At 40.9% G+C, this 64,339-nt stretch overlaps 1 long non-coding RNA gene across 8 annotated transcripts; it reads left to right on the forward strand.

Annotated features, from left to right (window-relative positions):
• The first annotated feature begins 25,630 nt into the window (after positions 1-25,630).
• LOC128091380 (uncharacterized) lies at positions 25,631-57,523 on the forward strand. Of its 8 annotated transcripts, none has more exons than XR_008211370.1 (7): positions 25,645-25,706; positions 28,838-29,512; positions 33,454-33,556; positions 36,147-36,221; positions 37,660-37,863; positions 38,733-38,776; positions 45,038-45,239. It is a non-coding gene; the product is annotated as an uncharacterized LOC128091380 (long non-coding RNA). The 8 variants fall into 8 exon arrangements; XR_008211371.1 differs by having other exon boundaries at positions 33,457-33,556; XR_008211373.1 differs by lacking the exons at positions 25,645-25,706; positions 28,838-29,512 and adding exons at positions 52,000-54,227; positions 54,325-57,523 and having other exon boundaries at positions 29,519-33,556; positions 45,038-45,213.
• Positions 57,524-64,339: the final 6,816 nt, after the last annotated feature.

Below are 64,339 nucleotides of genomic sequence, written 5' to 3' on the forward strand. Positions count from 1 at the left end.
AGATAGCAGGAAGAGATTGAAAGAGATTGGTCTTGCAGCTCTGTAGTCCAAAAAGAGAGCTTTGCCCTCTCAGATATAGCCAGAGAGGTTATTACTGAAGCTTCTACATTTACACTATATGCACTTGCAGGATTTTATTTCAAGCGAGATTCAACGTGATCCTCTGGGTTAAACATCATTACTATGCGTATGTTTCAAAGTTATTCAAAACACTGGTCAGTTATTCGTATCTTTAAGGCTTCATCTGAATTTCGAGCACATCTAGCACAAAACAAGTGGAGACTTCCTTATTTAGTATCATCCCAAAGAAATCTTACTCACATGAACCAAAGGCACCCACCGAACCACATCAAAACAGAATAAAAGAGGATAGTTGCAAATTCTTGTAACAATTTACATACTATTTTGAACCAGAACACGAGGGTAGATTCGACTTCATATCTTTCTTTCTTTGGATTTTGTAAGAAGCAATCTGAACCATAAGCAAAGAAGTAACTGGACTTTGGAGTTTAAAAGTGTATCCCAGTGCAAAAGGTGCTGGATTCTTTCTAAGTTTCAAATACTGTTTCCCCAAGCATCCCCTATTTAATTTTGTCAGCCATCAGTTTCCAGACATTCAATCTGAGCCAGTCATTATGGTATTCTGATACCTGCAGCAGCATGAAAACTGTTCAAATATTAACACATATTTACACACTGAAGACAATTCCAGCAATCCAGTACTTTATTATGGGATATTGTACACCATGTTATTTAATTAGTAGTATCCATGGGAACTGCATGTTAATTTAATTAGTGAACAGGATCAAATTGTCTGGTTTTCTCATCAGACTGATGGAAGTAACTTACTATGGAAGTAAGCAAGAGTACTTTGTGTAAGGCTTAGCTGGTTATCATAAGCACTGTATCAGTCTCATTTGAAATTACTGAGAGTGAATGACTTAATATATCTTTTTCCATTTACCATTCCAGCATCTAGGGCAATGCAAAACAAAAATATAAAATGTTTGTATGCCAGGGTAAAAATCAATTACAGTGATTTTTTGCTTTATTTCAGATGAGAAGATACATGAATCCACCCTTTCAAAAACTTGCTGAGCTTTAAGGCATGTTGCAAGCAATTTCTGTTTTTGATTTGCCCCTGCCCATGGAGAGAACGTTTATAAGCCAATACAATCTCTTTAGAAAACACTTCTTCTCATCAAAATCCATGATACCGATCTTTGCAAGTTTCTCTCAGAAACGTCAGCACTGTCAGTACGTCTCTATTGCAGTGTTCTTGAACTCTGGGACTAATATTCGTTTATGAATCATCAAGGTCAAGCAAAGTCAGACAAAAAACATATGGTTTTGTTTGTTTGTTTGTTTGCTTGCTTACTTTATTCTTCAGTGAATGAATACTTGAGATATTTCTTGACTGGTAAACAAGCTAACTTGTCACCCAGTCCAGGACATTTTAAAACAAGCCTAGCTCTTGTTTCCTTCCTTTTCAGCAAAAACTTTTGTTTTCCCATTTTGGCAAGCAAGTAAGTCTGCTGAGGAAGAAACTGAGTTTGTCTTTTTAGACAATATTGTACAAGTTCTAAATGTTGTGGTTTTGTACCTGGGGGATGCAGACTTTCTTCTCCGAAGATAATAACTCAGTAATGTCACGTCTGCAAAAACTTTAACAGGGAAGTAACAGATGCCAGAAAATCGCATAAGAAGATGCTGTTGCTGGAGGATAATATTAGAAAAACAGCAACCTAGAAATGAGAAATACTTTTTAATTAGGTGTTATTACATAACAATAACGACTGTCATGAAGTAAGGAAACTTGCATTACAGGAACCGGCTATGTCCAGTAATAGCTGAAATTTTACTTCAACACTCCTCATCTCAATTATTGGTATCTGCTTTTCCTACTGAATCTTACAGTATGTGATAATTTCTGAAAACCAACTATACCAGGGCCAAGTGATAACAGTAAGGTCTCAGTTCTAATTTAAAAAGAAAGATTTTAACTTACAGCTACAGAGGAAGACTTCATGTACACACCATGTATTTTTTAAGTTTCATATTAAATACATACAAGGATCGGACATTTATTGTTATTATTATTGTATTATTTACATATTTCAGGATTCTAAGATTAACTGCATCTCTTGAGAGAGCACTGCTTGACGGTTTCTGGACACTCATGTAGGCAATTGCCATTTTACAGTGAAAGTAAAAGTGAAGTTACAAAATCCTCTTAGAAGATCCTGACTTTGTCAATCTTCTTTGCTCTTTTCTGGAACACAAAGCATTGGCTAGCAGGACCAATATACCTCTCATCTATTACTGAGGTGGTTGTAAAGGAAAAAACACTCTTTTTATTTTATAATATCATGAGAACTTGACTTCTTGTAATTCCAGTCCTTTGTGACCTGTGCAGCGACTGCTGTGCAATGTGCAGGGTCAAGGACCTGGAAGCAGGATACTTGGTAAGTACTGATGGAGCAATCTTGGGTAAAGACTTTATCTCTTGACATGCTTTGCTCATCTCTCAGAATGGCAGGCTCTTCAGGGCAGGGCGTGTTGCTCACTGTGGCATTGTTCCTTGCCTCCTGCAAAAGATCCTCCATCTTCAAAGTTTTAAGGCAAGTCGGTAATGTGTATAATAAATATTAACAGGAACATATTCTCTTCTTCCTATCCGTTTATGGCCCCCTTTACAATTTAATTATCAACGCCAAATGTTTAAAGTCATTAGAGACTTTTATTACGAATTTATGTCTGTAAATCAAAACTGGGCAATTTTAGAGTCTATTATCTCTAAATGAAAGTAAGTACTCGGTATAGCCCACCTTAAAAAGAACAGCATCCCAGTGACTTCTTGCAGTGCAGTGCTGCCCTACTCTTACTGCAAATACTAAAAACACACACATACAAAAGTTAAGCAATGGTTGTATCATTTATTTCCACTTATCCATATCAAGAAGCTGTCTGATTGCACAGCCAGGGAGGAAACAGAGCTCCATGAACGTGACTTTGACTTTGTCTCAGAGAGTGCCTGGTACGATGCAGGGGCTGTGTGCTCCTCCCCAGCCCCACATGTCCTTGCAGTGTGGGCTTGTGTCCACACGGCACCTGCTTCTCACACTCCTGGCATCATAATAGCAGCACTTACTGACATCAAGGGAAAGACATGAGAGATGACAACAATTCAGCCTTCCTGTCACTAGATCAAGGCAAAGGTCTTCTGACCCGCTACAAGAGGCAGATTGCTTACTGAAACATCACCTCAAACAAGCATTTCCAGCTCAAAGAGCTCAGCACATTACGTGCTTGAGCAGATCCCAGAACAGCAAAATGTTCTGTGAGGTCTTGAAGACCTTTGTCTCCAAAAAGGAGATGTTCTCCTGCTTTCTGAACAGTGGCGTTTTGGCAGCTGCTCTGGCAACTGTCCTTGAGAAGCCAATGCCAGAAAGCCATGACAGCCATATGGGCCAAACACTGAAATCCTGACTGATCTGCACACGCTCTTAATACAGACGAGGCCTCCATGAATTAGATGGAAGTTTTGTTTGGAGAAGGACAGGGGAAGGGATTGTTTGCTCTCCAAGTCAAACACTGAAAACAAATTTGCAGAGAAGGAGATTGGATTACTCTAATATCACTTAATAAGATGTAGACTAGTTCAGAATCATATAAAGGCTTCCCCAAAACAGTTGTTTTGTATTTATAGCATGCTTCTCATTCTAGAGATTGAAAGTACAATGACCCAATAAAGAAGCCCTGCAAACAATAACCTGTTTTTCCCCAAACAAAAGGAAGCCATCAGATGTATCAGATTAATAATTATAACAACAGAGAATGGTTTAGGGTGGAGGGTTTTTTGTTTGTTTGTTTCTTTCTTTCTAATTATTATTATTGGTTTGGTTTTTGTTTTTTGTTTTTTGTTTTTTTTTGGCACTGTAGGGTGAATTCAGGGTCAGGGAAAATGCAATTTCCCCAACTGGAGGTTGGCCAGGACACATCTTTTACCCTTTGCTTGTGCTGCACCAAGTAACTATTAAGAACAAAATAGAAACTGTTTCAATTCTTTGCAATAAATTGTATTCTAATGCTTACAATAAATCACTTCATAACAGATAGAACTGCAGTTTCATTTGCACCACATCGCTTCCTATTTTCCACCTACAGTCTGAATACCTAAGCATGTCTCCTTTGTCTTATGCAGAGTTTGGACATGATTAAAATCTAGTGAAATCCAGAAAAAAATCTCAGTGACCTAGTGGGCTTTGGATAGCAGAGTAATACCATCTGATATCAATATTTCATGGATACTGAAAACACAGATCATTTATTTTGGTGATTTTTGCAAAGATTTCATCAAAAGGACCTAGCATGCAATAAAAATAATTCCTTTATGTTACTTACAAAAGATGTTTCACAGTTGAACATGCATCAAAGTCAGTTGCTGAGGGCATTATATATAATATGCTAAATCTTCAACAGATGGGCTATAGAAGAGGCTGAATAAGTCCTTGATTAGTGTTGTGCCTCTATTCCTCTTCAAAACTTCCAGATGCCGTCATGTTGTTAATAATCTAGGGATCTCTCTACACCATATTGGACCTGCTTGTCAGCTCTGCCCAATTAGCAAAGATAGCTCCAAGGTAGGAGCACAATTCCTAGGGCAGTGGTTTTCAACATTTTTCAATTTGTGGACCCTTAAGGATTTATCACTGGAGACATGGATCTTTGCACAGCAAATGAGAATCTACTGGCAGTGGACATGCAGTTTTTGCTTACCTTCTGTACTCCCCATAGTAGTAGTGTTGGGACCCTCAGGAGTCTGCAAATACACCAGACTGGAAAAGACTGTCTTAGGATAACGGGCTTCTCATAAAGAGATTTATGTTTTTCTTGGGTCTTGGTAGTGGAGACTTGCAGTTTTCTGCCATGTATGAGCAGTAACCCGTCCTAGAAAATCAAACCCTGTGAATAAAGCAAAGCAAGCACTCTCAAAATATTTGGGAATGATATGTTCAAATAACAATTAGTGCTTTTTTTTTTTCTTTTTTCTTTTTTCTTTTTTACATTTTTGGCTTTGCCACAGGAAACATATAGCTTCATTTAATGTTTTGAAAATATTTTCAGAATGTTCATGAATTCAAAGTGAAATAAATACAAGTACCTCAGCAGAACTGCCATTTAAATCACATTAACTTTACTAATTAGGGGAAAAAAAGAAGGCGTCTCAGTATCAAGCATAATTTGTGCTTATAGAACTTCACACTTCAGGTGATATACTCCGCCTGAGAGATAGCTAAGAGAGCAATGTACCCATCAAAATGGGAAATCAACCATGGCCACTAAATTTTTCAGTTCTCAAAGATTAAAGCAAAATAAAAATCCAATTTGCCCAGAGGAATTTTAAGTCTTCAGAAGAAACCAAAGTCATTATATTCAAATGAGTGAGTATATAGAATTAGCCACTGATATCAAAATGATTTCTTGTTGGATAGCTGGAAATAATAGATGGAAATGTGCTTGTCATAACACAGTACTTGAGCATGCACATTTAATTCACATTTGCCTACACTTTCAAGTTTCTTCCTTTTTGACAGCTGAAACCGTTCAGTGGCTTACCTGATGCCAGGAGCAAACTTTCAGACATCAAATCACGGGGGAAGAGCTATGCAGCTTGGACACAACCAGAGGCCCCTGCCACCCATCCTCATCACAGGCATGTCTGCATCTGTGAGGTTTTCCAGCCCCCCTCTCACTTGGGGCTGTGCTGTGTAAAGCACAACCAGTTGGCACCTCACGGCAACATGCCAAGGCATTGCACTGGGTGGTGGAGGTGGGGAGAGGTTGTGGGTTTGAGAGGTACAGGAGTAGTTAGTGAGAAGCACAAGCATGTGTGAGTCTTGCTTTCAGTGCTTGGGACTTTATGGCTTTTATGGCTGTGTGATAGCATAATGATGCTGTAAATCATGCATAAAGGGCCTCTCGGGAATTTACCTTATGTAAGAAATTTCTCAGGCAGTGCAAAGACATTTCCACCAGGCTTTGGCATATGCAACAGGAGAAAACAGAAGGAGCAGTATAGCTGGTAAGCCATGGCCTATGGCTGTCATTGTTCGAGAGAATCCTCAAGATGCAGATTTGCCAGAGAACTCCAGTAGCCTGAGAATATGGTGCAAAGGCAGCTTAAAGCCATTATTAACTTCCCTTCTTATTCTGCTCTTGGTCGGTATACTAAGTCCAGGAAAGGGGAAAAGGAGAATTAGGGAATCTCTGCCTCCATAAGCGTGAGCTGATAATGATTTATCCACAAGGTTAAATAGCACAGAAAATAGCAATCAATATTGGAGGGTTGTACCTTAAAAGTGCAAAGGCCATTCATGCTTTCTGGCCTGCCATGGAGAGGGTTAAGGCACCATCAATAATTGATGCATAAACTGTGCCTACTTATTCCCAAATGCTGCAGTAAGTACATACACGCTGAGGCTCAACTCCGCACAGCCAAAATCCTTTCTTTAGCTTGCAGCTGTTTCATTTTGAAATTGAGCTGATTTTTATTTTTAATTCTGATGGTCTGCCCCTGTATCCCTCAAATGTATTAGCCTTTCTTAAGAAATGCATATCTGCAGTAAGGAAAATTACTTGATTTCAGGATGCAAAGTCACTGCAGGTTACCTGTGCCACCCAACTGTGGAAGGCAGAAAAGACCGGAGCATCTCAAAGCAGTACTTCCAGCCAAAGCAATCCTTCTAACAACACACCATTAGAGACTAGATTTCTACTTCTTGTGCCAGTTACCAAGCATTTCATCATCACATATCTGGTAAGTGAGTTTCCCATTTTGACTTTTGATATTAATACATCATGGTAACAAAATTCAACTTTTTTTTTTTTTTTTTTAACAGAAGTGACACTTGAGCTTGGCAGAGAATTTCAGTTAACAGTGTGTTTTTGGAGGAAAGCAAAAGAGCCAAGAGTCAGTTACTTATTGAGCTATCCATCACTTTGATAGCGAGACCTGGCCTAAGTCTTTCTTCTTCAAGACATTAATTTTCTACCTCCCCTTCCTTGATATGAGCAGAACTGATCCTACTCTTGTGGAAATCAATGGCAGAAATCCCACTAATTTCAGTGGATTAGTTCCAGTATCTCAATTTACATGTGATTAACAGTAATTTTGTCTACTCAGTGCCTAAAAAATTCATAATCAAATTTACAATAAGCTGTGCACTGATTTTCTAGGGATCCCAGCTTATTTTATTGGCTTCTAATTTCAACATTTAATCACTTTTGGTTCTAGCCCAATATGCAATCATCTGACCACAGAATGTGTTCTTAAAAGCTTCCCACAAAGTTGCCGGATTTGTAGCTGATGGAATGTTAATTTGTAGGATTTCTTTAATATCGAAGTGCGAGCAGAATTGCTCTGCTCAACAGACAGATATTCATCCTCTGAACATTCATCATACTGAAAGCATTTTTGTACTTTATCTTTATTAGTTGAGGTGAATGTAGAGCGATTCCCAGCTATGGGATGAGTCCTAGGAATGTGGAGCAAGTGTGGAGCCTGTGTTTTAAGGGTATGGAGATTCTTTGCAAATAACACACATGCTTAAAATGAGATATTTGTGTATGTTAATCTAAAATCATCCACTAGCCATCTGTCTGGGATGACCATTTTGAACCATGGCAGTCCAGTAAGTCTGTTGGCCATGTCACAGGATTCCCAGTCATGGATGCAGAATGCTCTCTTTAGGAAGGTCCTGCCAGCAGCCCAAGTAGACCCTGAAAACTACCAGCAGGAATCCATTTAGACCATTTGGGAGGATCTATAGGATATATAGATCCTGTGAGGTGCTTAGGACACGTGGGTACTGCTGTGAGCCGATTCCTCACTGATCCTGCTGTTAGTGGAGAATTAGCAGCACTTCAAAGGATAAAATCACAAGGATAAAATCACAAGATTTAAAAAAAAAGATGTGACTGACTCTGTTACTCATTCAAACGAGGGACTAATTGCTGTAGTTCAACTCCAGTCAGGTTGTTTCTAAGCAGGTGTTGTGCATGCCTCCCCTGATATCTCAGGCAGGGCACCTGCAAAAGGACTGCTACTCCTGTCTTGTGTCCCTCAGGATTTACTCTGTGGAAAAGATCACTAACAAGCATTTAGCCTCCTTTAGGGTAGGCTCTTCAGAGAGGTCTGTCTTTTCAGAAACAGCTACCTTCCATCATTGTGTAAAAGACTGCTTTCTTTTATTACTCCAGACATGATATGGACACAAGTTTCCATCAGTGAAAGGCTATTGAGCAAGGATCGGCAGTGAGCTATTTCATTAAAGGCTGTCATGTTAACACACCAAAGATTCATTTGTTATGAGAACTTCCACCTCAAGTTAGGAATTTTGGCCTTTCCAAGCCTCTCCTTTTCCTCCATGCTGAGCACTACTCTGCTGGCAGCCTTCCAAGCTACTGTTCCCAAGATGCACCATGGAAACAGCGAGAAACTTTCCAAATCTCTTTTTTTTTTTTTTTTTTTTTTGCATATGCTTGCCTGGCTAAATACATTATTTGATACTTATTCTTTAATTTATGTCTGTGAAAAAATATACCAAGCCCTGCACAGCCGAGCTCATTGCTGTGACTCTTTCTGATCGCTTTATCAAATCGAACCCTTTCTTTAAGCTGTTAGCTAAATGTCGCGTGAAGTTCTGAGAACAAATTGTGCTGCTTTGGGACATTAACTTCACATTAATTTGGCTAATCACTTCTACTTGATAGAAGTTTGTTTGAAAAAACAGGATACTTGGGCTGCAGTGAAACCTGTGCAGAGTCACATAATAAGAGCCATCATCCTTGGTAGCGGGCAGTGAAATCTCATGATGGGCAAATGTGGAGTTAAGTATGAAAACATCCAGGGAGCGTGTTTCACTGGGTGCTTGTGTGTAACAAAATGGAGGTAGGGATCAGCAGGAATTAGAAAAAACAGACTCAACAGAAAGAAATGAATGCTTCAATGAGGCTTAACCCTCACTTTCCTGTCTTATTCTTCCTATGGACAAATACATGCAATGATGCCCTGTTTTACAATTAACTCCACAACACTTGATGTCTTTTTTTTCTTGCAGCCTAGACCCTTGAAGTCAGAAGACTCATGTGAGATTGTACCCTTTTCTCTCTGCCTTCTTCTCCAATAAAGTCTAGCACTTGCAGGAGACACCCCAGGATACTCTTACTCCTGGTGGCTCCAGAGCCAGAAGGCACAAAGGATGTGCTATTTTTCATACCCTGTGATTTTACTGCCAATGTCATGATTAATAAGTTCCTGACACACTCATTTCTGAGCAGCAAGGACTGTCAGTGCTTTCCTGTCAGGGCTTTCCTCTTTGTCCAAGAGGGAGGTTAAGCAGGGGTGCAAGCTGCTGGGAAGGTGATATCCTGCAGCTGCAGCAGTGGACAAACAAGAAGCACCACTTGCAGTCAGCTCCTCATTGCCCACATACTACACAGGAGAGGAAAGTGTGGATAAAAGGACAAGGTGGATGTTTCAGAGGTTATTTCAGATCTGTATACGCAGCCAGGCACCCTCCACAGTTAACCCTCCACACTTCTTACCTAGAGGAGTATAACAATTGGAAAGATTGTCAGTGCAAGAGAACTATAAGCATGAGGCAGAAGAAAAATCTGTTACCATGCCCAATGTCTTCAGCATGCAGAAGAAAGGAACAGTTCTCCAAAGCATGAGAATGGCAGGTGACTGCCTGACTCCGATCCCCTGGCAAATCACTGTCAGCATGTAAGGGAAGGAAACAACAACATTTCTGTTGAGGTGAAGGCATCTGCCCTGAAGTGCTCACTTGCTGAACTCTATTTCCTAATAGCAACAACACTATGTGATATGATGGATGAAATCCAATAGGTAAATGACTTCCTCAGGAACACCACCAACTGGGACAGTCTGAAAAAGAAAAGAGGCAGCCATAAAGAAATAGAATATCAAGTGACTGAATGCAACACCTTCATCCTGGGAGAAGGCAGCCAACGTGCTCCAGAATGCTGGAGGCAAGAGGATCCCTTCCCTTGCCCTCCTTCATGACATGGGGAGCAGGCAGAGCCCCAGCTCTCTTCTTTGTGGTGGAAGGCATGGAGGAGCTGTGTCCCTTCTGCAGCAAATGTAAATGAAGCTGAACTCCAAGGCACATCAAGCACAAAATATTTTTGGAAATGTAGGGTGAGAGAGAAATTCAATTTGTTTAGTTCTTATTGATGTCACTTTCAAAGTCTTTAATCAACTTGCCAAGGTTTTGGCACTTTGCCTTTTTTTTCTTATTGCTTATCTTGTTGTTGAATGTTCTAGATGTTGCTGTTATGTTTAGGAAAGTTTTGCTAATCTCCAGCCATTTTTAGTGGCATCTTCTGCACAACACACAGGGTTGCTTTTAATGATTCATCTGTAGAAATTTCCTTTGCCCACTCACATACTTTGCCCCAAAAGGCCTTTACTTGCAGTTGCTTTAGGTTGCTCCTGACTCAGCAGCTGTCCCACAGAGAAAAATGTAGACTTCTGCTACCACATTCAGATCCAGTTAGGCCAATCCACTGCTCGAAGCAGAAGCCAGCATCCAGAGCACAGCCAAGGCTAGGCAGCATCTACAGAGTGTCATCCAGCTTCTTTTAGAAGTGCCAAGGCTAGGCTCAGGCACATAATTAGTATATGTGAATGGCTCATTATAATATGTAAATGACACGCTAGGTCAGAACTGCACGCCCATTCAAACTAATGAACTGTGCACTTTTTTTCAGTGGCACTAGTAATTGGGTGCATCATTTTTCTATTGCTGCTAGGCAGAGAATGAGGAAGCCATCTGTAACGACAAGCCGATGTTTGTGGCAATCCCGTTGAGAAGTAAAGGAAAGGACTGCTAATTTCCAAGTGTCCAGCAGGGAACCAGTATTCATGCCTCCAGTCACCATTGCCACAATTCTTAGTATCTGAGCATGTAATTATATGGTCATATTTTTAGAAGGGATCAGCATTTAAGATAACTGTTGAAAACTCCTAGCCGGAGCAGCATGCAGAGATCTGCCTGAGCACCCACTGTCTGAAGTGCACAACACCTGCGTTTTGAAAATGCAGCTGCATGTGGCCTTGCTGCAATGAAGAAAATATTAATACCTCATTTGTGAGGTCTGTTCATCCCTTCTAAAGATAAATTCTACTGTAGAGTTAAGCACTCCCTCTGAAAAAGACTAGCACCCAGTTTAGTATCTCCTCCTAAAAATGGATAGACTATGAAGTCTTGGTAAAATTGATTTATTTCTACCCTCACAATTAGATTATTTATTTATTCTATTAATTAAAATCCTTGATTGGAATCTATATCAAGAATTAATTAATAATCAAAGAATGATTCAAATACCAGCTCACACAGGTTGTTTTTTTTCAAACTTCAGATACATTTTACAGAGGGATATGATTGTTCTTTTATCCCAATTTTAGATATGAAAACAAAGAACTGAAAAAAAATGTGTTAAATGTCACATTGTAGACAGTCACCAGAGCTTGGAACAGAATTGAAATCGCCTGGCTCTCACTCTCCAGCAGATATTGCCCACAATAGCACTAGAAGTACATTGGAGCAACGTGCTTGGACTCCTAAGCTGACTCTGTACAAGACAGATCTTTATATGACTCAGATTCAGTGCAGTGTCAATGCAAGATATCCCAGACTCAGTCAGAGCAGGTAGCTCCCCACAACACTGCACTGTGTCACATGGAGTTGCTTATGCAGGTTTTTGATAGCTCACAGATCTCTGCAGCAGGCTCTGTTTTTTTGTGCAGAGGTAACTTCATGTTTATTAAAGCATCCCATCCCATAGAGTCATTGCTTTTGGGATTAGCTCTTTAACGCAGTGATTTTCAGATTCTTCTTGTTTGTTATCTCTCTTCTACCAATCACCTATTTACATGAAATCATCTGTGTCCCATTGTTACTCTTTTCCATCTTTCCTATGCTAGGGTGGCATTGTGGGGATACAGCCATGTTATAATGCCATCTCTATTACAACCGATTCAGAAAAATCATTTAAAATGTCAATTAATCCTAATTCACCCACTCACATAGCCATTCTGACAGTGAAGGTATTTCCCTTCTGGCAATTTTATGAAGTAAGAGTAAGACAGCAGCTCTGAGCTTCAGAGTAGCTCTAGAACTGAGGAAGTGCACACCATCTTCACTAGCCTCAATAGCTTGGTTGCTTAGAGTACCCTCATGGGTGAATAGGTCAATAATGAGTCATGATGACAAAAAAGAGAAAAGGCTATTTTGAAAAAAACTGGCTGTGTTAAAAGCCAGGATTAGCATTCCCAAATTCCTTCTGAGGATGTCCAACAGACAGTAGTGAATGGAAAGGGCAACAACTTAACTGCAGTGATTTACTGAGTGAAAACACAGCAAATTTGACAGGAATCTGCAGATGGAAGTGCTAAACTCTTTGCATATAGTTCTTGCTTTTGATGTCAACAGGAATATCAAAGAGATTAGGATAAGGCCAAACTTTCTATATAATATTTCTGGACGCAGAGTTTCACTATTAGCATTATAAAAAATGTCTCATGTTCCCAAAACTTAAATACATAATTTGTGAATGGCATTATGTGTTTTCAGCTGGCAGTGAAGTGTGATATACTCTTAATGTCTTTCTGAAAATGTTAGATGAAAAGCTATCAAAACGATTGTCTTCTATTGGCATTCATATAGTACAGTCTAAAAACACTTCAATCTCTCTCTTTAAACTAGAGGTTTTACTATTTTTCACATCATTTGAATTTTTATTACATCTAAATAATAAAATCCATTATTAGGATCAATCTAAATCCACAGTATTTGCAATTTTAGGATTTTCTCCACAGATTTGGCTCTACTCTCCAGAATTTAAGCCTTCACTTTACAGAAGTGAACTTTCTCTTGCCCTTCTGGTTCCAAAGGTATCTTGGCAACATTTAAATGCTTCACCTCTCCAATATATGGCTTAGTGCTGAGTGCAGAAAGATTGAATTCAAACTCGCAAGCCACATTCCATTTATAAAATGAGGTCTAATAAAAACTGCTTGTTTGGCTGCAGATAAGGTAGTCATGCTAGCAATTATGTTTCATACTCTTTAGAACATTAGTAGGGCGTACTTGAAGGAAAATTAATAGAAAATGAATGCAATAGATGCGTTATTTTCCAGATTCAATGAATTTGAAAAATATGTAACAATGTATATGAAAATAATTGCTGCTCTTAATCACGGGTTTTGCTTCAGCACTATCTGCTTAAATGACCCTAAGTCATAGAGTGCTTTTTAGCGTTTCTTACCATTTCTTAAAAATTGAATTGCTCTTGCTAAATGACTGGTGGCTGTCTCTATTCCCTCCCCACAGACCACAGAGAATGAGAAAGGAAATATTATCTTGTTTCTATTTCAGAGCCATCAGCCAGCTTTAGAAATCTTTTTGACTATTTACCTATGAGACGCCCTTTACAGAGAGGCTGTGCTGCACCTGTTGGGGTGTAGGAGCCAGGTGGATGAATGATAAACTTTTAAGTTCTCTCTCTCTCACACAGTTCATTTGGAATTATTTGGGAGATGTGAGAGAACATTCTCCCCTTGGGAGCAAATTGCCCAACACCTCACCAGAAGGGACCAGAAGAGCAATGTCAAATATCCAGAGTGTTGTTGAATAGAAACTCTTCATGGCCATCAAACCTTTGGTATCCAGACCTAAATCTTGACCGACCTCAGCAGCAGCCAGTGCAAGCAGAAACAGATGAAGAAAAGAATTAAGACATAGAGATTTCTCAGGGACTTTTGAGGAGTGAAGGGGGCTACAGGGCAGACAAGATTTCCTCTCACTGCAGATGCTGCATGGATAGAGCCATTCTCATCTCCACATGGATGAATCTCAGTCAGGTTATCTGGGGCAGGATACTGCCCTGCAGGGCTCACGAAGCAGGAGAGAGCACTAAAACACCCCCAGACCTCCTGAAAACCCATACCTGAGCCAATATTCTGAGCCAAAAGTGGTATTTTCCCTAAAGATAATATAGTCCTAAGTCACAGAGAGGATAGTAGAAAGATACTACAAGGCTAGATAGATAGTAGCAGTTCAGCAACAGCAACTGAAAGCCTTCAGCGGACAAATTTAGCTTACTTGAGTTAAGTTTTGCTTTGCTGCGTGAGTATAAGCACATAAAGCATTTTAGTCCAGGGTCTTTCTGTACTCACCACGGTTTTGAGTGGGAAAAGACCCCTTCCCAAACACCCACTAGTGCTCATACATCCTTCAAGATCTCAAGTCCAACGACTCTTAAGAGGATTTCAAGTTGCCTTACTCTCTTTAGAAAAGCTTTGTCTTGTGCTGTCACAAAAGCTTACAGCTTGCACTAAGGAAAGGATAAAGTGTAAACCAGAATTTGGATCTCCCATTTGGGAAAGTCTTCATGTGCCAGAGCTGCAGGGCTTGACTTGCAGAGAGCTACACTTGGGGCCCTCGCAAAGGCAATCCCAGTAGGGCTACAGAAAGCCTGGAGGCCTGGCAGACCCTGTTCATCCACAGCGTTGGCTTTGTCCCAGACTATTACTCTTGGCAGTAAAGTGTGCTGTGTATTTTAATGGGGAGTTTTATTTGATGAAAGGATTAAACATTTGCAAAATATTTGAAAAAATCAAACCTTAATATAAATAATCAGGATACAATGGCAAGTGTACTTCATATATTCAGTAGTGTGAACTTCAAAAGGCATTTTAGGTCCACAAAGACTGCAAGCTGACACTTTACTATTTCTATTAGCAGAGCTTTCTGAGGACTCTTGAGTGCATACAAGATGCCACAACAAAATAATACGAAGAGAACTGTAACCCACAGAACTTGCACATTAGAACATTGGCAATATTTAATAACCTAGTAAACATGCAAATGGGTAGAAAGATAATTGATCGAAGACAGAAGAGTCCCATAAATCAATAATTACAGAGGTATCAAAGTTTGCAGAAGACTGCCATTCCACCAATCCTGGCCTGTCATGATTGCTTCCAAAGAAGCAGGGACAATTTTTCTGTGCTGTGTTTATCTATTATTATTTAGCATGACTTACATATTAAAGGGTTTGTATCATCTGCTGTGGCTTCTGTTAACAGACAGACGGCCTGCAACCCTCAGGCCAAAGAAGTACAAAAAGTTCTAGATATGTCACTGGATATAAAGTACAAATTATTTTTTCTTTGTCTTGAGGAAAGCTGAACTGCACTTAGATGCATTTTTTTTTTCAGTTACATTGCATGGAACAAAATCAGAAAATAAGGTAGAATACTGATATGTCAAATTACCTCAATGGCCAGATAAACGTCATTTACATTTTTCATATTTATGGCACATGCTAAAATTGGGAAATTATACAGATCATTTGTTTTCTGGGAAAAGCTGTTGAGAGTATCCATTTGCCTGTTCCTGAGCTGGGGTGTGCAGTGTGTGCTAATTTTGAGCAAGTATGGTTGGGACAGGTTAGATGCTGTTCATTTCTTCTTTGTTTTACTGTATAATTCTGGGGAAAAGTCAGGTAATAAATACATTGTCTAGTCATGCTTCTTACCATCTGTACAAAGTTTATTTCATTTTTCCCTCTTTATTGATTAAAACCCATCAGCTTATCCCCATCAGTCAAGGCTTATGTGAACTAGTGATCTAGTCAGCCTAAGGCTAAGAAAAGTAGCCTTTTGGCCCAGCCTGACTTTGGTTGTATTGTGTTACCTCGGATATTCTCCAACCAGGAGAGAATTGCAGAGCTTTTGAGAAGTGGCACATTGGCTCATCCCATCACAGCAGGCTGCTTCCTGAGAAGCTCGCAGTTCTAGCCACACTGAAAGTGAAATTTTAATATGGCCTTGGCAGCACTCCATTGGCATGTCCCCAAATTTACACTAGCATAACCCAGATTAGCGTCTGTGCCAGTGTCTGTATTGTATAAAAGATAAATTGGACAAGATGTGTTCAAATCTGAACCAAACCCAGCAAATCAAAAATGAACTTAGCAAAATAAAATCAGATGGTCTGACTCATTCTCTTTGAGAGATCCCAACAAAACAAAGCTTTTCCAGAAGCGCTAATGTGATCTTAATAAAAGATGACAGTGCAAGAGGGCAGGCAGGGAAATTTGACAAAAAGAGGAGTTTTCCTTGTGACTGGATCAGTCCCATAGATCTGATCCCTTCTAAAATGAAACAGATGAGATACCTCAGCCTCCTTCATTGGCATACACAGAATAAAATCATTATATAGGCAGAACACCTGGAGCATGCACGGTAGGTAAGTATCAGACTATAATTTCTTGTTCAAAATACCAAAATGCACCAGTTTAACTGAAAGAATGAGGACATGGTATGAAACAGGCATGAGCTAAAGCACAAAATACGAGGAATGGCTGGAGCCTGCCCCCTCCTACTTCTGTAAAAGCTGCCTAATCATTAGCCTGGGGAGTCATGCTTTCACTCTCCCTTTCTCCTTCTCTCAGTGAATTCAAACTATTTTTCTGCACAGTGGTGTAGTTTCACGAGGAATGGAAAAGCTTTCCCAGAAAAACCTATAGTCTAATGACTGGAAGCGTGTTAGAATTCTTTCCAACGAGGACAGCAGCTGAATGTGGACTTCCTACTTGCTAACCCCTTGGCTGATGCAAGATGGAAATGGTGGTGGTTGCTTTTCCAGAAGTCTTATGAAAGAAAGTGAAGCCTTTAGATTTTGGCAAGGAACCCAGCCTAGTTAGGCTCTGTTGGGCATGTTCTGAGAGCATCTCCAGAGCCCCTCAACATGCTGCCTGATTCCCTTGTTTGTTCATTACTGCAAAGGGATCGAGAAGCCAGACTATTTTCATATCCTGATGTGTTGCAGGGATGGTAGTTAAGAGAAAGAAGATGTGAACATAACATTAAAGGGAGATTTCATTTCCTGTCTTCAGAACTACACAAAGTACTTTTGGATGCCTGGTAAAGAGGAAGTCACAGCCCTGCTGCGCCACACTAGTTTACTTAATTGTATACTTATCAAGTACTTGGCCAAATCACTTGAAACAGCAATATTCTTTCATGTCTTACTTACAGAGCTGTGTGTCTTCTGTATGGGCTGTGTACTGACTCCTAGGCTCATGCCATCTCTGTAGGGCACAGCCTCTCCCACAGCATGACCTGTCTCCAATGGACACAAAGCCCTGGAGCAGCAGCTAGAGTAGGGTCACACCAGGCTTCAAACCATTCCCCTGTGCAGAGGCTGAACAGTGCACAAGGCACACAGTGCACAGGGTCATGGTACACACATGCCACAAGTTAGGGCATGTGCAGCCAGAGAAGCCAAAGGATCGTTTCAGCTTGTTATTATAAGGAAAAAGCTACTTCTTCAATGGTAAGTACAGCCATGCCAGTAAAGACAATGTCCATTTAGAGCTTATCTTGATGCTGAATGTAAGGCTGGTCCCAGGCGAACTCTGTCAGCCCTTTATCAGGAAAGTCAAGGAAAGCAAGGCTATAACACAAGAAGGCATGAGAAGACCTTTGTAATGGGGTCATTAAGATCAACCTGAGAATACATTCACAAATATCATGACAACATTGTGGATGCTAAGTGCTATCTAAAAAACACACTCCTAAGTGCTAGTATTAGACAAGGTGCATCCTTGTCAAATACTGTTTGGTCCAGTAATTTAAAAGGATCATTAAACATTTACTGAAAGTCAAACTGGAAACACATGGATGAATGGAGCTGTACTTGAATACTCCATAGCTGTCACTGATACTACAGATTAAGTGGCAGCACATTACAGGTTGCCAGGAGAAGAGAAACAGCCCCTACTCCATGCCACCCCTTCCAACACAGCAAAGGGAGGCTACACTGGTGGGGGCACTCATGCAAACTTGACCTGCCTCTGTGCATGCATATCTGCACTCCTGCTTCAGAGTGCTGATCATCAAGCTGCAGCAAAGCATGGGTGTTGGCACTTGCACTCCATTCATGAGACAAACCTACAGATTTATTGGGCATGAATATTTGATATGGCAACAGGTTTGATATCAAGTAGGCAGGGTTTGAATTATTTAATTGTTTTCCTAGAGTATTTTATTTTTATTATTTAATGAGTGCTGACTTTGTGATCAGCACCGGACAGCCATGAAGCAAACCTTAACTCCAATGTGTTCTTGGGCTGAACTAATAAAGTCCTTCATTACTTTGAGGAATTCCAGCACTCACACCAATCTGACCTGCTGCATGATGTTGTCTCAACACAGTCTTCAGGACTAACTGGGCCTTCATCAAAACAACATCTCTGCATTGTGCTGATCTTCTGGCTAAACAAGCCGTTAATCAGACTCACACCCAGGACCAGAGTTGAATTCTGCAAACTGCCTTCTCCCCATCCTTCTCCAACTCTGCAGCAGGCAGAACTTGTGTCAAGATTTGGTGTGGTATATTTAGAGATATGAAAGTAACACAAAGACAAAATTAAAATGTTTGTGATCCATTATGCAGAAGGAGCATATTCTACATGAAAATATTATTTACATGAATTTTCTATTCTAAAACTTGATTTCGTATTCAAGGTTTAAGGTCTCCATGGATGTGGAAAAAACACTTTGAGACTATGAGGCTTTGAAATGCTGAATTGCCTTGTATAAGATAAAATCGATATTTTGGAAAAAAAAAAAGTAAAGTGGAAATTAATGTTCTTGTAATAGGTGAGTAGCTTTTACACAATTATTTCATGGTGATAGACTTGGTTTTGATGTAGCTTAATTAGCAGAATATAAATTATATATGTTTTTTTAAAGATGTGCATATGTATATTACAAGTTTTTTTTTTTATTTCATTGTGGAGCAAACCATTTGATGTGGCTCTGCAAAAAGCTCTAATACACATCAAAAAGCAATCAACAAACTCTTTGAGTACATCAAGCAGGATAATTTAGATGGTTTTTAATCATGATTATGAAAATATAATTAGGTGGTTTCATGTTGGTTGGTGAGTGCGTAGGGAAAAGTGATTCTCCAAACAGAAAAATATGGATAACATTACCCAGGAGCCAGGAAACAACCACACACACATGCATACACAAACCAAACAAACAAACAAAAAACTGCTGGCCTGCTTCTCTAGTAGATCAGCAGGTAACATGTTTAAATAGAACACTATCTCCTTTAGGATGCTGAGAATATTCTTATTTAACAACCACACTACACAGAAGTAGCTTTGGAAAAATGCCCCTTTTTAATGTGCTAGAAATCATTAGTCTGTGATTTAATAAAATAAATCCTCTTTTCAGAATGTAGGCAATGAGCAAAAGATGCACTTTGGGTCTAATCAAACAAGACTTTTACTGAAGGAAATAGAGGCATTGCTGAGAGTGCTATAACTCTACCTGGACCTCAAGTACTAGAGCCAAAGCCGTGCAGACTTCAGATGAAGACAGCTCCAGATGCTTTTAACCATCTTAAATGTCCACCTGTTGTATAGCCCCAAGAAAGGCTGATAGAGGAACCCTTATTTCTGACAAACTCAGGTTATTACTATCAGCTTGCCAATATACTAAATCAAGAGCCTGATTCAGCAATTAGATTTTTTTTTCTTGCTGCAGTGAAAACTGCTTGTTCTGTCCTTTCCCTTTTTCCTCCCTCTTCACTGGTCCTATCTCATGGAGGGCTTTATCTCTTGCTTCAAGGAGTGATTATCTCTGCAGTGATGACTGGAGATATCTCAATAACCTTCTCCAATCTCACATGGATCTCTACCAAATAATCTCCTCTCTCCACTTCATACTGAAGGCTAGATTTATTTTCAGTAACTTAGTAGAAGTGTATTTCATACAGTTTTAGAGATAAAATAATAACATCAGATTCTTTTTAAGGACTTCGATCACTTTTCTTATTATTTTTCAATGTGAACAAATAATTTTGATAGAAACCCCAGAGCGTTTTGGTAGGGGAAGAGAAAAAAGTAGTATGCTGCGGAAAGATGTCCAAAACTGTCAGCTACACAAAAATGTCCTGTGTGTATTCAGAGACACTTGGAAAGGCAGGAGCAGAAGGAACAAATGTGGATGTCACACTCAACAGTTTTCCTGGGTGCAGTTTCCTGTGAGTAGAACAGCTGCAGGTTTGTATACTTGCAGATGTATGTGTGAGGGAGTGAAAGATAGTGAAAAAACTGAAGACACAGAGAAAGCCACCTGCTAGAGTAATAAGCAACATTGGATTGTCAGGTGGTGAAACCAAAAGATAGTTCTTCCTGACTTAATGCCCTTGCTACAACTGCATTTTGCATACATCCTCTAAAGAAACAAACAGGATCACTCCAAAGAAATTCTGGGTTCTCACTATCCTTTTTCCTTCCTAACGCAATACAGCCAGCAAGGCCAGGATTTTGGCTAACTAGTTAGACCATGGGAAGAAAATATTAAATTAAATTAAATTAAATATTAAAGCCTGGGCTGTGCAAAATAGATCCTCTTATCAAGATTTAGAAGAACTATCGCTCTCTGCCCGCGTGGCTGGGGTCCATGCATTCCCACGTGCTGTTGCAGGCAGCACTGCCTTCTTTCCTTTGGAAGTCAGCTACAAACTCCAGCCTGATCCTGCTACTGCTGAAGCAAATGGGAGTTCTGCCATTGACTTCAAGGACCAGAAGCAGGCCCTCAGCTCACAAATCCTTTATAGTCTTTTCCAGATACTAAATAAAAATGCACTTGGAAGTAATTTAGATGCCAGCAAGCTGGCCCAGTTTGCCATGAAATTCAAAGATGCCCAACAATGTGATGTGTATTAGGATACAATTAAAGTATCTTCTTCACAGTGCAATGTGCAATTTCCTTTCCAATAAAAATATAAGCTTGCCGTATGTGCAAACAATTTTAGCATTTCTGTTTTTATGCCATCTTACTGACAAGAAACTCCCAGCTGTTATAATTTGTCTCATCCTTCTCTCCCTTGTAGAACCAGCCTTTGTTCCTTTTTGCAGTGCCAGGGACTTGCTGAGCTCCACCTGATGTGATTTGTCCAGGCATTAATAATGCATCTTCAAGATGCAAGATGCATGAATTCTTCCAGCAGCAGATCCGCCGACAGACTGCTGCACTGCCTTGTGCTGCTTCCTGAGCTGGGGGAGGCAGGAGGGCCACAAGGCTGCACACATATACGCACATAAAGGTCACAGGGCTGGGGAGCAAGGGATGCCCTGTTATATCATATGGGGGTCGCAGCATCCTCCCGCAGAGGTCAGGCTGGGGATTATGGCTACGATACGAGCTGTTCCTGCAGCTGGGGGGCCCTCGCCCGCCACCCAACAAATCCCAGTGTTATGACCCGAGAACGATACAGAACGTGTGCCCCATTGCCACCCCTACACATGAAGAAAACAAGTCGACTCAGTCTCCACGCAATCCCCATCGCCTGCCTGCGAGCATCGGAAGCTCGACAGGCTTGCCTGCCCTCACAGCCCCCCACGCCCTAAAAAAAAAAAAAAAAAAAAAAAAAAAAAAAAAGACCTAAAAAATTTTAAGAAATAATTCTTTATAAGAAGCTCGTTTAATCGATAGGATCGCTCGCAGGGCCGCGGCTCGGCTCTGCTGACGTCGCCATGGCAACGGCTCTCGGCTCCCGGCGTCAGGCCGCCCCGCGGCCCGGCCCTGGCCCCAGCCCCGACCCCGACCCCAGCCCGGCCCCGCCGGTCTCCCCAACCACCCGGCCCGGCGGGCCGCAGCCGTGCAGGCCTGCGAGATTGCCGGGGTGGAGCCCCGCGCCGCCGCTGCCCCCCGCGGCCCGGCACGAGGGGCGTTGTGAGGAGCCAGGTGTGGAGCACCGGCTGTAATTATTTTCTTAACGTTTTCGCGGCTCCCGGGACCGGCAGTTGCTGCCGTTAATGATCCGCCAGGTTGCAGGCCCGAGGCAAAGCCCTGGGTCCTCAGCAGCTTTTGCTGGTCGTTTAGCGCCCAAACCCCTGCACCGTGATGGTCATTGTTGCCCAGACCCTTTCCTCGAAGAAAGCACACCAGCAGGCAGAACAAAAAGCTATACAAAATATAGCTTTTCTGTATATTCCTATACTCGGACACTTGTGCATCTGCTGGGGTGAGTGCTGCGATACGCAGGTTTCTAAACAGCTTGTCTCCGAACAGCGTTTTCCCCAAATATTTCCCAACCTTCTGGATGGCAATGAGGAGCCATCCCCTTCTGCGGGGAACAACCTGATGGAGGGTCATCACACAGCTTAGAATTAATGCACTTAATACCAGTACCCAGCCCACGCTGACATTTGTACAAATACTCACATTCAATAGCATTTGCTGTGAAATGTAGCCGATGCCCATGCAGTCAGGGCAGGCAGAGCAATTTCAGTTGCAGGTTGCAGTCAGCAGTGACCTCGGGTTAATGGTCTTCAGCCCGGTCTGCTGCAGAATTTCGTGTTAGAACTATGTGCCCCTGTCTTTGAAAGGCTTTTAAACGCTCTGGGAAAAAATATAGGGCTTCTTTTCACATTCATCTGGCCTTACAGAGTTTCTCAAATAACACTACACTGTGGTTTGTTGTATTTTTTTTTAGAAGCTTAGCATTCCTCCACGCTGCATTTGGGAAGAATAGAAAAAAATATTAAGATATGTCTAAGACCAGAGAAATATTGACAGATGGGTGTATAATGGGGGGACAGGGAAAGAAAAAATTGTTCTTGATCAATTTTGAGAATTCAGAGAAGACAAAAATTAAGTAAAAACCTCTACATATTTAATTGGACAGTTATTTCACCTATTTAATCCACACTGAACTCTTTGGGATTCTTTCATATTTCACTGTGAATATGTCTGTAGATTTCAATAGGAGAAAGTTTTGTTCATAAATTTATATTAAAAAAGACAGTGAAATAAATCCTCCTGTGAATTTTGTTTCCAACAAGCTTCCAAACTGTATGCAGAAGTCATCCTGAAATCACTTTATATTTTTGAAAACTATTCACCTAGAGACCAGAAACAATAGACTGAGACTTCATGTACAAACCGAATAGTAAATTACAAAAACTGATACACCATCCAGTCTGTAAGCAATATGTAGCCTGAAATATATATTCACATGAACAAATCAAGTAAGAATTTATATAGTGAATAAAATTAACAGAAATTAAAATGTGGTCGTTGATCAACCACAATCAGGAAGGAGAGCTAAATTCAACAAATCAGCTGTTTGCAACTAATAGTTTTCCTAGGTCTCATGATAGATGTGGGTAAATGTTGACTTTCTAATTATGACAACAGAACCAAAGAGAGTGTTGAGAAATCAAAATTAACTAGTGCCTTTCCTGAATTAGAGTCAGAGCCTATTAGCACACATCTGCATCGTGGCTGTGAAACATCCCGAGTTTGGAGATAAGCCTTCTTGAAACGTATTATTTATGAAATAGAATGAGATTTTTTCTTCTTTTCCATGATATAGAGAAAATAAATTGCTCTTAGTTAGTGGCTGAGTTCCAAGCAATTGAAAAAAAGGGTCCCATATGTACGGAAAGATGTCAGGCAATCTTCCTACCTTTGTCACCTACTGAGACTTGAAGAGCATTGCTCCCATGAGAGGAGCAGTGAGGCAGCCTTCTAGGTCCTCCAACCTGATTTAGGAAGGGAAATTTTCCACTAGGCAGGGAGACAGCCACAGTCTTACCCGAGAGATCTGGTATGGCCTCGAGCTCAGTTTAGGTTCAGAAATCATCAATCCCCCACACCCCCAGCTCCAGCTTTTACTTTGCAGAGAATTTCTGTACACACCAAGGAGTGTTTCATCCCTTCCCAGCACACTGGCAGAAGTTTTGTAACTGGAAATCTAGATATTCTGTAAGACCAAAATGTGGTTTGACAGCCCACCCTGTTCAACATGATTTTGTTGTTTCTCTGTGAGACTGGGAAGGAGACTGCAGTATTCCTCATGATAATTCTAGTGAGATCTCCTTTGAAAAACTCTAGTATGCTTTGAAAAAGGACCTTAACTGGGAATGAAAGAGTGATGGAAAGTGCCTTGTGGTGTTCCTGTGTCACATATAGTGCTATTTAGGAAAGGCTTTCTGTGGGAGATTATCGGATAATGTCCTCTCACAGTCACAGATCTCAAAAAATAACCATAAATCACTAAACTAAGAACAACATAACATGGATATGAATGGAGCTGAATATTTTAATCCTATGTTTTTTTAATGCAGTTTTCATAAAACTTCAGTAGCCCTAATTTATTGCCAGTTCATTCATACAGAATAGTTGTCAAAACTTTCCTTCCAAAAAGCAATTTCCATAATGATAATTTGATCAAGTTCTTCCTTTGTGAACACTTCTTACTTTAACAAATAAGCATTTTTCAGATCAGGGAGGAAATGTTAAACATTTCTTCCAAGAGCTCGTCGCATGCATAGAAATTGGAGTTCCAGCAACTGGAGACAAAATTCTCACAGGATCCTCATAACTTACATCCTAGGAGACCTTGGGCCATCCTCAGTGAGTCCTTTCTGGTCCACTCCAGGAATCTTCCTAAAACTGCAAAGTGTTTGCCTCCCATGGTCTTCTGTGGTCCTTGTGTCACTGTCCGTTGTGACCTACAAAATGTTTCTCAGCCCCTTCTCATGCTAAATTAATCCCATGCTCTCTTACTTAGGAGGTGCGATTAAAAATCCTCAGCTAATGACACTGAAGAATTCAGTCTTTGGGAGAGGTGAATTCTACAGGAGGATTCACTGCAAAGCATTTGGACGAGGGCAGCCCCTCAGCAGCCCTACAGAAACAGCAACAATGCACTGACCGAGACCTACAGCTCCTTTCCCCAGGATGTCTGGAGTATTAATGGGCAGTTTAAAGGCTGTCAGAGTCCGCTTCAGTTGCACACTTCCAGAAGAGTTAGACATAGCTGCAACTAAAATCAGGGATCTATAATGCTATTGTGGCAGCCCCAGCCTGCACACCGTTTCAAGCATAACCCCATGAAAGCCCAGACTTGAGGAGGCACAGCACCTCGCCTCCAGATGTTATGGTATCGATAGTCCCAGGAGCCACCGGCAGGGAAGCAGCGATAAACTCAAAAACATCATGATCCGGGCAGAACACCTGATTACAGCAGCCTGCACCACGTCCCGGCGGTAGCAAAGTCGATGCACTCAGGCAAGGTGATGCAGGTCACTGTTGCCGGGGAAGTGAGGGAAAGATAAGAAATGAGAAGAGAAGAGCAGCTGTGCTTGCTCTGTGGGCCCATCGGGCAGATAAACTAGATGCACGTGTGTGGTTGGGAGAGCTCGGCTGGCCCTGGCTGAGGTGGTCCCTCTCCATCCCTGAGGCAGCCTGGGTCACAGAGGAAGGTCTAACCAGCGAGGAGGCAGCTGGCCTTAGCAGGCAAAAAAAGCCAGAGCCTGAGGCAGCAGCAGTGGAGGGGAGCTGGTCTGAGAGCTGTTTATGCAGAGACACCACCTCCAACCCTTTCCCACAGCTGAAAATGCTATCTGTCTGTGTAGGCGTGTGCATATTTAGCAAGTTCGATATTTTATCATCAAAAGTTGTGGGGCTTTATGTTTGCTTAACTGTGTTCTTCTATAAATATTAACAGGCATGCTGCGTGCAGTTTCACAAGAGTCTATTCCAGCTTTGCAAAGTCCTAGTCATCTATTTTCCTAGGGTAAGTAATTTCTTTTGATAGGCAATGATGTTGAGGTTTGCTTTCTAAACATTTATTGAAAATTGGAAATATTTAGGTGGTTTGCTCAGGTAAACCTTCAAGATCTCAAGAACTCTCAATTTCTCAGTATTTTATGAACTCCTGAATGTTTCTTAGTTTGTTGGTTTTTTTTTTCTTTACTAGTAACATGGCCCAGTATGGCATAATACAGGATTTAGACAATTTTCTTGATAAATAGAATATTATACTACAGTGTGTACAAAGGAAGTAGTGGCAACAGCTTATGCTACCTATCCCATACTTTACTCAGTTCTACTGAGTGCTGCATAAGTTTTTTAATCACTTATTATATTTAATCATTTATTAGATGGAAAGAGTAAATTCCTCCTTTCTCCTTTCTCCTTTTCCCTCTAATCTTTATTTCAGGTATCTACAGGTGTATTCCACTTACAGACTGAGAATTTCCTTCAGCTGCGGATCTCAAAAGAGACTAGACTGACACAGAAGTTAAACACTGACAAAGACTTTAAAAGTGTTTCTGGCTATGCAGAGAAACTGAGATTTAGAAATCCACTATAAAGTAGATTTTTATATCAATGTATTTAGCACCTGCAGAATTATCCAGGAATTTTAGAGTCAGAAGTCCTGACGTAGTCACCTGAACTTTTTTATGTATAAAATACTTCTGAAAGGGTTGTAGGATACAACTCCACGTCTTTTGCCACAAAGCTAACTTAATAACTTCTTCCATGTCAGAGGCCATTTGTTCCAAGCCAGAATTTATCATTCCTGCAGTCATAACAGTACTACTGCCATGCTTCAAACTCGTTCACTAGAATTAAGTCTCTACTTTTAAAAAAAATTTTAAAAAAAGAGTTATAAGCTGATTTTGCTGCCATAGCAAATTTACTGAATAGCTGAGTCCTTCGTCCCATGTTGCTTGTGATCAAGTTATTCTTTATCCTTGAAATACTGTGAAGAGTGCAGGCTGCTTTTTCAGAAATGCGCACCTCATCCTCCTACTGTCTGTAGTGTCAGATCAGCAAGGCAGCCAAGCATGTGCTTACCTTTAGATTTGTACTTAGTACCCTTAACTTGCTGCTTTCACAGCGGGTTAGAAAGGCTAAGCACATACTTGAAGATACACGTACACTTACCTTTTCCCCTTCTTTATTATAGCACTTGTAACCTGTAAAGAACTCTATCTGTAGCCAAACTCCTATTGCTATTAATTCTGAAAATAAGCACAAATATTTATGTAAAATATTAATATGTTTGTCAGATCTTATCTTTGGAATAATTACTTTAATTAAAGGAATTTATAAAAGCTAACATTACGTCTACAAGCCTTAGCAGTAGCATTTGAGAATAATGGAATGTAGAGTGGCTGATTTATTAGCCTTAAAATACATGGAAATATACAGGTAAAACTTTAAGTTGGGAAACAATTCAAAGGAATATTATGTTTTATAAATTAGACAGATGAGTTGTGTTTACACAAATATAGGGCATACACAAGCTGATTATCATTCAGTATATTGCTCATGTTTAAATGTAAAATATAAAAATAAATGTAAAACATGTAACTACTGCTTCTTAATGGCCGTTTGTAATTTGAATTGGCCTTTGATATGGACACAACACTGGGAACATTACAAAGATCTTTAATACTGTATACAGATAATATTTATTCTTTATACTGTATATTCTTATATCTGACTGCATTTGCTACTACTATGTCTCTACACTCATTGGATGAGTCCTACTCCGATGTTTCCCTCCTCCCTTCTCTCCCCAGAAAACTTTCCTTAACCTGTCTCCAGTGCCTTGCTGTCTTCACTGACCTCTTCATAGCCAGCTCTACCCTCCTTAACCTGTGAACATCTTCAGACACTGCTCCTGTACCCATTTCTTGAAATTTTATTTTCCTTTAGCTTCTCTGACTCCTTTTTCCTGTCCTTCTCTCTCTCATTTTTTATTATATCATAGTACTTTGTGATCACTACTGACCATGTTGTCCCATACCACCTCACTGTTAACTTTGACTCCTTTCCAGCACCCATCAGTCATCTCATATTTAATAAGTGTATTGCAAACACAAGGAAAGATCCACCTTTGTCTTCCACACAGATAGAACACTGAATACTGATCCTATTAAGAAATCCAAATTGATGTTTAACTGAGGCTAAGTATACATTTTGCTTGTTGATTTGTTGAAAGAATTGGCAAAAGAATGGCAATGCGTTGCTTACATGTGGTAATTTCAGTCATCTTTATGACATTATCTATGTAATGTGACTGCAAGCAAAATAAACAATGTCAAATCATGACTTCTATGTAGGGAAGACTAGTCTTTTAGACTAAAAGTTTGGCATACAAGCAAAAACCATATATAATTTAAAAATGCTTTAACTGCTGGCAGAAAAATTGTGTGAAATGTGTGAGCTTGAAAAGAAGAAACTACACAGAGGTTAAGTGGCATAAGAAAATCTTTCTCTCAATTGTGATCCTTTTAGAAAAGAAAGGTTTTGGGTTTTTTTTCTCTTGTGCTTACGTGTGTGTCAGTTGTGTGTACAGCACGCAGACTAGAAACATGTACATATTTATTTGTGTCTCCATCTGTTTGGTAAAGCACATAATTGCATTCTGAAGGAAATACAGTTATGTACTCTGAATAGAAATGCTTTCTGTATTGGGTTCCAAGTTAGTCAAGAATACTGCATGGATCATCAGTGTTCAATACTAATGCACTCAAATACCTTCAATCCTTACCACTCTGCTCTGCCAGGTGAAGAACTGCTAAACCAACTAGCTGCATGGCATAAAGGCAAATACAAGTTTGCTTGAGTCAGTCTAGACATAAGTGCATGGAGAAGTTTCACTTCAGAGGTTTCAAATTGGGAGAACATTTTGCTTACATCTGTCCTTTCTGTTGAATTCTGAACTCAGGTTCATTACAGCATTAATGCTAATAGCAGTGGGAAAGCAGGAAAAAGATGCACATCATGGAACATAACAAAATATTAAGATCAAGAATGATTTAATGTCTGAATTGAACCTCCCTTATGTTGTTACTGAGTTTGAGATGTGCTTTTTCAGTCTTCCATGATTTTCTGTTTTTTTTTCCACAGGAAAACTTCCCCATCAATTCACAAAATATTCTGGTGCTTGGTATGGTTTTACACCCTGAGAATTTATTATTCATGAAATAGGTCTTTTGAAGTACAATTTCTAAGTATTGATGTTTTATCTTTAAACAGTGAACATGAGAACTGGCTTAAAGGCCCACTGACAATCACTCAGGAATAGTTCAGCTGCTTGTGTCTAGGCAAGGTCTTCTCCACACAGGGAACCTTTTGTAAATATTAGTTACTAGAATCACAACACTAATACTTGTAGTTAATAATTATCACAATGTGCCAAAACTGCACAGTTTGCTCCCTGATTACAATATTAAATTGCTATTGAGCTGTGGTATTTGCTGCAGGCAATACTGCTGAGAAGCCTCCAAAGGCTTCGGTTGGCCTCCCCGCACAAGAACGAGAAATGTGTGCCTGCACAGAAAGCGCAGGCAGCACTGGGGTTTGCCAGAAAACAAACAAAACTCAGACAATAGAAGGAAAGTTTTATCAGAACTGAAGTAGCCTTCCACTTGGGAACTGTCATCGTGTGAAAAGAAAATCCACACACACATGCTCGATTAGAGCTTCTGTGGCAGGCCATTACCACGGGCTCGGTGATTCAAGCTGTTCATGGAGGCTCTGAAAGCTTTGTTTTAGTTGCTTTTGATGACATCTAAAAAGGAGGTAAGCCACTTCAGAAAAGTTCAGAGGTTCCTCGTGACATGTTTGCACATCTCCATCAGTGGGAATTTTTTCCTGTTACTTTCGCCTGCTGCACTGTAGACTGAATAGCTGCTACCCGCGAGCTGAGTTGTAGATGACGAAGATGAGCCACCGTTTTGCTGGTACCATTTTGCCTTACAAATTTATGGTGATTCTAAACCTATACTCTAATCCTCACCTTCAGATCTTAATTCTTTGTATTTCTAAACCAACAAACCAAATGTCCCATTTTGAAGAGTTTCCACTGAACAGTGTGAAAGTCAGAAATCAGTCAAACTGTCTCCATAGAACTCAGGCATTTGGACTGACATAAGCATTCAGGTGAGTTCAGGGAAAGGTCTGAAAGGTACAGTGATATCTGAGCCCAGAACAGGTCCTTCATTAAGAATTCTGCTTGAGGGTGAGAGCTGGAAAATGCTTCCGCAGTGAAGCTTAATTAATGCTCAGTAATCTGATACACAGATATAACTATTATTTGATGGGAGGAGAAAGTGCGATAATTCTTCCGGGAGCTGAGTTTCAGATTCAAGGTTTGTTCCTTCTTTCCCTGCAACCAAATCACACTGCTTTGATTTTTCTAAACTGAATGCATGTAAGATTTGGCGAAACACTGAAAGGTAGCGTAACCAGAAGAGAGATTGCAGGCATTAGGATATTAATTAGTAGGAGCAGTTAGGGAATGTGGTTTGCAGGTATGAATTCCAACCCTTGCATATACAAAAGCTGTTGAAAGAGAGCACGCAGGCTTTTGACTTTCTCTAAAGCAAAGCCAGGTGTCTGCACTTGGAAAGTGCAGGTGTGAGTTTATGTACTGAAGTTTATCAGACCCAGGCTGAAACCATATCCCTTATGAGATCATGTGCTATTGTCCAGCTTCTGCATCATTAAGGCATGCTGTTCATGGAGGTTCTGGGAGTTACTCTTACAGTAGGTATGCTGGATTTTCTAACTCATTTCTTTTGTGAGCTTTATGGTCTCCTTAAAAGAGCTGTGTGAGTTACAAGGGGCAAGGCTTCCATCTTCCTTCAGAAAACATATGTTGAATTGAAACAGTAATAATACTGTAACCCCTAAAATAGGAACCAAAGAAGAGCGGACAGGTATTTGCTGGCTGCTTCACTAAAACTGCGTGTAGGTACCTTAGCTGAATTCAGTATTTCATTTCGTATTTGAAGCTCACCTCAGACACTTCCTCAGAGAAGACACTAGTGCTTTTATTTATGCACTTGCTGAATTGCAGAGCATGTGTTTCAGGTCTCAGCTGTCAGCCTTGCACTGTGAGCCTCTTGTCCAGAAAGAAATGTCATTCTTAAATTAAATCACAAAGGTATAAAAGAGAAAAAGGAAGGGAAAAATTTCTCTCTAGACTGTTCTCAGGATTCTTCTGAAACCAAGGTCATAAAATCAAATAGAAAGAAACTGCTGTGCCATTAAATCTATCCTTCTTGTTTCCTAGTACCTATTTTATGGAGCATTGTAGTGCCTGATTTTAAGTGTCCCTAGCAAGGACTGTATCTGTGGGTTCTTTTGGCTCATGCACGAAACTGAGATTAAGGTGGTCAGATACTTCTGCCAGGCATCACTGAGATATTTTATATCCTGTCAACAGCTCCTCTTCAAGAATAACCCGAGAAAATGAGTTGGATATGACAAGTAGTAAGGGTCCACTCTATTTCTTCCAGTTTCTTCTCTTATAGCAGCTAACATAAGAAAAGATCAAGGCTTGTCATAGAAAACAAAAAGGAAAGAGCTACCAGGTGCTGTATGTTATGGCCAGTACAATTAATTATTAATGCAGTACCGTTGGTACGACAGCAGACAGGCCAGGCTCTCGATTATGCTGTCTGTGGGCATTTTGCTGATGTTTGTCAGTGCCATTCTTGGTCAAGTATTACGATCCCATACCACTGCTGAGTGTGTCTGTCTTTTATTTGTGAATTACAATTTAAAGAACGGGTTACAGCTGACAGGAAAATGGCATTTCATGCAGCATAAATGTGTTGTAATTCCTGATTGTGCAATAATTTTGATCTGATCTTGCAGCCTGGATTCTGGACAAAATTGATTGGATTTGAAACTGTAACACGAGAACTTGAGTAACTGTATTTAGTGTATATTATTCCCACTGGAAAACTGGAAATCTACAATCTTTAAAAGGTTAAAATGAAGAGAAAGAGCCAAGCTAGGCTGGTATTATTTTGGGGCTTGTATAAAAGCTTTTCTTCTCACACTCACTAATAAATCTCACTTTCCCACTAGCTTCTAGGTGAATTTAGAGAAGGTTTTCTTCTCTGTGCAGGGCTGTACCTTTGAAACTCACCTCCTGTAATTCACAATCAGCCTACTATCACTGCAAGCCTGAGCTGAGATGGGCTGTGACTTCCCTACCTGCTCCTCCTAGCGAAAATTTGCCATCAGTGCTGACAAGACAGTAGCAGCCTCACTAGCTGCAAGTGACATCTCTCCTCACGGACAAAATATCCCATCAGCCTGTATTAGTCTGGAGAGCGCGTCTCTCCCAAAAAGCCCTCGTAGCCATGAGTCACGATGTGAAAGCCCTACCATCAGGGCAACAGTCAAAATTTATTCTCAGGCTGGCCTCACATGTTAACTTATCACCAAGCTAAGCTCTGCTGAAAGGCTGGAGCTTGTATTCACATAGGGTGGAAATTGGTTCCGCTGGGAGAGCTTCAAAGTCATTTCAGCCATTAAACTGTGGCTGGATGTATCATAAGTACAGGAGAGGTCGAGGCACTGCCTATGAACCACGGGGACTTGGTAAAGAAGTTCCTGGGAAATTGGCAGAGCTATTGTGTATTCTGTTTCAGTCTGGCTCTGCAGCGGGAGCGAGTCGCGTCTGTACATGAGACTCATTATGCTTCCTCTGTTTAACATACCAATTACTTTCTGTATTTACCATGTTTAGAGTGACTTCATGTCAAAAATTAATAACGCTAAAATAAAGAGCAGCGCTGGTGTGTGCTAAAGGGGAAGGAAAGCAGGCTAATAGAATGTGTAATAGAGAAGGAAGGTGAATTTGCAGCTGTAAGGATCACATCCAGATAAATTTCACGGTGTGCAATGGCAGGGGTCCCACTGAGGCCCCTGTGCTCTTTAAGGCACACTTCAGGCAGAGATAAGTGTATCTTGAGAGGTGCAGCGCCTAAGTAATTTCACCCTATAAGCAGTGTAAACAAGTAGCAGTGCCAGTCATCCCCTCCATGAGTTTCACTCCTCCAAATTTCTTGCCTGTGCCTCAGTATTATGAAGAAGTGCTCGGGGGTCAAGTGGTCAAGGTTGGAGGACAAGATGACAGGTAAATGTTTTTGGTTTTTTTTTTTACAGACCCTTGTACAAGCTTGAGCAAGTGAGAATACCTTGGTTCATCCTTGTTGATTCTAGCAGCCGGTCTCTGAGCTTCCTTTTCAGAACTCAAGAGTCCATAAAATATTTTACCCAGATTCTCCGAGGAATCTGTCAATTCTGGTGCATAGCATTTCCTTAAAGTACCGAGTTCAGCACCTGTCTGGTAATAGGACTTGAAGTGCTGTCTAAGTCTCTAGTAGGCAGCATACCATCACACAGAGTAGTATTCTTCATTCTAATTGATCACGACAGACAATAAATTGGAAGTCCTCTTGGTGGGAGGTAACTGAGAAAGGACTTTATTGATCAGTGGCATTGGAAGAGTTATCATTAACAGAGATCATGAAAACAGATGTAATATTTATAACCAAATCAGATGTTTTATGTTTTCATTAAAAGAAAGCCTCTCTATACCTCAAACTCAGTAAACCATAAAAGACCTCAAGAAACTGCAGGCATATACTGTTATGCAGTGTATGGTATAAGGTATGCAGGCATATACTGTTATTTGTACTTTAGTGTGCTTCCAATTTCAGCAGGATACCTTCTCCAGGCTGGCATGAGAAGTATCCTGGTTTCTGCATCCCTTCACTCACTGTCACCATTGATTCTTCATGGGATATTGTGTGAAGGAGAAAGGTGAGAAGCTCTGAATCTATCTACTTGTTTTGCTAGGCCGAAGGAGTGTTAAAAAATTTACTTTCCTATTTTCTCTCAATAGGCAACTGATCCATTATAATACAACACCTTTGTGTACATCCTTGTGGTTGGAGAGACACAAATTCTTCTAAAAGACAACCAGAAACACACTTCCTATTTTACCTTCTTTTGACTTTGTTTTCTTTTCAGTATAGGCTCAGTACTGCTAAAAGGAATAAGGATATAGGGGTCCAAGGGGTCCAGCAGTATGATAGCAAAGGACAGGACCAATGTGATTCCCTTTGCTTGCTAACTCCACTCAGATAGCAAGTTCAGGTGCAGATACAAAGTAATTCTATGTCATGGCACGGGTAGCATGATGTTGGTGCAGGGACTCCGTACAAAGCTCTGTCTCATACTCATGCTCATATCCCTATTGTTTTATTCCTTAGCGTTCCTGAAGGAGCAGATTCACCGATATGATAAAGCGCTTTTTGCACCAGTAGTAATATCTTAACATGTTTTTCTTGCTTTGGAAAGATAATTCATACCTAAGCAAACAAGCTGTTCTTACAGTAAAAACTGTACACACTCAGTGCTGAGAGTTTGCCTTGCATGTTTGCCCTTTTGTAAAAGATGATCTCCATTAAGAAATCTGTATTTTATAGTCCAATCAGTAAAGGCTTAAGAGATGGTTCTTGTGAATAGACTTTCTCATAGCCAAATCCTTAGTTCTTTGTTTACTTCTTTTCCATTTAAACTCCATTTTCCTGTAGTGGAAGTTTGCTTTTCACCTATTTCTGCTATTAACCCATCATTTCTTTTCCACTCAAACTCCACTGTGCTCTGAAGGCAAAGCAAGATTCTTTCCTTATAATGCATCACTCACAGGTAATGAAATCTCTGCCAGCAAAATATGCAAGAATTATTGTTGAGCAAATACCACTGGTCTCTTGTACAAGGAGAAATTCCACTCATGCCAACACTAAAGGTAATAAAGGGAGAGATCCAGGAACACTTGTTAACAATCAGCATGTGCACTGACTGGTCTGGTAACGGGTAAGGAGAACAGAGTTTTATAAATAATACAATAAAGAGGAACCAGCTCACTTGTCTTGAAGCAGGTTGGTTTTTCTGGGCTAAAAATCGTAAACTTTTTAGTTTTGAACGCAGGCAGCAATGATTCTCAGTACACAACAGGAGCAGATCTGCTGAGTAAGAAGGTACAATTTTTATAACATTGCTTGCAGAACAAGACATACATCAATCTTTTACTCTTAAACAAGCTCGGTGTTATTCTTCCAACAGAAAGGTCAAAAATACATGGCATGAAATCTAAATCACTCTGTTGCATTCTGCTTGGACTGGTTGTAGGGCTGTTTGCCTCTCACTGACTGTGTGTAAGGAATATCTTAGGTTTAAATATCTGCCAGAAAGCTTTCTTCTCAAGGTACAGGGAGCAATGGAGTATGACAATTACCCCCAGCCAGGGGCTGTAGTCATTTTTCTTCACCTAGGAAGGACCAAAATGAACCCCAATTTCATGCCTAGCCATTCTGCACAGCCATGGAAGACACTTTGCAATGCTTGATGTGCTGACATCCACCATGCAGAATCATAGGAAGAAATTCAGCAACCTGAATATCTGCTTTGGTATTTGTTTGCAATTAAAGTACTGTTATTTTTGTTAAGCACTTTCTATACTCAAGACACATCAAAATACATTGCACAGAAGGGGCTCTAGTGGTTTCAGCATAGATGTGTAGGTGAAAGGAGAAGTCAGTCTGTACTTCTACATGGTGACAACACACGGCTATGGATGGTTTGTGCTGAGGTATTGCTGGAGTCTCTTCTTGCTCTGTAGTACAATATACGAAGCCAGTCTCTCCCAGGTTTATCTCAAAGGGGTTTTCTAGAGTCAGTCAGCAATTTCTAGATGTGACAGGGCAATTGTCAATGTACATTTTTTTATGAAAGACCTTTACAGAGGATCTTCCTCGTGTTATGAAAAATAGTCCAGCCAGAGAGAGCATTCATTTGGGCTAGAAGACACCATTCCTTCACTGTTTTAAGCAGAGCAGGAATCTTTTGCTCATTCAAGGTGAAAGTTTTCATTTTTTGTGACCTAAAGCACACCAAATGTTTTTACAGGATCAAAACAGCCATTTCTCTATATGCTCTAAATTTCAGTTCCCCAAAACATGCACTAAACTATCCACACCAGAAATTATGCTATAAGACCTAGCTTCTGGCTGTAATTACAGTATTCAGTTAATAGCAGTAATTTGTAACTGTTCTAAGTTATGAATAACTCAATAATTTCAGGGCTGCTCATTGTCTACACCTGTAGAAACCTCCTTCTCTGAATCCTAATAGATATTTTAAAGTAATCTTATCACTTGCCAGCGGCTTAGCAAAAATTATGTACCACTGAATGGTAGAGCAAAGAGTTCGGAGCATCACTTAAGAATACCAAAGGTGTGACTATTTGGGATTCAAGAAAAGAGGAAAGTCTTACACCTAATGTCTGGTAAATAACTGAAGGACAAATAATATTCTATTAATTGTAAGTGTCCTATAATTTGCGTAGGTCATAAGTCACATCAGGAATGTACAATGGACTTCATACAAGTCAAGATAATCAAGGAGTCTGAATCTGTCTCCAGTAAGTAATGTGCACCTTCCTATGTGATAATTGTGTAACTCAAGGCCATCTACAAAATACAAACAGAATAATTAATATCTTCCTCATAACATAAAATGGTGGGATGGACTAATGTTGTTTGATCTCCTTGAGCCTTCTCCTTGTAATAAGCTCTTATTTCATATTGCATTATGCATAGTATATTCACTCACATCTCACCGTTGCACTGTTTTCCACCAAGACAATGAAAATACTGGGCTCCTTTTACATGCACCCACCCCACATACTGCCAGAAGTAGCTTACATCTAACCTGAGGCCAACAGCTGCTGGGAAGTAATTAGTTGCAGTGTGCTGCTATAATCCCTTAGTAAATGTAAGTGTAACTCCTATTTGTGCTGAAGGTGAAATGTTTGTGGTAACAAATGCCCTTTTCTCTGAATAAAAATGTATTTACTTTTAATCAATCAGGGACTCATTATCAGCGTTGTCTTCATCTCCCTAAACCTTGGCCTTTTGTGTATGATTTCAGTGCTGGAGGAGAGCGTTTGCAGGTTATTAAGAGAATGTTGCAAAATAACTCTAATGACCTGAATCAGCTAGGGATAGATGGTCAGAAATTACGAGGCAGGCTTATTATCTCCTGGTACCTCTAGGCTCTCACCAGACCCTTACAGTCCTCAAAACAGGAGGAGGAGGACATCATTGCCCCTATGATTTCATTAGTGAGTAGTTTATACACTGCATGATGCGTGTATGTGTGCAGATAGCATGCATGAAGAGCATCCACTACATTTCTCTGGCAGTGATAAGCCCACAGCTCACCACCATGCAGTGGACAGGAAGCCACCAGTTGGCCTCTTCCCATCGGGCTGACCTTCATCCCATGCCACCTGGGCAGTTGTTTTCTTTATTTCCAACATCCTCAATGCATTTATCTTGGCCAAGCCTGGAAATGAAAGTTGCAGGTCTCAGCAACCATGGTAAGAAATTTCCCGGAGGAGGCCCAGCAGTGTGGTCAGGCAGAGGGACTTCCAGCAGGACTCTCCAGATCATTTGTGAGGAGGAAGGAGGGCCCTGTGCAGAAAGGGGTGTGAATGATGCTCTGCCTCACTGACCTTAATGTTCCTCTTGTTCAGCGCATAATGGGGCAAGACAGGAGTGCCTACTCCAATAGGTATCTCATTGGAAATGTGAGACTATTGCAAGAAATGAGAGGAAATTCACTGTGGCAGTCTTCGGGGAAAAAATAAAAGGATTTTCAGGTTTCATGACCTCTTCAGCTGACTGTACAACAGCCTCTTCTCTTGGGTGGTTAGTTTGATAGGTCTTTTCTCCCTCCTTGTTCTTGAGTGTCCTAAACCAAGTATTGCTGGATGTCAAAAAGTGGCACTGACTTCAGATATGGATGACAGTAGTACCTGAAATATTTTTGATACATGTGTTTTTTAATTTGTTCAGATGCTGACATTGATTTTGAAACATTAAGACCAATGAGAAAGAGAAAATCTTGACAGAAAGCTCATTTTCTAGAGGAAGTACTTGGAATGAGTCTTTTCCTTGTGGACTTAATCCGTTGTCCTTCAATATCAAGTGAGGCTTCCACAGACAAATGAAATGGCAGTGCGGCGCATCTGTTTGCTATAGAAGGAGCACGAAGTTGTGGTAAGAAGTACATGTACTGCAGGAGGCAATTTTTATTCTGAACATGTGCAATTAGCTTTTGATATAAAGCTCCACTGCTACAAACTGCAATCTGGACTCCATTATTACCTGTTTTAAAGATCGCTTTCTATAACATCAGCAATGCTGAATCCAGACAGAATATTTGACTTGCAAGAAGAGCGCTAGCAAAGGGTAAATTGTGACAAAAATGTCTCCTTCCTTGTTTCTTTGTACAGTGCAGATCAAGTGATACACTCTCAGCAGTAATGCAGTCTGATCATTACCGAGCACTCTCCCTGGCATGCCTATGAGCAAACTTTCTATTGTTTCAATTAGATGATCTTGGGCATTCAGGGAATTTAATACTGATCGAGCTCAGCTTCTAAAATCCTAGAAATTAGAGCCTGAAAGAACCTAGGGAATCATCTTGTCCATCCCCTGACAATGCAGATTATTTTCTACTGTATTTTTACTGTGTTTTTTTCCAGTCTATTTTTAATGATTCTAGCAATGGGGCTTCCATCGTTTTTCCTGGGGGACTATTCTACATTCTAATAGATCTCACTGTTAGGAAAATTTTCCTGATATTCAGTCTAAATTTTCCTTTGCTCAATTTCATCCCATTACTCCTAGATATGCCCAGTAGAGGTGGGTGAAAACTGAAAGTGAGTAGGCAAACCTGACACATTATGTGTGCTCAGAGCCAATTTACAGCAGCGGGTAAAGTGATAGAGTCAATTTGCAGTATTCTGTAAGTGACAGAGAGGGTCTTAGGGCATGCACTCTCTGAAAATGGTTTTGAATCTTGATGAAAACCCCAAAGTATAAAAAAATATCCAGAAGCTGTAATGACTTCATATTTTTTACAGTGCTCGGGCTGAACACAACAAGATCTTCTGTGAAAAGATAACAGGTAGGGCACCTTTTTTATACTAGTGCTACCAATAAAACTTAAGTTCATACAGGCATCTGAACATCACACTTTTCCTTTTCACCAAACACTGCAAATTGTCATTTACTTCTTTTCTATGCTAGGCAGAATTAAAATCCAACTTACATTCCTTGAGCTATTACCCACTAGATAACGGATAATGAAACCCACGGCTTAAAATTGCATTTATATTGTAAATGTTCTTGTGTAAGTAACTTTATGTGTGTATAATTTTCTGATAGCTTGCTAATAAACTTTCTAAATCCTCTCTAAATCCCTGCTGTATACACATGCATTGCTCTTTCTTCATTTCTCCCTTTTTTCCTTTCCATATTTTATGTGCCGTTATGGGGCATGCAACAGTTTTCTTTCTTGCTGCTAATTCATTTCCAAACAGGCACCCAGTCTTGCCACCACTTTGCTGTCCACATTGCTAATCCTTTCAGACCACTTACCTACTTTCTTTTCTGTTGCTGTATAAAGATCATATATATGGTCCTTCTCTTCAATACCATTTATCTCTTTATTCATAGACATACATGTGCCATTTCCACCCCCTCAACTTATATTACTAAAAATTATTTTGCATCCTGCTCTTCATTTATATCCGTTCTTATAGTCACCACTTCCCCAGTGTGTTTTCTGACACTGCCCCAATACCTACTTCCATCAGCCTTCAGCCAGTACTGTGTCTGATCAAAAATGCAATGCTCCCAGATACGGGCATTTATATTGATTGTGGAAGATGGCAGACAGTGAAGTAATTCAAGTGGGATGGACACTGCAAGGAGAAAGGAAGACAATTTTAAAAGCCTCTTGAGCAGCATCCCAGCCTCCCTTTACACTGTAGAAAGTTTAGCAGACAAAAGAAAACCAAAAGGTTGTGTTCATTTTGCTGTAATATGAGGAAATCCGCAAGGAGGTGGTCAGAATTGTATCCAGATGCCTAGGTGGTGGCTGAACTGGGCAAATATCAATAAATACATCTGGAAGAAAAAAAAAGGCACAAGCTGGCTGAGCCACTGTGCATACACTACAAATTCCACACCTGGGGAAGAATTCAGCAATAGAGACAGACAAGGAAAAGAGAGGATGTGCAATTATTTAAGAGGAGCCTCTGTATGACAGGGTAAGGAGCAAAAGCTGCTTCTGAGGCTGGTGGGAAGTAGAGAGGGTGGTGGATGCCATGGGAAAGGGAAAGATGTGAGGCTTCAGAGAAAGAAAGTTCAGGTTGGTTGTAGGGGGATACGTTTGACGTCACACTGTGAATAGCAGGGCTCCACGTGTCCCTCGTGGTGCTGTGTTTCTAAGACAAGACATCAGAAGGGCAGGAGGGTAAGTCATCTTTCCAAGCACTCAGCACAGCCTCAGAAACCAGCTGTTGAAGGATGACTGTGTGTAATGTTACGGCTTTGCCCAAGGGGAAGGTCTCTAGACAGGATTACACCCATTCCTCCTGGCCTAAAGTTTTGTTAATCCAAGTGAAGACTCTTATGGTTCCTACTTTCCTTTAACAGTCAGTCCAAATACTGCTCCAGATGTCATTTTTTTTTTCTCATCTGCATTTAATCCCATAAAACTATCTTACATCCAATCCAGACCATTTAGCACTTTTTAGCCTTGTTGTTAGTTGGAACTCAAAGCCAAAGATCTCTACATCAATGGGGATCTATTAAATCAAGTTTTTGTCTCTCCCTCTAACGAACTGCCATAGATGAGACCAGCAGATGCATATCAAACTGGTATCATGTCAATGACTGACACAGCGATCCCCTCCTGCAGGAGACTTTTGTTCTTAAAATTTGCATCTCAGCACAGCTCTCTAGAGCTCTATGCATGTCCTACTAGTACAACCCTTTGGTCTTGCCTTTCCCAAGGATGAGCAATGTGGTAACACTGTTAGCAGTACTCTTCTGCAGCTGTCACTGTTCAGGGCAGACACCAATCTCTAACTGTATTTAGGAATCAGAAGAAAATGTTACACCAGTATCAGCTGTTTTCATTGTTCCTTAGGGGCCTTGCACAACCTCATCTTTATCTCCTTTCATCCTATTTCCCTCATTGATCCCATATTTTTCCCTCTTTGATGACTGCAGTACTCCCTGTGACCCCTTCCTCCACTCTGCTTTCTGCCTCCTTACACGCCATTTGAGTTAGCTTTTCCCATCTGCTTCCTATGTGCCTTGCCTTAAAACCCACAGGAGCATTGTGCTGATCTTCTCACCACTTGAGTTCCCAAGCCCTCTTTCTTCTCAACATTGATTGTAATTTGTTTTGTTCTAATAACTGATAAACTCTTTTGGACAACAGTCTTGACTCCTTGTTTCTTTTGCAACCGTATACATGTATGTGACTCTAGATACCGAGCTTAAATTTACTTGAAAAGGATTTGGTGAGGTACAGCTCCGTGCAGAAGAGAAGGAGTGCAAGGAGAAAGATGCAGCAGTCTGAGCAGAGCTAATGCACAGTCCTTTCAGCAATGTTGTGGCTATGCTTTAGCAAAAAAAAGAGCCTCTTCCATGGCTGTTATTTTATGAAGTGTCTCACTAACATTTGCAGGAGATTTTGAAACAGTTGTGAAAAGCAAAATGCACTTCCTCAATGAACATGCCATAGACTGGCCTACTTCTTTTTCTGTTGGCCACCACCTTCAGAGCATTTCCCATTTGTCCTGCCTGTAACTCTTTGGCATGGCAAAGCTCTTGCTCCGTGGTACCGGAGCAACTTTCTCCTTAAGGTGCTTTTTCCTTCAATGTGAAGACCTGTGACATTCTCACAAGCCCCATGGGAAGGCTTGAAGGGGGAATTTTTGGAAAGGTTGCTAGCAGAAAGAGCTGTGGGCAAGAAACCTGTGCATGGTAACACTTTCCCTAAGAAAGCAATAAAACATTATTATAAATGAACAGAACTGTATCAGAAGTATCTCATGCATCAGTTTCTCCTTGTAATTGGAATAACCCTATCAGATCATAAGATAAAAACTGTGGTGTTGACACTGGGACCCCTTTCAAGTAGGGCAATTATTAGGTTGTATTCTTGAACCAATCTGCTCCTAGAAAACAAAGCTAGCCAAGAGAAATTAAAACAAGACCAGAAGGCGCTAAAACAAGAATTGGAAACTTTACAAAAGGAATTACAGCAGCATCTGGAGGTTTCCCAGGAATGGCTGAAGTGATTTGCAGGCAGAGGTGAACTCTCTGTTGTGGTAATGATTACAAAATGTCTTAACAGACTGAAGGCCAGCTGCAAAACTTCCAGTCTGAACTGATAAGCCCAAAAAAGTAAATGGCAAGCATACTGCCACAGATCTTTCAGGGTAGGGAGACACCAGCTGGGAATCCACTAGAAGGGATGAAGTAGAACAAGAACACACTGGCTAAATTTCAGCTCCACGAGGAAATCTCTGGTTGCAGACCCATGATGGTAGCCAGCCACCTGGACTTTCAGTTGGGCCAAGCAAGAGCTTAGGAAAAAAACATTTACTGCAGTTCTGACTGGCAAGACATAGAGTCCCATTGGAGAGGCTGGGTTTTCATACGTCAAATAATGCAAATATCTGATATCTTTTAGGGGAAATTGAATTGGAGATTTACTTTTTTAAATGTAAATTCAGGAACTGAATGAAAGTTGGTGAAGATGGAGATGCTTGAATAGCCATGCCCTGAAAGTGTTGTGGCTCTGATTTACCAAAAAGAGACTTCATGTAAACAATTTATCTGGATTAGAATCATCCATAAATATAAGTCAATACAGATGCAGCTCAAAGCCAGAACAGAAAAGAAAGGGGAAAATAAAAGAAAATCCCACCCGAACAGCAAGAGAACCTCCGTGCACAGATGTGAGTGAAGGCTTTCAGGATAAACTGGCAATGGATCAATTCAGAGGTGCTCAACTGGACTTAAGCTTTAACACTAGGGTCAGTGAATAGCAGCCAAGGACACTCTACGAGGTCTCTGGGGTTTGCAGAGGAAATTGTGATTCTCCTGTTGCAGCCATGGACCAAAGGAAGAAGCAGTTTCTGATGGCAAGGGTGAAAGACCAGTTCTACAAATTCCCCAAGTACAGTTCTGTATCAGGGAAATAGGATACAAATCTGTCCTGCAATGTTATTGAAGAATAATAAAAACAAAAAACTTGGCCCAGTGAAATAAAAGTGAGAACAGTGTCAACTAAACTTGAAATCTAACACTGTCAAAAAAAAGTTTATTATTAATACAAGGCTGCCACAGGCAGATCATCTTTACTTCCTAGAGAACTCTTCTTTCAGCTCAGGAAATGGAAGGACACCAAACTGAAGAATCAAAACTTGGGAACGCATCACAGGACCAGTACACCGGTTTTATATCAGGCTGGACAGCTAACAATAAGAAGAGGAATTTTGGCAATTGAATGTGTAATAGAATCAGTGAAATGTGAAAGAATTGTAGATGTTGTTTCAAACTTTATATTTATTAGACTAGACAAGTAAAAAGGACTAGGGATTTGGAAGATCCAAAACGGAATGTCTTAATTGATTTCAAATGGAGAGAATGTCTGGGGAATGTGAAAACATCCAAAACCTGGGAAAACAGATTCTGCAACAGGAGGACCTCTGTAATGTGAACAAGAGGTATGAGCAACTGAGATAACAGATGAGCTAATAACTGAGTTAAGAGTTTATCATATCTAGTAACAGTAGGAAAAGTTATCTGCAAATTGGGTGATTGGAAGATCCTTTTGAACATGTGGACTAGCTGAAACAAATGAAACAAATTTGCGGTAGTTTGCGGTAAATAAGCTGTCACGTTTCCAAGCTTAGAAGCCACTAACACAACTGCTGAAAATTCCTTTATACTGGAAAAGGTGAGAGTGGCTTCTTCTGGAAGACTGTATAGACCCAGGATTACAGGATACAGGGATTATACAGGAAATTCTTTAGAGATAACCTTTGTCTTGGCAGCTGGGAGAAAACAAATCAAACTTATTGAAGACACTGGGAATGCCTGGTGATGTGAAGTTAACTTAATAAAAACTGTTTAAAAATGCAGGGAGACTTAAGTACTTACTTTAATTTTACTCTTAAAATCTGAATAAACTTTATCTTGACTTTGACTGAAATAGGGTGACAGTTTCAGTGGATTGAGCTGTGGAGAAGGACATACATCATGTTAAACCCATTTCAGACTGATATGTCTAGCCAACAGCCTTGAAGATAAATGTAAGAGATAGGTAACCATGTGTGTTCCCCAACAATAGAGAACAGACAGCACAGAGAAGAGGGCCTTTTCTTGATATAAAAAAGCAAAAAACAAAAAACATGGGGATGGGAGTGAAAGAAGGTAGAAAATACAGTTTGAGATGAAAACAGAGAAACAGAGATGAAAGAACATGTATGCTCTGACAGCAGCAGAAATGACAGAAAGCTGCAAAGGATCTTCAAGCAAGAAAATTGCCTATCTCTGCATCCTTCTTGCATCAAGAAAGTAGAATTTGGTACATTTCTGTAAACAGAATCATAGAATCGTAGCATTGGTTGACCACAATGATCGTCCAGTTTCAACCCCCCTGCTATGTGCAGGGTCGCCAACCACAACATCAGACCACCCAGAGCCACATCCAGCCTGGCCTTGAATGAAAAATAAACAGAATTTTATTAAATGCATTGTCTCCATCGGCAATTTCTCCTCCTAGGTGGAATAAAATATACTTTTGGCTACCTGCTCACATTAAAAGTAATTAGACAGCTTCCTTTATTATAGATGCAGTAAGGTAAAGAAGTTGGGTTTAGGAGGTAATGGGTCCATGTTTTCTGGCAGACAACTCAAAATACAAAGATGCAGACTCAATAGAATCTCCTACCAGGCTTCCTACAAATTTCTTCCATGAGTTAATTAAAAGTTTAATTCTCAAGAGGTTAATCCAGATTTAAACACGTTTTTTCCTAGTTGCAGAATCTGGAGAGCAATGTGTTAGTGCAGGGAAAAAGTCCCAGACACAGGAAAAGTGAACTACAGCAACAAGGTAAGGAGAGAAAAGGAGAGAGAGAGGATTTTGAAGAGGAAATCGTCATGATCAATAATCAGACACACTTCAAACCGAGTGTCTGGGAGGCATATTGAACAAGAGGAGCAGCACTTTTTTTGGCTTGTTTTCTTTCCTGCTGTACTGCTGGGTTTGCTCTTTGTTTTAAAATTTTGGATGATATCAGCCTAGTTTTAAGAAGGCTTCCCCGATGTCACACCTATTTATTCCTTTATTTCACAGACAGTCTACAGAGAGCAAGATCTGTTCCACAACAGAGGATCCTTAGAGTTGTAGTGTTTGCCATGCTATCTCAAGCCCTAACCACTTTATTCTCTGTAATTTGATTATTTGGTCATGCCCTGGAATGCAAAGTACAACTCTGATGTATTTGTATAAGCCTAGGCTCTTCAAGTACAGTAAGTAGCTGAATGATGTATGTTAATGACATGCTCTCAGTAATTTTTATAATGCGAGATCTCTGCCCAGATTTAATGTTTAATATCCCTGGGATTCACATTGAAATTATTACACACATTATGTATTCCATTCCTTGGACTTAGAATTAATTTCAAAACAGAGCAAAAGTGCATCCTATTTGTTTTCTTGAGGGACTTTGCATCAGTAACAGTCTATTTATTCTGGAGTTTCTGAAGTTAGAAATACCTTTTCCCTTTGCTATCTTTGATCTATCCTGACGAACTGTGCAGAACATTTCATTTCTTTGTCTCATCTCAGTTATGCCATTTCCTCATTCACTTGAAAAATATTTATTCTAGCAAAATTTACCTCCTTGAGTAAACAGGTTGTTAGAAAACAGTTTCACAGAATCTTTGACATAAAGCTGTCTGTCAAAAATAAACAAACAAACAAACAAACAACAAAAAAACAGCTGCTTCTCTAGACTCTCTTTTTGGAAGGGTGCATAGGAGAATTCATAATCTGCATCGCTTTGATCGATCATTCAATCTTTGCATTGGTGATGTTTCTAATACAGGGGCTTAGCCTCTGGAATGACTCCAAACAGGATGGAACAAAGCAGCTAAGCCTATGTTAGGTTGCGATCTGAGCACTCTTAGGCAATAAATCTTTAATTTGCAAGACTGCCAACTAACTCAAAATTAGAATTAAAAGAACATTTAGCATTAGTGATGTTCTCAGTGTTGTTAGGAATTGCTTTCCTAGACATTTTTTGAAAGGCTGGGTGTTACTTGAAAGTATACTTCCAACACACCCATTGAACACGATAACTTTTCATTCCCCTCCCTCTCAGAAATCAAGCATAAAAGGCAGCAGGAAGATGCGGAAGAGGAAAAGGAATTGAAGCTCCTATGTATTATAGTCCCACCAGACAGGATGATTTGCTATGTCTGGGCTTGCATCCATCCTGCTGTCCCCAAGCAGATCTTTAATTTTACCAGTGCGGAAGGAAACCCCTAGTGTGAGCTTGTCTGCCTAGGCAAAGGCAGCTTCCCCTCCAGCATGAGGACAGCACGTGGTGATGCTATTCAGCTGTATGAGGGCAGAACCATCTCCCATCTGGGTAAGGGGAGGATTACCCACTTACTTGTGCAAGCCCCAGGTGCAAACAATTGCTTGGGCACAACGTGCACCTTGGCTGGAACTACAGAGAATTTCTCACTTGATTTTTCCTTTAGGTGTGCTAAAGCCTTTATGCGCATAGCACAAAGCTGTGCAGTTCCCAGCTCTTCCCATTTTGCACAGTGCATCCCTGTGCAGAGGCAGGTGCCATGCAGGTGGAATGTTGAGGCAGTGCCACGTGTCTCACAGTGGGTGCCAGCATGCTCCCCAGGACATGTTTCCTCCCTACTGAAGGATGCTCTGGTGGGCAGCCCTGAGCAGCCCCAGCATCACACCAGGCAGAGTGAGCAGAGGAAATGATGCCTCTTCTCATCTCATGACTCTTGCAAGTTTTCATGTTAAGCAGCGCAGGAATTGCAACGTCTCAGCTGAATGCCCTAATCCCCCTGCAATGCCTCCGTACTTGCTCTCCCTTGCTACTTAATTCTCTCTTATAAAACGGACATGCTACACTGGAGAGAAATTGGGAACAATCCCCTGCAGCCCCCGCCCTTGTTAGTTATGGCATTCCCCCATGAGATGTAAGCTTGTAGGTTTTTCCAGTGCAGAAGTGAACCAAGGTCTCCTGCAGCCTGACAGCCATACAGACGCTGAGATACTTCTCCCTGCCATGAAATGAAGCACATCTCCAAAGGACTGTGTTCCTGCCAGTGTATCTTTCCACATGCAATTACCTTCTCCCTTCTTCTGCTTTGGGATGGGGAAGAGGTGGGAATTTGGCCCTGAATGAAAGATTATTAGCTTCTCTCTCAGCAAGGGAAAAGACGGGGACATACAATAAGAATATTAATTTTAATGAGAAACTCAGGCTGGCAAGAGAACTTTATTGTCAGAAGTGAAATTAGCTCTTCTACATAAACAGTTAGTGGCGTCGAGGGACTAGTCATTCATTGCCCAGAAGGAAAAAAAAAAAACAAAACAAAACACAAGAGTCTTTAAGGGTCCTTACTCTCAAGAATGCTCTTGGCTGCTTAATGCAGAGAGGATTTGCTTTGTACTTCAGCAGACATCAAGTATGAAAGATATCATCCCTTTCCAGTGTTCTGAAGTAGTAAATATCCAACAGGAACCAAGGCTTTTCTCTTGACCCTTCCCCTTCTTCCACACACACACACACACACACACACACACACACACATTCTCACATGCTCTACAGATTGTATTTTTTTAAGCTGTTTCTAAAATCAGAGGACCATTAAGTGAAAAAACCCTCACATTCACAATCCTGCTCAGAATCCTTCTCTTTAAGCTGTCCTTGCATGACTCACCTTTCCCAGTGCTGCTTTTCCTCCTTCCCCTTCCCTCTTGCCACCCTGCCATTGGGTGACAGATCCCATGGTGACCATTCACAGAGAGTCCAGAAAAAAAAGACAGCATCTTACCTGTAATCATAGGTACTAGAATAGCTTCTTCCCTGCTGGGGCACAGTCTGCCAAGCAGCCTCCCAGCATCTAGTTAGTAGAATGGGATTTAACCCACAGGGTAAGAAACCATGTTTCTTGAAAGAAACTGTTACACAGATCACAGATTCCCAGAAGGAAGGTGTTGTTGTGCTCACATCTGATATTGCAAAATAATAACAATAATAATAATAATGTTTTATGTTTTAGAACTAGAATGCAGTCAGCCTTCCACAGAAAGGTGTTATTTGGTGGAAGTGATCCTATTCTACTTTTGAGAGTAGGGCCAAAAGAAAATATCCACTGGAGCATATTTCTTCACAGAAACTGTCCACACCTCGTAATGTTTTTTTGTTGTTGTCGTTTTTCCCCCTAGCACAAAAAGAAGCAAATGTGTGCAAATCCTGCTTCCGCTTCCACACTGGCCAGAAAGGATTGTGTGGAAAAATCTGGCATGCCTCTGCCTTCCTTCCCATTCAGGACTATTTACCCTGTTGTGCTGCTGTGTCTCATGGGATGTGAAATTAAATAACACACTGATACTAACTAAAAAATGGGCTTAGCACATCCAGTGACTCATAGGAACATGCTCTGCCAATGTGAGGTGGCACTGAATGGCACGGAGGGACATGGGCTAGTGGGCATGGTGGTGATGGGTTAACCATGGGACTACATGATCCTTTGGTCTTTTCCAGACTTAAAAATCCTATGACAACATATTCTTAAACATTCACAATGTTTTTTTTTTTTTTTTTTTTTTTTTCTGAGGATAAAGAGCAAATATCTTAAATCATACTGCCATGTCCTGGTAATTCTGACAGCATTCAGTTTACATATAACCTTGCTCATTCTTTTCCCCCACCTTTAATTCAGGATAAAAAATCTATCTTGAAATACATTCAGCTTTAATTAAACAAAAACAGACAAGAGTCAGAGCCATCTGCATTTCGTACCATACTCCATAATGTCTCAATATCACAAACTCTAAGGAGTAACACTATACATTAATGGGAACATGTGTCATATCTACTTGCTCTTTATGACTTACGGGCTATCTATATTATCCCCATGTCTCCCAGTCTCTGAAAACAAGTGTAAATAGTAATTCTTATTAACTGCAGAGACACCTGCACCGATATGGACAAATCTGGTCAACAGCAGGTTCCCCTGCTGTTTTACTAAGCCAGCAACATGCTCCTGTCTCTGGCAGATGCTCCTGTTTCGTGTTACTTGTAAGCAGATACCAACTTTATGCACTTTTTGAAATTCCTTTCAGGAACCAATGTCCTTCTGGCTATCAAGGGCCTTTTGTTGCAACAGAGCAATGAAGAGATCAGGAAGGTACCGGGAGACTGAACTGGTCCTCAAAATTACTGGCAGCTTCTGTTAATCTTTCCATATCCCTTCTGCTAGGGATTAGCAGCAGCAAGAAGGATAGGTTTACTGGGAAAGTCTTGTAAATAAACAAATGTTTCCAATCTAAGCATCCACCCCATTAGATACCACTTAAATTACCACTTTAAGCACCTAGTACTACTGAATACCTTTCTTGGGCATACTAATCGGTAATACTTCTCTTGAAAACTCTGGGTATTTGTGTGAAACAAGAGCAGTGTTAGGAGGAAAAGTAACATAACATCAACTTGAGAAAACACAGCAACAAACAAATCCCAATGTATGGTGAGTGGAACAGTGCTTTCTGACTGTTCTGCAATCTATAGAAACCATGGGCTATGGGGACCTCTGGAGCCATTTAGTGCAAACCCAAGTGGTGGCAAGCAACAAATTTATGTTATTCTCTTCTTAAAATTGAGAAGTCCCATGTTAAAACTTTCCAGGGTTCTGTATTTTATCTACAAGCCATGTGTACTCAAATCCTGCTGCTATTGGTTTGCCCCACGCAAGTCTTGTGAGGCGCTGTCATCTCCCTTGCAGAGACTGAGTACTTTGTCCCCACATTTTCCCTCAGATTCCAGCCACGTTGCAAACCTTGCAGTTGTTAGAAGAGGAACAGATGCCAGGAATCAACATCGTATAAGAGTAGGTCCTCAAAAATGTAGGAACTCATTGCTTCCGATTCAGTGCTGCATGAGGCAACTGGGTTTGTGAGCAATTTTAAGCCTTAAGCAAAGAGCTGCACACCACATTCTGAAATACCTGAGCACGTCCTGCACATGGCACAGTGCTGCCTGTGCCACCCAGCTGGACACTGCAGCCCTTCAGCACAGATACCCACAGCTAAGGTTGTCTGCCTCAAAACCACCATGATTACGTTACAGCATGGCATTGCTGAGTGAATTATTGAGAATTGAGGAGAGATGTAGTTTGTGGAGCTATGTGGAGCTTTCCTTTGTTCGGAAGCAAGAATTGATCATACCTAGATATATTGACTAGCTGCCTCTGTATCTGAGTAGAAATACAGACATCTGATAGAGTAAACTACCAGAGGCATGCCAGGGTAGCAGATTTAGAGCGTACATTAAAATGAATATGAGCAGCAAAATTAAAAGGCAGCATTTTTAGAATTGTTAATTTTATGGTAATTGTAAGTCAAAGTAAAGTCTGTTTAAAAATCCAGGATGTCTATTAGGAGTCCACAGACCAACAGCACATCAACAAAAATTAGAAAAGGAGTCCAGATTTTAATTGTAAATGGGATACTAATCATCAGCAACGCAGTTTCCCAAGTGTCAGTCAGAGATGGTTGTTTGACATTTTACATTTTACTCTTCACTTTAACAGAAGCTCACCAATGACCTCTTTAGTGGTAACTGGTACTGTAACTGGCTACCATAACATGAACTACCTCACACTGAACTAGCTAGCAGGAGCATTCTTTTGGATAAGTGTCCAAAGCCTTTCCTATGAGCGCCTGAATCCCAATTTTGTAACCAAAGATTAGCAATCAGTGGTAAAGAAGACAGCATTTCTTGTAGCTATTACTGTTCATTTTTCCTGCACTTCAGCTTTGCTGAAGCACAGGCCAATGGACTGTCTTTGCAGTATTTCTTGGGAAGCATCGCAGCTAAACACCATAGCTAATGTGTGCTGTGCTCAGGGAGGCAATATTTTATCAGTTCCCAGATAGCTTTCTTGCATACACAAGGGATGTACAGCACGTCGTGCCAGGGTCACCTGTAAGGATTTCACTTATTCCTTGGGATGATGTTTGGCACACCAAGAACATGTCCCTGGACACTTAGTCTGAAGTTTCCAGTACACTCTTAACATGAGTACACTCATTCTAGCTGAGAAATTTAGCTCCAAGTGGAATTTTCAACCAGATGAAGATTACCTACATCAGAGGTAATCTCACAAGGCAAGCTCCCCTACTGGCACTGAGATGAATGTGTCTAGTCCCACCAAAAGAGTTCAGTGCACAATAACTCTTTACCTCCTGGAACAGGTAGGACAGCATTGAGCACTTGTGCAGTGATGACAGAAAAATCATTTGCAGGAGTACAGTCTTCCCATTGCTGAGTGCCATGCAAACAATTAATCCAGTCATTTCTTCTTCACTGCTGCTCCTCAGCCCCGGGAAGCTGAAGGCTCTGGCTCTGCACACGGTGAGTGTCGGTACCACAACCTCAGTCACTGTGACTGAGTCTCAAGAAAACTGCATCAGCTGAGCTCGGACATCCATCCTGTGGGCACGCCAACTACTGTCAGCCTGCATTTTAGAGACAATAAAGATCATAATAACTGTTACAGTGCAAAGTTTCACCAGCTCGTACAGCTCCAAAACATTCCAAACCATTCCAAACCATTCCAAACGATTCCAAACCAGGATGAGATATGTCTGCTAAAGATTTTGCCACAAAATATTTAGATAGTTTGAGTTTTTTTCATAAGATGACTTTACGTGTATCTCTTGTACAGCCTGGGGTAGGCACTCAAGGAGGGTTTGTCGCAGTCATTCATTCATTTCAATTCCAATTGGCTGTATACAGCCATCTGGCTATGTATGTACCATTATTCTATACCTATCACCATGGTATCTAAGTGCCCTCTTCATGTCCCTGTTTATATTCATTATTCACGAGCCTTTGTGCAAACAGGATTGTGTTCCCCTTGAAGGTTTGGAGAACGACTGCTCTTCATACAAATGGCCACATTCATATGTTAACGTGGGCGTCTGTGCACAACAAAATATTCATTACAAGGCCTGTCTGCTATGTATCATTCATTATTCTTCCATCTCAGATGTTTCCCTGTTCCAAGCAAGAGACTTCAGTGACCTCTCACTCAGCACAAATAGTGAATGGTAAGAAGGAACAACTTGTGAAGACCCTTTGTAATCACAACACTCTTCTATGACACTTAACTAAGTCCTGGTCCTTTGCGGCCATATCCAAATGCCACAGTAGCCACAGTAAAATCCTGACTAAGCAGAAAACAGGAAAAAAAGAAAAGAAAAAAAAAAAAGAAAAAAAGATATTCTGAAAGGAACTGATTCAAAATATGAGAGAGAACCAACTGGCACCATTTTTGCTTCTAACCAGGGCTTCTATTTTGCCAGTCAGTGCCTATCTCCTTCATTGAGGGAAGCCCATGGAAGTGGATACATCCTTGGCAAAATGCACACTGATGGTGAAGAACACGCTTTGAGTTCAAGGCATTCAGATGATGTTTTCAGAATGAAAGGACTGGAGCCAAGCCTTCAACAGGGCACCAAGACTGGAGATTTTGTCCTCAGAAATGCAGAGTATTCTGCATCTCCTCAGCCAAATTTATAGGATCTGCTCTGCCATCAGAACATTTGTACATAATGCATCAATATTGGCTTTCAAGACTAATTTTTGGCTCCCATTTGCAAATCTTGTTTGAAGTGTATTCTAGAAATTAACTGCATAAAATCTAATAAGTAAACAATTTAGATTTAGGTTGGATGTAAGGAAAAAGTCTTCTGCAGTGAGGGGTGATGAGGCACTGGAACAGGTTGAACAGAAAGTGGTTGAAGCTCCACCCCTGGAGACTTTCAAGGCAAGACTGGATCGGGCCCTGGGCAATCTGATCTATCTGTGGTGTCCCTGTTCATAACAGGGGAGTTGGACTAGATGACCTTTAAAGGTCCCTTCCAACTCTAAAGACTCCGTGATTCTATGATTCTATGAATGAATGAGTGACAAGGTAAAAAGTGTAATAAAGAACAGAAGAACTCTTCTGGATGCTTAAGACTGTGTACATCCTGTTTGGCAGTACTGCACCTCAGTCCATGTCATTGCAAAAAAACAAGGTGCAGTGAAACATGGTCTGAAGTATAACAGGAGCTTAAGGGGGACATAATGTATTTAAATGCCAGACAAAACTGTTTATCACTTTAAATAACCTGCATAAAATCAGATCAGAGAGGAAGAAAAGCAAAATGCAATAGGAGAGAGCTAAAAATTGGTTTAGATGTCTTTCTTTATAGTAAGCTTACTGCCACCTGTTTGCTTAGTAGTAAGTTGAATCTACAAATTAGTTTAAAAGGTGACTTTCAAATAATATTTAGCAGGAGGAGATGCTGTGGAAAAAAAATCTTAAATCTTTCAGAGTTATTATCTTTCTTGTGTGAGGGTGTTGTGTGGCCTCTGCAGCCATTCAAAGTGGCCAGTGGTTCCCAGCATGCTCAGGGAGAGCTGACACACTGAACTAATCTTTAATTTATTGATGCTCTACTTCACTGAGAGACGTAGTATATCAATAAATGGCTTTAGTTAAGAAGTGAAGGTCTAAGAAGCAGTGGTAGGAGCTTGCAAAAGTACATCAAAGCTTACAGAAAATAAAATCGAGAGCTTGTGGGAGAAAATTGATGTCTAGGAAGGACAGAAAGAACAAACAAACATCACAAACTTCTAAGTAAGACTTCTGTACAAGACAGTGTTGTTGGCCATCTTAAACACACAATTTGCAAGCTTTTGTGTACTTCTTGGTTGCCCAGCAGCTTATAAAAATATTGTTATGGAGTACCTTTCAGTGATGAACAGTAACAAAAACAGTAGACCTAAACTGAAGGAAGAAATCACTGTCCTGTCTGGTAACTGATGGATTTTGTGAGATGATATACCTCGAATCACTTAACCTGCTACTGCATCCAGCAGCACTAGGAGGTTTGTTTGCCTTGATGATAAGCTCAGCACACATAGAAAGAAATAAAAGCAAATCTGAGTCAGTATTTGTGGCCTTTTCTTGTAACTCCTGTCATCTTTTTTTCCCTTTAAAACGGTTAAAAATACAGGATGTGCACATCCATGTCAGCTGCAGAAGCAGGTACCTACCTGCAGCTGGTATCTCTATATATAGCTGACACAGTCCTATTTTCTGCGTGTGTGAGCATTGCAGATCATTCCCCATGTCCAGTTTGTGAAGAACAGAGAGCCAAAGAAGTCAGAAGGACTGGACAGCAGGCGGACCCAGCAGGTCCCTCTCACAACCCTGGGCAATTGAAGGTGTGTATCATACAGACATACATCCTTCCTGGCACAGAGAGAAAGATCTCCCTTTTAAAGGTTGTTACAGCATTGTTTCTTAAATCATCATCTGCAGATGTCAGTGCTTGAATAATACCTCATCCTGTCTGCGTAAAATGCATGACACTGAGTGGTGACTGGTTCCACATGGCAGCTTTCCACCAGATGCTGCTGCCTCTGAAAGATCCCTTCCCATCCTGGGGAAGAGGACCTGATGGAAGAAGGTGGTTCATGGAGATTGCCTTGCCAGAGAAAATAAAAATGTGGTAAAATCAGAATCACTGATTGTCCTGGGGTCCACTGGTGCTGCTGCTGTTGGCATTGCATGGAAAGCCACTGGAGATAAAGGGGAAGCTGCCTCAGAGGAGGAGCTGGGCCAGGGCACTTGAGGAGATAGGATTTACTAGGTCTCAGGTTCTACAATGATTTCAAATGCCCAGCAGTTTGTTCTTCATCTTCTTGAGGAACATGTTGGTGTGTGGGACAAGCAGGTAGTAAACAAGCTGGAGAAGCTCCGGTGTTCCGGTGGAATTCAGTCCAACACAGCCCAAGTGACCCTTCTGTGTTTCAATGGAGATGGACCCCTACCTGGGGACAGGAACTCCTGTGTTTGTGGCTGTCCTCAGCCCAAAGACACCTTTGTGAAGATGCCAAATGTGAAGAGCTCACACCCTCATGCCACATCTGTCCGTGCTTTTCACTAGTCCTGGTTCAGTGTGTGAAGACACTGAGATGGTTTCCAGAAACATTTAAATTCCCCATACAGCCCAGATAGCAGGGATACACTTCAGAGTTTCATGCATAACCATCTCAGTGATGAGATCTTTGATTTAGCAAAAAAAAAAAAAGAAAAAGAAAAAGAAAAAGAAAAAGAAAAAGAAAAAGAAAAAGAAAAAGAAAAAGAAAAAGAAAAAGAAAATAGTGGTTGCTCTTGGTTTCTCTTCTCCTTTTCATACTTCAGTGTCCTCTAAATGTTCTTTGAGTTTCCCTTCCCTCCCTCCAGCTTTTCCCCTCACATAGCACTTTTCCCCCAGCCTGTGCCATCTGGAGGATGTTCTGTGGTCTCTTCTGGGCTTCCTGCTGCTACTCCAGCTCTCTCCCTTCAGCTTCTTTTTTTGGTAGTTTTTTCTTCAAAGGAGCTAACAGAAGTGTCAGCTGGGGGAGTGAGATGTATCTCTGTTAACAGCTGCTTCCTAAAAACCTTCAAAACTGGTTAGTCTTCAAAGGTTGGTGTAGGTTGTTCACCCAAGGATAGCAGCTCTGGAGAAGCCCCAGCCCTGTCCTTTTTCACTCTAATGATTTCTTGAACTCCAGAGAAAAATCCTTCACTACATTAATTTTCTATGCCAGACACATCCCAGCTGATGCAAATCACTTATGCCCCAACACATTGTTTTACATTCAGAAATGCAAAGGCACTCATTTATTGCAGATTTCACCTGTGCACTGCCTGTGTTAATGCTGCAAATTCATTCAACATGTAGCTCTTAATGTCACAGTCTTCCCTTAGCATTTTAGGTAGGACGCTGGCTCAGACCTGAGGATGCTCAGCCATGCACTCATCTGACTACAGAGGTCTTCGCTGTCTCGGGCTTTCAGACACACTGCGGTGTCGCTGCTCAGGCTTTCACTTTGAATCAAGTCAGCAGTTACAGATTTCTGCAACGTCTTTGCAGTTTCAAAGCTTCCTCTTGAATTTCATACTCAAGCAAAGCTGCCAGTGAAAACAATGAGCCGATTGCCTGAGTAATGAGCATAAAATTGGAGCCGAGGTCAGGAAAAATTACTGTGGGAGAAAGGCTGCAGTGGCTGAGTGTATGCAGCACTCCTGTTAGCTCCCTGTCAGAAGACTAAACCTTTCATTCCATAGATCTTTTTATAAACCCCCCTAGCTTACAATTTTCTCTATAAAACAACCGCGGATTAAATGTGGCTTTTAAAGAACAGAAGGAAAGGAAACACCCAGTACCTGATCCGTGTCTGAAAGGCAAAGAGGGAGTTTTATATGAAAAAGAGAAAGTAAAAACTTTTTTATTTCAGTTTTTACTGGGGTTCTGATTTTAAGTCGTAGAGTATTTCAGAGAATCTCATATTCAGCTCTTTTTTTTTCCAGTGGTACCTTTTTAATCCTGGATTTCACTAGTAGTTCATCACTCCTTCTCTCCCTCACTGCCCACCCCAATTCACTGTCAGTGCTTCTGGCTGACTCTGTTCACAGCCCTCCCTTCTAAGCTCCATTCTGTGCTGAGACTTCTCCCCACTGCAGCAGAGCCCAAAGCCTTAATGTAACCTGGAAGCCAAGCAAAGTCAGCTGCGAGAGACCAAGTGGAAGAAAATAAAAGGCACAGGCCACGTGCACTGAGCACTTTGCAGATGGTCATAGCTGGGGTGCCAGCAATTGGAAAAGCAAAAATGCACCTGAAAACAATGTGGTATTTTAATCACTACATACATATATATATTTTAGTATATTATATATTATATTAATTACACAAGATCTGTTGTCTGTATTAACCATTATCATAGAATCATTAAGACCTCTAAGATCATCCAGCCAACCATCAGCCCATCCCCACCATGCTCACCAGCCATGTCCCTCGGTGCCACATCCACACAGTTCTTGAGCACCTGCAGGGATGGTGACTTCACCAGCTGTTTGAGCAGCCTGTGCCACTGCCTCACTGCTCTTTCTGAGGAGAATAATTTTTTCTTAATATCCAACCTGAGCCTCCCCTGGCACAACGTGAGGCCATTCCCTCTCGTTTTATCACTGTTACCTGGGAGAAGAGGCCAGCACCTGTCTCACCACAGTCTGTCTCACTGAGTGGTAAGGTCCCCCCTGAGCCTCCTCCAAACTGAACAATCCCAGCCCCCCCAGCTGCTCCCCTTAAGACTTGTGCTCCAGACCCTTCACAGCTTTGTTGCCCTTCTCTGGATACACACTGGAGCCTTGCTGTAATGAGGGGCCAAAAACTGAGAACAGTACTCAAGGAATGGTCTCACCAGTGCCAAGTAGAGGCAGAAGGTGATTCTCACAAAAAATTCTTGCTTTTTGTTCTGAACGTTTAATCGTGCCTTGACAGAATTTCCAGGAGCTGACTGAAGAGCCTGCGTGTTTGTCAAAAGTAACATGAAATCTAAGCCTGAAAAAAAATGAATGTCCTTGTAGTGAAGGGCTTTAAAACCGTTACTGTCCCCTCACAGTAACTGAAGTGCCCAAAACTGGGAGGGAGAAAAAAAATTTCTTTGTTATTCTGCATCTAAATTAGAAGCTGATAAATTTACACAGATGAGATGATCTCCAACCAAAATGAGTAAGTTATTTATTCTTGTCCTTAAGAGCCAAGTGAAATGAAAGACAGATATTAAGAAAACCTGGAAATTCACACCTCCTATTTCATTATGACAATAGTCCATGCAGTCCCTTTTTTCCCATATTCCAGGGCACTCCCTAGAATGCCATTTGCAGCACTTTCTGAAGAAGGGCGCACAGAAATCAAACAGATCATTATTTTTTTGCAAGAAGACTGGAGGGAAATAATGTCTCATTTGAATAGTAGTAATAATTATAATAATTAATACCAATAATGATTCAGAACAACTCCAGCAGAAATGCCCAGTGTAGGAAACACAGGAAGCCACACTCACTTTAGAGATCCATGAAAAACCTCTGCTGAAAGTTGGTGCAAATTTGACTTACAAGTCTCAAAAAACTCTACCTTTTATCCCTGATAATGTTTTCTGAACAGCTGGAAGATAGGCTGAACAGGCTGCAGATTTATGTGCAACTAATCTAACCATGTAATAAATGTCTGTACTCCAAATGTGTATATTAAATAGGGCAGGGATCCCAACGTCACACAAGCAGTCCATATCAGAAGAGGTGACAGAAGCTTTCCCACCACCTCATTGCTTTCAGCGGAGTTCCAGGAGGAAGTGCGCTTTCCAAAATCACATTGTCTGTCAGTCAGTCCTCCCCTAATAATTCTCCAACCCATTAGCAAGTTTCAGACAGATATGAAGAGAGCCATAGAACTCTCAAAGATATTAAGTTCCTATGAGTTTCATAAAAATGAACTGCTGGATGGAGGAGAAAAACACTGCCTCCATCACTGCAGAAGGACATGCAGTGGGCACAGCCTCTTGAGCCAGCCTCAGCCCCAAACTCGGAGTCCTCCCTGAGCTGGGAATAGTTTGACTTGGAAGGGACCATGAATGCCATCAGGACCAACTCCCCTGCAATGAACAGGGACGCCTACAGCTACATCACGTTGCTTATAGCCCCGTCCAATCTGACCATGAGTGTCTCCAAGGATGGGACATCCACCATCTCTCTGGGCAACCCATTTCAGTGATCCACTGCCCTTATTGTAAAGCACTTCTTCCTTATATCCTATCTAAAATCTTCCTTCTTTCAGTTGAAAACCACTTCCCCTTGTCTTTCACATGGCATGGAGGCCAGCCTGCCTGCCTTCAGAAACACCTGGGCAAAATTTGTTTTTTTAATTCCAGTCCTACTCAGCTATATTCATGCAATGAATCTCAGCTCTGGACAAGCCATAACAGCATTTTTCAGTGAATAAAGTGGATTCAACCAAAAGTCTCTCTTAACTTGTCTTATGATACTCGATATTTCATGTGGAAGTCTATAAAACAACGTTTTACCCTAATCTTTTCAGAGTCACCAGGAAAAACAGCTGGGACATCCAAAGCAGGCATACAAGAGGGAGCTAGGGAAATTCTATTAAAGAGTTCATTAATAATTGATACGTAAGAACATTTTCTTGTGGAGGCAGATTAATCTTAAATTCCTTGCAGGAGGAGCACAATTCTGAAGAACGATGAGAACGTTTAGGTGACTTCCCTCAAAAAATGCAAAGGGCAGAGTATAGGTGCCTCACCATAGTGGGTTTTATTAAGAAGTGGAAAGGAATAGAAACTGTTTTTCAGAAGACAGTTATTCAATATGTCTCATGCAAACAGTTGCTGTTACAGAGGAAGCCTTCGGAGAGAAGAAGGAAGGCAAAAAAGACCAGCAGCAGTGGTACTGGCAGCAACAGGCTCCCTCTGTCTGGCTGACAGTTCTGGTGAGGCAGGAACCCCACTGGGGTTAGGGTTAGAACGTCTTCAGCTGTTTATGGGGATTTGCTAATTTATTTATTTCTTTTTTGCTCTTTGAAGGGGGTGAACTGCATTCTTTCACTGTTGACTGTAGGACCCACTTCTTTAAACAAGCCTAGGCAAATTTTGATGCCCTTACAGCCTAAGCAGACAATTAATAGGACGTGTATGTGTAAATTCTTTTCCTCATTCCTCATTCAGATTCTGATCCCTTCCCTCAAGAAATGTGATTGCTGAGAGGTAAGTGCTATGTTAGTGTTTTCTTTCCAGGTAAGACAAAAGAAATATTCCAACCTGCTGGCTGACAGGCATTGTCAGTCCCTCACTGACCTCTCTGCTGTGGCAAACCCGCTGCATGGAAAAACAAAGCCACCTTCTGAAACAGGGCTGCTTAAGAATCATGTGTGGGAAAGGGGATGGGGAAGACTCTGAACGGACAAATGTTTGTTCCTTTCTAGAGATCTGAGTGCTGCTCTCATCAAAACCAACTGCGTTGAGAAGGCTGCTTTTTTTGCACCACAGGAGGTGTGGAGTTTGCTTGCTGCTGCTCCCCATGAACAGCATCACCACCACAGAACAGCTGGCTCCACAGCTGGCTGTGTGTAGGCTGCTACTCACACCTTGCTTCTCTGTGGTGGCACCTTCAGTGGTCACCATGTCACGGCTGTACCACAAATGGCCAAAAACACTGGAACAGGTGTGAGAGTCCTATCCGTGCTGATCCTGCACTGCCTTCTCTCACCTTCTCTGAGAACCCAAATTCGTTTGTATGTCAGGATGGGGAACAACTAATTTTATCACATGCAAATGTTCGCTTACAGTGCTAAAGAAAGGGAGGGGGGGTGGGGGGGGGAAGAAGACGAAATATTAAAGGTAATAAAAGGGATATAACCGGTTGGAAAGGGAATAAAAGTACAGAAAGGAAAAGTAGCACTGAACAATCAGGGGAACGGCTTCCCAATAGTGAGCTCTAATAGGCCATGAAGGTCTCCCACAGGGAAAGGCTAAGAGCCATATCGCCTGGGACATTCAGAAGAAGACGTGATGAAACAGCAATAATTATGCAGCCGAGAACAATGCTCTGCAGCTAAGGGAGCGATAGGCAGAGATGATCCAGGAGATGCATTCCACCTTCAGGATCTCTGATTCACCTGTGTTTTGCTTTTAAAGAACTCACCTGACATGGAAGTGCTCCCTGCCGCAGCCTCGGACTGGGATGCAGAGAGTTTGTGTAATGCCTTATATTTCATTACCATTGGTTATAATTTAAATGCTGCATTGTTCCATAGTAGCTATGTGATGTATGACAGACTAATAAACACAAAATAATACAAAAATGAGTATTTTATGTCGCATCTTCCTCCCTCAAAACCTTGCAGATGTTTGGGTCCCAGTGATACTTCTTAGAGGATGGAGCTTGCAACTGCTATAATTAAGCAGTGCTGTACCATTAAGTCACTCGAGAGGAAATTAGGAACTAAACTAGCGCTGTGTGCCGAGGAAGCCAAAATTGTAAGCTGAGATCTTTATTCAGTGCCTGAAAGTCTGCCTTTTTCTAGCTTGCTTTCAAAGAGGTGTTATTCCTATTGCACACCATCAGAAGACGTAAAAAGTGAATTAAATCTGTATTCAATGTTTATTTTGCATGTAAAGTGGGATCTTAGATGGTGGGAAAAATATGTTTTTGTCAACAGCACTTTGTTCTGGTATTACTGTATTAGTTTTTAATGGGCAGAAGAAATGTGCTGATTTGGAGGCTTTCCAGGGGTTTGGCAGTATTCCATTGTGTCAGCACTGAGTAAAAAAGATGTTATTTCTTCTTGTTACAGTAAGAACTGGGTAAAGGTAATGTCACTTCTCTGAGTCATGCTGGCAGAGCTCCATCTGCAGAGATGCAGTTTGACCAAAACAACCAGAGTGTGAGACGTAGAAATGATACGTGATGGGAGTGAACTCCCAGTAAGCTGTTTGGGACAGATGCACTGACACAGCTCATACCCACTGGCAGAGGAAAGGGCTATCTCCCAGACAACACTGAGTGATTAGATCTTGGATAATCCACTGTCACAGGAGCCTTGTGTCAGAGGACTTGCTAGCACATATGGAGGCTTACAAAGCAGAATAAAGGTTTTCTGATTGCTGCCTTCAGTGCTGATTCTAAGGCACACAAGGTGGCCTTTCTTCACAGAGTTCTGTTCGAACATTCTCTTTTGTTTCCTACCACATCTCTGGTAGACAGCCATCATCTTTATTATCCATTACCTGCATCCTCACACAAACTTTTACTTTGTCTTTTTGTCTTTCACAGCCTCCACACAACCTTTCAATTGGACCCTTGACTTTGAAGCTGTGGCCGTCACCCAAAGAACCATAGTGCTTTTCTTATTTCAGAAAATCTCTGTAGACCCCAACTTGTCAGAGCATTGTCCTTCATCTCTCCTTCTCAGGTGACGCACTTTTTACTCACTACAAAGAGGAACACCAGGAAGGTATTGATGTACATTTTCAATTTAGTTCTTGAACTGATCTTTCTGCACCTAAATTGCCACCTCAACAAATTGCTCTTCTCACTGCTGTTGACATATGTCTCCCCTGATCTTGGACTTGGCTACGGTTTGGCAGGTTTTGTAGATGCAGCTATGTATTCTGCTGGTTTCCAGGTCTACAGGTACTCTTCCTTCCTCTTCACTTACCTACCTTGACTGGATCGGATTTATGTAAAGGGGAAACCACCCATTTGTCAGTGTATACAACAAATAAATAATTTTACCTTAATCTAAGTGATCTCAAAGCTTTGTGTGTGCTCACAAAGCTACTCATGAATTCATGAATAAGCCAAAAGAAATGGAAAAGGTGCCACTTCTCTGTCACAGCACTCCAGAGACCATATTTCAAAATGGGATTTTATAGAGCAAACTAACTGCATATCAACATCAGCTTCCAGCCACTATGAACATCATCCCATTGTGTACATTGCTGTGCAAAAATATAAAATATAACATAAGAGAGTCCTCTTATTCAGGGCTATATAGATTAAAAAACAAAACAAAACAACACAAAACAAAAAAACTTAACAGACAGAGATACAGCAAAGAAGTCTTATTCAGAGGGTTGAGTCCACACCCAGATTAACCAGTGTATACTTACCTGCTCTGTCTTCCCTTACTGGGAAGTGGCACTGTCATTTTGATGTGTTTCACTAACATATCAGCACAGTCAAGTGATGGTGCCAAGTAAGTAGTTAGAAAACTAAAGCAAGAAATGAGAGGGGGAAGATGAGGACCTGGACCTCTCTCTGACAAGCAGTGCTGCAGGCCTTCCAGCCCTCTCCTCCTAGGACGCATGCATTTCTCCAGAAGAAAACAAGTCTTTGTGTAGTTTACAGCAGGACACAAAATACTCCATTATTTGGTAAAGTCAAATTAATCACACCGGTGATTAGAATGCCAAGCACTGCTCAAAGAGTTTTGAAAGGCAAGAACCTGCTTTGTCTCATACAAAGTCTCCGCATAACGGGGGGAGAAAAAAAAAAAAACAGTTTGTCAGCTGCTTCCTTGATTATGTTCAATAAGAGTACACAGGGCTGGTTTTATTTTCACTTGGCAATTTCTGTGTTGCTATGACTTCACTAATCTCCAGTCCATAAATCATTTGAGTAAACAATACACCAGCAAGCTCAGATCCAGAGGAAATTTCTCCAAGGCAAGTTTTTCATCTTTCTGCTTTTCAGGAGAGAGCTCAGGAGACCCTCCTACATGGGATGTCACCAGGAGAAAAAATTCCTGACATTCTCGAGGTTTAGCTTTAAATCATATCATTAGGTGTAGGTATTAAAGTGAATAGAGAATAGCACAGTATGGTCAGCTGTATTTCTTTCTCACTCTGAGTTCTGCTCCCTCTTGACCCTTACATGAGGATCCTTCTGTTGACTAGAGGGTCTCTGTTTCTCTTCCCACTTCAAAACCCTTCCTCCTAGCAACAGAAAAACTATCGATGTGTGCAGGCTTTCAAGGCAGCCCGTAGCTGTGCTCCCTTGAATGTCAAAAGGGGTTGGTCTCACAGCTACAAATCAAATGTCATTTTACTTAATAATGTATTTCATAGCGGTCTGTATCTCGTCCGAGTTATTTAGTTGCACATCTATCCTTTGAGCTTTCTCTACAGCTGCAATCCAGTGCAAATAACCCTGGGATAGGGGAAACGTGCATCAGCTTTATAACACAAAACAACTAAAAAAATAATCCTACTGGGAAACACACTTTATAGGAATCAGAGGCAGAAAAAGCAACATGCAGAGATGCCTGTACACGAACAGATACTCAGCTGGCCTAAGTCTCTGCTGCCTTATATCTTCCTACTAACACAGTGAGAATGAACACAGAACACACAGAAAACCATGAAAGATCCAGAAAGGGACATTCACACCATTGCCCACTTTGTGCAAACTTCAGTGGCTACACGATGTGAAAAGTGGAAACAAATGGTGTACCCACTGCTTTGTTCACGAGGGAGCTACATAATGAGAGAACTCTGGGATATAATCAGAATTTGAAAAATCTCTCTCGCAGGCTAGGAACGAAGCTTTTCTATTCCAGCCTTTGGAATTCCTCACGTGGATGGACCAATGGTGCAATGGACTGACTGGAGAAGGAAGGCACGGCTGCTTTGTAATCGTCTTCTGCTGAGTGAACTGCATATCTTTTCTTTATAATCAAAGTATGCTCTTAATAACTGATGTGCAAATTGACAGGGGAGTTACTTAGTTACTTGATGTATACAGATCCATGCTTTGTTATGATTGGTATATAATGGTATGTCAGCCAGAAGCTTTAATCTCTCAATATTTAGTTTGCCCACCTGGAAAACTTGCTTTTATTTTTCTCATAGTCGGTAGTGAAGAAGTCTAAGGAGCTCTTGACACATTGTACATACCCTTCCTGCTAATAGAGATGAAGTAACTTTTGTTTCTA

Source organism: Tympanuchus pallidicinctus, unplaced genomic scaffold (assembly GCF_026119805.1).
Source record: "Tympanuchus pallidicinctus isolate F22 unplaced genomic scaffold, pur_lepc_1.0 scaffold5, whole genome shotgun sequence".
NCBI classification, from domain to species: domain Eukaryota; kingdom Metazoa; phylum Chordata; class Aves; order Galliformes; family Phasianidae; genus Tympanuchus; species Tympanuchus pallidicinctus.